The sequence below is a fragment of the Ictidomys tridecemlineatus genome, chromosome 13, assembly GCF_052094955.1.
Source record: "Ictidomys tridecemlineatus isolate mIctTri1 chromosome 13, mIctTri1.hap1, whole genome shotgun sequence".
NCBI lineage: Eukaryota > Metazoa > Chordata > Mammalia > Rodentia > Sciuridae > Ictidomys > Ictidomys tridecemlineatus.
In genome coordinates this window covers 76,665,757-76,737,845 of record NC_135489.1, presented here as the reverse complement: position 1 = coordinate 76,737,845, position 72,089 = coordinate 76,665,757, and the positions used below count along the sequence as shown (strand labels likewise).

General features: G+C 36.0%; 1 pseudogene; it reads right to left on the bottom strand.

Moving 5' to 3' along the window:
- Window positions 1-16,331: 16,331 nt before the first annotated feature.
- On the bottom strand, window positions 16,332-33,366 carry LOC144369923 (3',5'-cyclic-AMP phosphodiesterase 4D-like; annotated as a pseudogene).
- Window positions 33,367-72,089: the final 38,723 nt, after the last annotated feature.

Sequence of the window (72,089 nt, the reverse complement as noted above, 5' to 3'; positions counted from 1 at the left end):
TAAGGTAATAATGTCTGTCTAGTATCATTCCTATCCCCCTATCTCCTCCCTTCACTCCACTGTCCTCTACCTAATCTAGAGTAACTATTTTTTCCCAAGCATTCCCACCATTTTCTTGTGAATTAGCACCTAGTATTAGAGAAAACATTCAGACTTTGGTTTCGGGGGCATTGGCTTATTTCACATAGCATATTCTCCAATTTCATCCATTTACTGGCAAATGCCATAATTTCATTCTTTCTTAAAACTGAGTAATAGTCTATTGAATATATATACCAGACAAAGACATCAAGGATAGAAAACTTCAGACTAATATCCTTGATGAACACAGATGGAAAAATCTAAATAAAATTCTGGTGAATTGCATTCAAAAACATTTAAAAAAGTACTTCAACATGATGAAGTGGGGTTCATCCCAAGAATGCATGTTTCGTTCAACCTATAGAAATCAATAAACATAATTCATCAAATCAATAGGCTTAATCATATGATCATCTCAATAGGTGTAGAAAAAGCATTTGACAAAATGCAGCAAAAATGGGAGTTCATAACCCACTTGAATCTAATGTATGAAATATGATATGTCAAGAGCTTTGTAATGTTTTAAACAACCAATAAAAAAATACAGCATCCATTTATGTTCAAAACGCTAGAGAGCCTAGGAACTTACCTCAACATCTTAGAAGCTATATATGCTAAGCCCAAGGCTAGAATATTTTTAAAATGAAATTATTTATCTATTTTGATTTGTTATACATGATGGCAGAATGCAATTCATTTCATATTACACATATACAGCACAATTTTTCAAGTCATTGATTGTGCACGAAGTATTTTCACACTATTTGTGTCTTCTTACATGTACTTAGGCCAATGATGCCTAATTTATTCCACCATCATTCCTCACCCCTTGCTCCCGCCCATCCCCTCTCTCCTCCTTGCCCTACCTAAAGTTCCTTCATTTCTTCCATGTTCCCTACCCATTTCCATTATGAGTCAGCATCCTTATATCAAAGAAAACATTCAGCCTTTGGTTTTTTGGGATTGGCTTGCTTCACTTAGCATTGTATTCACCAGATCCACCCATTTACCTGAAAATGTCATGATTTTATTCTCTTTCAACGCTGAATAATGTTACATTGTGTGTGTAACACACACGTTTCCCTATCCATTCATATACCTAAGGGCATCTGCATTGGTTCCACAATTTAGCTATTGTGAATTTTGCTGCTATAAGCATTGATATGGCTGTGTCCTGTAGTATGCTCTTTTTAAGTCCTTTGTGTATAAACCAAGAAGTGGGATAGCTGGGTCCAATGCTATCATAATTCTACTCTACCAAGAAACTTTTTTAATATTTATTTTTTAATTGTATTTATACATAATACCTTTCTTTCTTTATTTATTTTTATGTGGTTTTGAGGATTAAACCCAGGACCTCACATGTGCTAGGCAAGTGCTCTAGGTGAGCGTACTAGCTGAGCCACAACCCCAGCCTTCAAGAAACTTCTTAATACCTCACAAAGCTTGAACAATCTGAAATGCCCCTATCATTAAACTTCCTAGTTATGAGGCCCAATATTATAAATTTGTAGAGCTAATTTTGGGTCAATATTCCATCAGAGGGAAGTGTCCCACCTGGCCCCAGCTTTGCTTAAAAACATCTCTGTGTCTCTTTTGTTTTTCTTAATCTCCCATTGCCCCTACTCAAGATCCTTTGTCATTGCCATGTTGCAGCAAGTGGCACCTGCCAAGGCACTCAATTTCAGGGGAACTTTAAAATAGAATAATCAGTTGATGCTCCTTGGAGATGTGTGTAGAAATTTTTGAGATCATGTCAAAAGAAGAGGTCATTATGTAGATTTTCATCCACATTGTCTCATCTAACAAGGGGGTACATGGAACAGGATAGAGGAGAGTATAGCTGCGAAGTCACAATTTAAGACCTCTAGAGACCAAGGTGGAAGCAGGTCTGATTTGATTATGTAGTTACCATTTATATATGTGGGCAGTAACTAAGCAGATTATAGATGGACACCAATACAATTATTTGCCAACTATTCTTGAGGCAACCAATCAAAGAGTGGGCCATGGAGCAAGTGCTGTGACTGCAACACATAGTCCTATACCCAAGGCTGCACTTACAGGGTGAGTGATTTGCCACTCAGGGACCCCTAACATACACCACGTATGTAGTGCATGCAACTGTCTCCACATGGAATAGCAAAGTTTTGAGGCAACCAAAGAAGATGTCTCAGGTAAAGAGTAAGATATCAGCTTACTCTTAGTGGAAATATGAGGTTCTCAAGAGGACCCTTTATGTACAAATGCCCCAACAAAGTGCTAACACCTTAGATGGGAATACCCTGAAGGTAATATCAGATTGGTTAAGCCTTATGTTCTTGATCATCTTCCTGTTAATTTCTGGGATGAATGTCCTATTATTCAGTCCCACTTCAGTGGTAATATCTCAAGTGTTAAATCAAAGTTTTGATCTTACTAAAAGATTAGGTACAATACAACAAGGCAGACTGCTTCCAATCCTCACCTCTCACCAACATGGGTGAGTAGGGCTAGGCTATAATGATTCCTCAACTTTTCATTAGGGGCCTTCATCATTTCTCCGACCCCCCCTCAAGAAAATGGCTGCTGAAATTATCTGATAGCCCTGTTTGTGTTGATCAATGTCCCTTAATGGGAGGGAAACTTCAAGCAGCTCAAATATTAGTATAAGACTAGCTTTTTAAGCTATTTTTATGATTAAGGAAAAATTTGGAAGATGGAGGCAACTACAGGACATTAGGGTAGTCAACAAAATTATGTAGCTTATAGTCCCTCTCTAGTCTACCCATCACTACTGCTATTCCTTTATCCTATTTATTCTGGATCTGAAGAGTTGGGTTTTTTCCCACAATACCTTTGCACCCTGAGGATTGTAAATATTTTGTTTTTGTGTCTGTATGATAAATTTTAAAGAGCCAGCCAAACATTATTGCTGGAAAATGTTGCCCTAGGGAACACAGAGCCCTACTTTATGCCAACACTTTGTTGAACTAGCTCTCTCCCCTATTCATATAAAATATCAATTATATGGATGGCATCTTAAGTGCTCATGCAGAATTGATAGGCACTTTGTATATATTCTAGGTGACATTAATTGGTTACATCCTTTAAAATTAACTACATCAGTGGCTGTGGTTGTGGCTCAGTGGTAAAACATTCACCTAGCGCATGTGAGGCCTTGGGTTTGACCCTCAGCACCACTTAAAAATAAATAAAGTGAAGGTATTTTATCCAAGTACAACTAAAAAATAAATATTAAAAAAAATTAACTACATCATATTTAGGACCTTTGTTCAAAATCCTCAAAAGATATCCTTCTCTCTCTCTCTTTCTTCTCCTCAACAACTTACTCCAGAAGCTGAAGCTATACTGACTTGGGTAGAGTCTGGCAGTATTCCACAAGTGAAGTAATACCATAGGCAGAACTCCTGGAGACACAGGTTTAGGAGAAGTTTATGCTTAGGTAGGCTGGAGATTTAAAGTCCACATATCTCCAGGGCCCAGAACTTGCTGGTCCACACTGGAAGACTGCACCTCAGAGATTTCCCCTGGATTCCACTTGTGTAGTGGAGCCAGTTCTTAATCTACTACATCACCTGGTACAAACTCAGTCTTTCAAATTCCTGGCCCGATGCATCTATCAAGCAACCAGTTTGGACCAGGGAGAGTGGGTTAAGTTTCTCCTGTTCACTTAGGCACACTCAATGTCATGCAGTGTGGGTTTGTCAGGCCTGGATTTCATGCCATACATGGAATTAGATCCCTTTGCTGTCTGCCCCTGAGCTGCTCCTGCAAAATGGTTCCTCCTCCTGTTCTCCATATGCCACTGGGAGAAATGCAGTTTCTTTCCTGTACAAGGATATTGTGCAGTGAGAGCACCTTTCAGTTCAGTTGGGCAGTGTCTGATTTCTAAACTCTCCATATCCATACAGGCCCCTTGTGTTACTTTAATTCCCTTATCCCTTCCCTCTACTGTGCTCATGGAGGGATTGCTCTGGCTGATGCCTCTGGCTGCAGCAGTAGCTGTGGCCCTAGGGATTTCTTACTTTTCCAAAATTATTTTCTTCATTGTAGATTTTTATGTGGTGCTGGGGATTGAACCCATTGCCTCACACATGTGAGGTGAGCACTCTACCCCTGAATCCCAGCCATCTTTCTTATTTCTTGTTTTACTATATCCAAACTCCTTTCTGAGTCTCTGATCAGTTTTGAGTGGCCATTATTAAACTGCAATAAAGTCACCCCCCACCATTTTTTTTACTCACTCACCTTGCTGCAAAGCTAATTTCTTTGTTTCACACCATGAAACAGATAGGAAACAGACCTCTTTTCCACCATCTTGAAATCATACTCAAACCAAACTCAACCTTCTGCTTCTTTCTTGCAACTTTCAGACTAAATTGACCCTGTAGTGAAGTCAATTCATGTATCTTGGGATCATGAGAAAAGATCCAAGGTTTTTGGAAAATAGATGATGCACTGATCCCCAGAGAGAAATGCTGTTAGATAACCTAATTAGAATAACATGTACTCCATGTGTGTATGTATGTCAAAATATTCTCTACTTTCATGTAAACTCTATCGTTTTTGTCTCTCATACACCCACAAATGCTGCAAAAACCATGTAGGTACAGTTTTTTTATATACAACTGAGTCCCATTGTTTTTTCATTAGAACCCATTATAAGGTTGTAAGGAATGTTCAAGTCCTTGAATGCCTTTTAGGGTCCAAACTCCATACTGTTTCTATGAGTGCCCATTCAGAAGGAAGGTCCCATTATCTGTTTACAAACCCTGCCAGTTTTAAAAAAATATACAACACTTATACATTGTTGATGAAACTGTATATTAGTACAAGCCCTATGGAAATCAGTGTGGATGTTCCTCAAAAGAGTAGAAAAGAAAGCACAATATGACCTAGCAATACCATTCCCAGGTATTTATCCTAAAGATTTTAAATCCTCAAACTATAGTGATACATGCAAACTTGGATTTAGAGCAGCATGATTTACTATATCCATATATGAAACCACCCTACAAGTCCATCAAAAGATGGATTAAGAAAATGTGATATGTATTCCTAATTAACCATAAAGTAAAATAAAATTCTGTCATTTGAAGAAAAATGGATGGAACTGGGGATCATTAAGTCAAGCAATATATTCTAAAATCAGAACATCATGGGTTGGATACATTCTCATATATAAAAGATATAGAAGAAAAAGGAAAAGAGTTGAAAACAAGGAACCATTTGGCACCTGCTCATGAAAATCAGAAGCAAATAAATCAGTTGGTGAAAGGTACTATGGGCAAGGAATGGGGAAGGGGAATTCTATTGTTTAAATTACACTCCTAATTATATATATATATATATATATATATATATATATATATATATATATATATATCACAACCATTTCCTTAAGAAGACTTCAATTAAGCTACATCAGAAAACATCCAAAACCAACTGAATTTATAACCCTAGGCCTTAGGAGCGTTAGAAAACTCTGTAGCTATATCCATATGTGATACTAGTAAATATAGTCCTAGATCCATTAGTGAAAGATTCTGCAGTACCTGGTTGACCTGGGATGAGTTCAGGCCAAACTCCAAGAGTGAGGAAATGCCTGTTGGCCATGCCCAGTAAATCCCATAGAGATCCAGAAGAAAGGAAAAGAGGAGGTCAAGTTCTACTTAAGATCTGGAAGGTGAGGGAGTTATCAAAAAAAACTACAACCTACATGGAAATTATCTGACACCCTCATTTTAGCTCCTACTATGGCTATAAAGGCTCAAGGCATTCCAAGTTAGATCAATCTCTACTGGGTAAAACCCTGCTACTTGGATCCTAAAGATATCATATACACCTTCAAAAAATTGATCATGCACCTCTAAACTTCCCAAAGATCTCTGCTTGCTGTTCTGGCATTATAATTACTCAAACTCTGATACATAATTCATAATTATTAAGTGTGATGCATAAAATCTTCTCTTAGATTTGGGGTCCCCAGAAGTCCTGGCTAGGAAGCCTCAGGTTTCCACAGGGAAGGGTTTCCTGTTCTCCACCAGCAAACACCACCCAGGCAAATGTGGTAGTGAGGCACAGGATCTGCAGGCTTTCAGAAGCCTCACTTTGTGGAGGACAGTGATTTTGTCCACTGGCTTAGCCTCAGAGGAGCCACCGGTATCTGTCACTGCCCAGATCATGCTCAGGGTGTTGGCAAAGACAAGGACTTTTCCTATCCCACCTCCTGTCCTGGAAACCCCAAGGTTTTATGACTGCTGCCCATCACAAACATGATGCCTCTTTAAAAATTTCTGTATCCCACAGCCTGGAACATACGCATGCTGAAGAGGAACCCACTTGCAAGAGGAAATCAATAGACATATGCATTCTTTGCCCCTGAAGAATGCACTAACAATGTTAGGATAAATGCTGTGGATCAGAATTACCAGGATCAACACTTTCCCAAAAGGGTCACTGATGCCCCCCTCACAATACATGTACAATCTTCAAGATATGAACATATTGTTGCCTGAATACATTTACTTCACATGGATGCCTGGTATTAAAATATGAGAAAATACATGCATAAAACAAATACACACACACACACACACACACACACACACAAGGTTTGTCAGTAAACAATAACATATAAGGGTAGGTAAGGAAGCCTTGACTTTTAGTGTATGAGGTATGTCTATCTCAAAACTAATTTCAACCTAATTACCTGATGCCACTGAACACTAAACTGAAAGGGACGGACAGCATCAGCTACTATAGCTGATTTCTGGCAGCTCCAGCACAGAAAGAATATGTGTACAAAATTCACCTGCCCCCAGGGTACTAAGTTAAATTCCAACCATAAATGTACAAACAGCACCTTCACATTAACATCTCCAAACCAAAATACACCTCATGGCTTCTGAGCAGATGAACATCTGATATGTCCACCCTAAACACACAGAAACACCATCTGTTACTACATGAATGTTTGGAGAAAAATACCCTATTCATCCTAAATGTTCAAGCACATTCCTTCAAGTATTCATACAGGTACAACATTGGTTGGATACATACATGTACGACAAATACACTGCCCATATATACCCAATGAATATCTTACAGGCACAGACTCTGGCAAACCAAAAAGTATGCAACCAGTCATCTCTTACGCTACCCAAACAGACACATGTGAAATCTCACAGTTCTAAACTACACAACACCTGAAGACAATCTATTTGTAAGCACACAATAAACCTCTCACCTCTGCCAGAGTACACACCTCAAGAGCCCCATGAATTCAAGACATGCTCAGCCATCAACAAACTAGACTTCTCAAATGTATGAGACTAAAACATAATTATATACCAGAACAATACCATCCACTAACACAACCAAAATCCTGAAAAATCTCATTCCACAATAAACACAAACGCAATTCCTGAGCATCTTATATCCACGCAGATTCTAAATACACAAATCTACAAATCCTTGTACATACACCTAATCAATTGGGTGCCTACACACAAAACACAAAAATAGTAGTCTTGTAGGCATGAGTCAGAGAGTTTAATACCAGCACACACGAAAAACCATGCCCACATTAACCTCTATCTATGGATCAATATATACATAATTTCCACACAGTCAAGACAGACACAGAAATATATCCAAAACCTGAATATAGAGATTCCCTAAAACACTGCACATAATTCTACATATTCAGAAAGTACCCTGCTAACCTCACCAGCTAAACATTTCTATTCACACCTAGAAATGTCACGCAATCTCCAAAGAAATTCACTTTGAATATCCATAGCAACCTCATTCCCAATGAAGAAACTTATAGAATACACAAACCAATCTGCATGCATAAGACACAAAAATAGCTCCACCAAATCATATAAAATACACATAAGCTCACTTACAAATCCCAAATTATCATGGGTGAGTAGAATACACTTTATCTCTACCCAAATTCTAAGAAATAACTGTATCATGTATCCCCAACACATGTAAACACAATTCTCACACTCCTTTGTGTAAATGCACAACGTCACCTCTCCATTACATACATATATCCTTACTTCCCAGTTACAAATAACTTTCTACTTAATACATATATGGCCCCAGAAAGCAGACAACAACTGTCATGTCCCTTAAATTCATCTACTAATGAATACCTAAATATTCTTCTTCCTCACAAATATTGCTACTACTGTAACACACACACACACACAAACACACACACACACACACACACACACACACACACACACACCTGAGGTGAAGTAGTTAATACAAACTCAATATACAAGTAACTCTCCATAGACATGACATCTCTACACAGCTACTCACTACATGCAAATATACCCAAGTATACACAAAATATCATACTATCTTAATATATAAGCTGACAAACTCCCAATACGTAAGCATGGTCGAATCCATTACCAACTTGAACATGACGCCAGCAGATTGAGCTAATATGTGTAAAACTGTGCTAAATGGAGGACAATACTGTTATGGAAGGTTGCCAATGAGGAATTTTGCAAGGAGACGGCTAGGCGAAATGCAGCAGCTGGTTATCCTCAGAGAAATCGAGATATGTTGTTAGGAAAGAGACTTTATGAGGATCTGCAGCAACAAATTGCATATGATCCTGGTGTATACTTACAAATTGCTGTTGATGTGGATAGGGTATGGAAGACTTTACAAGGACATGGAGGTTTACAAGGTCAATTATCTAAGGTAATACAAGAAGCTAATGAACCTTATGCTGAATTTGTAGATAGGCTTATTCCCAGAGCTTTTGGGAATACAGAAAAAGCAATGCCATTAATAAAACAACTGGCTTATGAGCAAGTGAATCGTTGGTGCAGAGAAGTCATTAGATGATGGAAACATGAAGATTTAAATACATATATTAAATTATATAGAGACATTAATGAACAAGGGTGAGTCGTGGCAGCTGCAGGTTTTAGATGCCAGGCCAAAACATGCTACAATTGTGAACAAACAGGACATTTTTAAAGGAATTGCCCCATAGGAGGAGGGTTTAACAAAACTAGGTATCAAAGGAGAAGAATACTGGTTATTTACCCATGATGCCATAGAGGGAGACATTGGGCTTATGAATGCTGTTCTCAAACCACCATAGAGGGTACTCCATTATCAAAAAATGAACAAGGACCAGGTATCTATCCACGATATCATGGAGAAAGGAATTGGGCTCCATTCCCAAAAAATGGACAGAGGGGCCCAATGCTCCGGGGCCCAATGCTCCGGGGCCCAAGACCACAAATATACGGAGCACTGGAGGAATGCAGCAACCCCATCAGGGTAGTGCCCAGGACACATTGTCCATTAAATACCTCACTAGACAAAGCAGAGGAAGTGCAGGATTGGACGTCTGTGCCTCTGCCAGAACAGTACTAACTTCAGAGATGGGTGTTCAAATCATTCCCACAGGGGTAAAAGGACCTCTTCCCAAAGGAACAGTAGGCTTATTATTGGGACGTAGTTCTTCTACTCTAAAAGGACTTATGATCAGTCCTGGAGTAATTGATCCCGATTATGAAGGTGAAATAAAAATTACAGCCAGTTCTCCAAAGGGTATATCAGTAATTTCACCAGGTGATAGAATAGCACAGTTACTAATAATACCCAGCCTACATGATACAATCTCCTGTTGTACTATAGAAAGAGGTTCCAGGGGATTAGGCTCCACAGGTATAGATTGGGCTATGCTTTCTTTAAATTTAAATTCTCGCCCCATGCTAAAACTAAATATTCAAGGACATGAATTTAATGGGCTACAGGATACAGGTGCAGACCTTAGCATCATATCTCGTCAAGAATGGCCAAAACATTGGCCATTACAACAAGGCACTCAAACGCTTCAAGGCCTAGGTGTGGCGACTAATCCCCATAGAAGTGCAATGGTATTAGATTGCCAAAAACTGGACAAGGGGAACAATTAGATTGGAAGGATCCTGAAGGATGTGAAGGAACTATATAGCCATATGTATTGGATCATCTTCCCATAAATTTATGGGGACGTGATGTCCTAGATCAATTAGGTTTGACATTAACAAATAACATCAATCCAAATGCACCCACTATTAGGTCTAGACAAGGTTTTAGGAAAGGAAAAAGATTAGGAGAACAAAAACAAGGTATAGCAGCATCAATTCAAATAGATCAAGGAATAAATAGGCATGGATTGGGTTTTCCGAAGGGGTCACTGAGACAATAAAAATTACATGGAAATCAGAAAGACCAGTATGGGTTCCTCAGTGGCCCCTGACTAAAGAAAAGATACAAGCAGCCTATGACCTGGTCAAACAATAATTAGCAGAAAGACATATACAACCTTCTGTATCTCCCCATAATACTCCCATTTTCATCGTCAAAAATAAATCTGGTAAATGCAGATTATTGCAAGATTTAAGAGCCATTAATAACGAAATGCTTATTATAGGACCTGCTCAATCGAGGATTCCTCAATTGTCTGCTTTGCCAGAAACCTAGTATATTTTAATTATAGATATTAAAGATTGTTTTTTTCAATTCCAATTCATCCTGAGGGTAGTCCACGTTTTGCATTTACTATCCCTGCACTGAATCATGAAGGTCCTGATCAGAGATATAAATGGAAAGTACTCCCTCAAAAGATGGCTAACAGCCCAACTATGTGTCAAATTTATATTAACAAAGTAATCCAGCCAGTTAGAAATCAAAATCCTGAACTACAAATATTTCAGTATATGGAAATATTAGCACAAAAAGATAAAAACACATTGCTAGAATGTTATGCCACACTTACAAAGTTATTAAAAAAATATAATCTAGAGATAGCAATAGATAAAGTACAATTAAATTTTCCAATTAATTATTTATGAGTTCTATTATCCTCAACCATGGTCCATCCACCAAAAATTCAAATATTAGTAGATCAACTCAAATCACTTAACTACTTTCAAAAGTTATTAGGAGACATAAATTGGATAAGGTCTTATCTAGGTATACCAACAGGAGAGTTGGGACCTTTATTTGATATCCTAAAAGGTCCATCAGATCCAAATTCACCCCAAATGTAAACGCCTGAAGTAAGACAGGCATTAAAAATCATTGGAACATATATGGAAAATATGCATTTGGATAGTTTGCCTTTATTATTTATTGTACTACCAACAAAAAATATTCCTACAGGAGTATTTTGGCAAGAAGGTCCATTATTATGGATACATTTATCTTATTCTCCTAACACTATTCTTACTAGGTATCCTGAGGCTGTAGGACAATTAATACTCAAAGGAATAAAAGCAGCAAAGGGAGTGTTTGGAATTTCTCCCAATAAAATTATTACTCCATATACTATGGATCAAGTTGATTAGTTGGCTAATGAATTAAATACTTGGGTAATAATCATGTTCAAATCTAATGTTTCATTTGATAACCACTTACCATCTAATCCTTTATTGTCTTTTTGGTCATTGCATCAATTCAATTAACCCAGATAGAAAAAAAAATTGCATGTGTACAGAACATCTGTACTTTTTTTTTGGTCACTATTCCCTAAATAACATAGTATAATAACTATTTACATAATTTGCATTATATTAGGTACTATACATAATCTACAGATTATTTAAAGCATACAGGATGATATGCATAGGTTAAAGGCAAATACCACACTATTTTATAAGGGACTCAAGCATCCTTAGATTTTGATATCAGCAAAGGATCATGGATAATGAACAATGATGATATATTCATTACCAATTTGGTGGCTTTAGTCAACACATATTAAAAACCTACTGTGTCCCAGACATAGTTTAAGTGCTAGGAATATACTAATAAGCAAAGAACTTGCCTTATGAGTTGAGTTTTGGCAGGAGAGACAAACAGCTATGCATATCAATTTTGGGTAAACATTATAAATAAAATAAAGCAGAGTTAAGGGGGTAAGGTGATAAAATAGGGGATGCTATTTTACATAGGATAATTAGGAATTGACCTTAGAACCTGTCAACCTCTCTGTTGCTATCCCTCAATTTCTCCTGATGTCCCAAGTTCATTTGTACCTCAGGGATTTTGCAAATAATCTTTCCACTGTCTGGATCTCTTCCTCTTCCTATTAACTCTTTTTTCCCAGTTACCTCCCACAGTCCCTCTGATGTTAGCCCCAGAACCCTTCCTCCAGAAAGCCTTCTCTGGCTGTCAAAACAAGTCAATTTCAGGTTCCCTCTGAATCGTGGCACTGACCTTCATTATGTTGAGCACAATAATAAGGACATGTGCATTTAATCATTTAATGCCTTTGTCTCCTCCAGACTATAAGCTCCATTAAAGCAAACACTGCATTTCTGTTTATTGTTGAATACTTAGAAGCATGGAGTTTGCACATAGGTATCCAACAAATAATGGTTGAATGTCCAAGAAATTTTCAACATGAAAGAATAATGTTAAGCATGGAAAGTGCCTTCTGGAGAGTGCCTTTTTAGAAAACACTGTGCTTGATCTTATAGGCCATATATATAATGTTGGGAAATATTTTGTGTAGCAAAAGTAATCAACAAAATTTAGTTTCATTTGGTTATGAATATCAATACTAACTTACGATGTCCCTATCCTTTTATTTTAACAATGTTCAATACTTTTGGACATGTGTGCAGACTGAACTACAACCTAAAACCAATAATTATTATTTGTAAAAGATCAAGTCATAAATAGGTAGAGTCAACCCATGCTTTTATTTTCATTGCATATAAAAATCTCATACAAAGATATTGATGTACAGTACTATCCCCCTGGGCTGTAAGAAAGGCTAAGAAAACCACTAAAAGAATCATCATTTGTAATGCTCACACACAATTTACCACTCTGAAAACATATCCAAAGAAATAAAATTTAAAAACAACTAAAATAAGTAAGGATGTAGTTTGTAATTATAGTGTCCCCTTTGTACTGTTTAAAACAAAAGTAATTAAATTCCTTTGGGCCAGGGCTGCTAAAATCTACAGTTTGTGTCAAAAAATAAAATAAAATAACAGGAGGCTCATTTTTCCTAGAAAAACAATCTCTTCTTTCACTGATGAGTCACATGTTCCAAGGGGTGGGTAGATGTGGGAGGTTTCCACATTATACACTGGGGAGTTTTCATAGCTTTCAGGAGATGGCCATTGCACAAAGTTAAATGTAATAATTCTAAGTGGATATAAGTTTTGCAGAAATAAATTTTAGATAACAGTGAATCTTTTATGCTATATGAATTAGCATGGTGTTTAAATTGATGTGGGTTTACATACATATAAAAAAATTTGGTTGATCTTTTTATTTTTATTTTTATTTATTTTTTATTGTTGGTTGTTCAAAACATTACATAGTTCTTGATATATCATATTTCACATTTTGATTCAAGTGGGTTATGAACTCCCATTTTACCCCGTATACAGCTTGAAGAATCACATCAGTTACACTTCCATTGATTTACATATTGATATATTCATGTCTGTTGTATTCTGCTGCCTTTCCTATCCTCTACTATCCCCCCTCCCCTCCCCTCCCCTCCCCTCTTTTCTCTCTACCCCCACTACTGTAATTCATTCCTCCCCCTTGTATTATTTTCCCCTTTCCCCTCACTTCCTCTTGTACGTAATTTTGTATAACCCTGAGGGTCTCCTTCCATTTCCATGCAACATCCCTTCTCTCTCCCTTTCCCTCCCACCTCTCATCCTTGTTTAATGTTGGTCTTCTTCTCGTGCTGTTCTTCCCTAGTCTGTTCTTAGTTACCCTCCTTATATCAAAGAAGACATTTGGCATTTGGTTTTTAGGGCTTGGCTAGCTTCGTTTAGCATAATCTGCTCTAATTCCATCCATTTCCCTCCAAATTCTATGATTTTGTCATTTTTTAATGCAGAGTAATACTCCATTGTGTATAAATGCCACATTTTTTTATCCATTCGTCTATTGAAGGGCATCTGGGTTGGTTCCAAAGTCTTGCTATTGTGAATTGTGCTGCTATGAACATCGATGTAACAGTGTCCCTGTGGCATGCTCTTTTTAGGTCTTTAGGGAATAGACCGAGAAGGGGAATAGCTGGGTCAAATGGTGGTTCCATTCCCAGCTTTCCAAGAAATCTCCATACTGCTTTCCAAATTGGCTGCACCAATTTGCAGTCCCACCAACAATGTACAAGTGTACCCTTTTCCCCACATCCTCACCAGCACTTATTGTTGTTTGACTTCATAATGGCTGCCAATCTTACTGGAGTGAGATGGTATCTTAGGGTGGTTTTGATTTGCATTTCTCTGACTGCTAGAGATGGTGAGCATTTTTCCATGTACTTGCTGATTGATTGTATGTCCTCCTCTGAGAAGTGTCTGTTCAGGTCCTTGGCCCATTTGTTGATTGGGTTATTTGTTATCTTATAGTCTAATTTTTTGAGTTCTTTGTATACTCTGGATATTAGGGCTCTATCTGAAGTGTGAGGAGTAAAAATTTGTTCCCAGGATGTAGGCTCCCTATTTACCTCTCTTATTATTTCTTTTGCTGAGAAAAAACTTTTTAGTTTGAGTAAGTCCCATTTGTTGATTCTAGATGTTAACTCTTGTGCTATGGGTGTCCTATTGAGGAATTTGGAGCCCGACCACACAGTATGTAGGTCGTAGCCAACTTTTTCTTCTATCAGATGCCGTGTCTCTGATTTGATATCAAGCTCCTTGATCCATTTTGAGTTAACTTTTGTTCATGGCGAGAGAAAGGGATTCAGTTTCATTTTGTTGCATGTGGATTTCCAGTTTTCCCAGCACCATTTGTTGAAGATGCTATCCTTCCTCCATTGCATGCTTTTAGCCCCTTTATCAAATATAAGAAAGTTGTAGTTTCGTGGGTTGGTTTCTGTGTCCTCTATTCTGTACCATTGGTCCACCCACCTGTTTTGGTACCAGTACCATGCTGTTTTTGTTACTATTGCTCTGTAGTATAGTTTGAAATCTGGTATCGCTATACCACCTGATTCACACTTCCTGCTTAGTATTGTTTTTGCTATTGTGGGTCTTTTATTCTTCCATATGAATTTCATGATTGCTTTATCTTTTTCTACAAGAAATGTCGTTGGGATTTTGATTGGCATTGCATTAAACCTATAGAGAACTTTTGGTAATATCGCCATTTTGATGATGTTAGTTATACCTATCCATGAACAGGGTATATTTTTCGTTCTTCTAAGATCTTCTTCAATTTCTCTCTTTAGGGTTCTGTAGTTTTCATTGTATAAGTCTTTCACCTCTTTTGTTATGTTGATTCCCAAGTATTTAATTATTTTTGAGAATATTGTGAACGGAGTGGTTGTCCTCATTTCCATTTCAGAGGATTTGTCGCTGAATGAATGCCTTTGATTTATGCGTGTTGATTTTATATCCTGCCACTTTGCTGAATTCATTTATTAGCTCTAATAGTTTCTTTATAGACCCTTTGGTTGATCTTAATCAAAGAAAAATTTTAAGGTTAAAAAAACGACTTTCTCTATATGATACAGTCTCTTAACATGACTGAAAGCTAATGGAACAGATAACTAACCAAGATGAGTGACACATGGCTCCAGTTTCAAATCAAGTTTATTTCTCTATGAATTTGTGGAAGCCAAAAGATTTTCAATAATCACTGGACAAGAATATATTTCCCCAGTAGTGTCTGAAAGTAAAAACCATCAAATATAACTAGCTGAAGTAGCTCCTTATCTATATCTGGAAATAATTATCATACATGCAGTGTCACTCCATGGCAAGAAATACCTACAAGCTTCCATCTTGAAAGGGTTCCAAGATGTTTCAGAGGTGTTTTGACTTTATAAAATCCAGCTACTTCCAAAAATCCAATCAATTGAAAGCTTGGATATAAATGCTCAGCCCTAGTCCCACCATTACCTTACTTAGAAATGCAGCAAAACAGAAGAAAATATTGATTAAAGTTAAGGCACAGCCCTGGGACCAAAGACCTGCAGCTATGTTATTTAAATTTATATATCTTTATGTATTTTATAGTTTTTCTCTAAGGTTACAAGACTATATTACAGGAGAAAATAAAAATGTACAAGGAGTATGTATACACACCATTCATTCTCTCACCAAGAGTTTCCAAATATATCAACATCATCCTATCACAGGATGATGTTTTAATAAGAACTGATAATTTACAATTAACATTACAGTATTTACATTGCAATAAATACATGGTTGTAAAGAGACAAACAAGACTGTATTACAGGTAAGGTCATTTGGTGAGAAAAAAATGTATGGCACAAAAAATAAATATGCATTCAAAAATTATCATAAAGCTTTCTGTAAAATCCATTTCATTCAAGTTTTTTCTTTCCTCATCTGTAATTTGTTCTATCTACATTATTTTCTTGTGAATTTTAACTGATGCAAAAGAAAACAAAATTAAAACAGCATTATTGTGTTCAGTAACTTGCAAGCTGAAATGTACTCGTTTTATGCAAACTTGGACATAATTTTTTCCCCATACAGTATCCAGATATTGCATTTTCTTATGGTGTTTTAGGAAATGTAAAGCCACTTGTAAAACCTTCTTTTTAAAGCAGTATTTCTGAAGCACACTTTGGAGAGAAGGAATGGGGGGTGGGGCATACAGGAGGGAGGGAGAGAGAGAAGGGAGAGGACAAACAGATTGTACAGTGCATTAGTCTCTAACTCTTGGATATTATGCCTTTGCTACAATTTGATTGTCCATTGGTGGGTATCTTAATAACATGGGACCATTAAAAAGCAGAAAACTGTGGGGGAAAGCCTCTATTAGTGCAGTTAAAAACCCTTTCAGGTCTGGATTTTTTTTACATATTGCTGTTTATTTTTTCCATTATTAATATTCTAGGCACTCTGAGAGGGAAATGCCAAGTGAAGGGAGAAAAAGGAAGGAATGAGAGTGATTTGGAAAGAGGAATAAACTAGACATTTTGCTTTTCCTTTTAGGCCTCTCATAGGGAAAATAAAATTAAAACAGGATTAAGTTCTCAAATATTCTTGTGAAACTAATTGGTCAAACATAGACCTCTATGTGCAAGATACCTGTCTATCTTTACAAGGGCAAAAGGGTGGAAATGCAATAATTAGTTGATTCCTCTTCTGTACTATCTAAAAGATCAGAGACATACTTTTTCTATCAAAGGCTGTAAGCATCACTTGGATCTCAGGAAATTAAAACAGGGACTATCTTCAGCCTGGATTATTTTCCTGGCTGATAACTTTGTTCTGCAGTCCCCAGATGGCTCCATGAGAAGTTCCAAATGTGAATGTTTTTAGGATTGTAATTTTTCTTAATGTTTCATGTATTTTCTGTTTAGTCAGATCTCTCTTTTAGTCTCTATCTTAATTTTTGAATATCAATGTGAAAGTGGATTATGTGAGCTCCAAACTCTTCAGAGAAAAGGTAAACCATTTTTTTAAGAACTGGGAAGAAAGGTCAGACTAAACAGATGCTTCACGAGTCTAGCTGCTATCAGCAGAAGATACTGGGAATTCATCTTTAATATTAAAATACAGTTCCAGGAGCTAAAATCAGCCAAGAGTAATCTCTATTTTTTTATTTAGGTAGAATCTTTTTACCAATCCAATACTTTAAACTATATCATACCCTCTGGTGCTAGTACCATCATCAACTGCTTCTTCTTCAGCATGTTTAAGGAAAGTAGTTCCCTCCTTCAAGACATAATTATGGATCAATGAAAACTGGTAAAGCAGTGCCTACATGTTACATGACTATCCATTAAGAATGAGTAGCTGCAACATCTTAAGACAACTGCTCAAGGATACTCCTCACATAGTTCTTAATTGCATGGCAAAATCATAAAAGCCAAAGAGAACTTAGTTGTACTGGTGTTTGATAATATATTCAGTTACTATTCTTAAAATCTGTATAGTTAGCTGTACACTTTTCTCTATAACCTCAGAGTGAAAGCTAGTCATGACATACAACTCTCATGGTAGAAAATGAGTGCTAACCCTAACTTGACTACCTGTTTCTTTTCATCCATCAGAATGGAGATAATAGATTTGATAAGACCCCATCTAGTGAACATGGACAGAAGTTCAAACGCACATCAAATAATAAAGCAGCACAAGAGGGAAAATTTTTTCTTACTATAACTGGCAATAACAATAAAAATGAGCACACAATGTGTGGGTTATTAGAAGGACATGCAGTTATGAAATGTATGTCTCTTGACAGAGCAAAAAGTCATCAGAAGACACTAAGTAGGAAAATATGTAAAGAAGACAGACCATTTTAGCTACTGGGTGTTTATATATCTCCCATTTGCTTCAGACAACACCAACTGATGATTGAGTTTCTATGAGACTTAAGACACATTTGATATAACACACATCAAAGTATTACAGAACAAATATTCACTTTGCACACTGTGAAGAAAAACATTGATGGAGAGCAACTCTGCTTATCTAGAAAGAGTGATCTAAAAAGCAAACGAAGACTTACAAAAAGGGTTTCCAGCAACATAAAGTTGTTTTTTTGTTTTAAAATATGGAAGTTGTTGGTATATAAAACAATGAATCACTACAAATCAGTTAATTTCTATGAACTATAAGGTGCAAGTAAAATTTGTAAATTAGATTTATCCAGTGTAGCACAGATTTGTACTGAAAACTTGCATGTTACTCCTTAGAAAAAAATAATAACCAGTGGCAGATGAAGTTCTGAACATAGTTTTTTAAATATAATACCTCAATACATTTAATAATAAAAGTAAGCTCTACAAAAAATCTATTTAACATATCATACAAAATGTAGAGGTGAATGCAGCTCACTGAACTACACTATTCAGTCATGTATCAGGAAGACTTGAAATTAGAAAATTATGCAATTTCTGTGGCTCATCCTACTCCTGGAAACAGACTCATGCTGTGTCCTATTTGTGACATTTTTGTTGCTCCATCCACTAAGTTCACTCCATCCATATAATCCCTTCTTTCTTCCAAAAAATATTGCAAACAAATAAAAGAAACCCCAAATCCAATCTACTACTGGGCTGCCTGATGAGCCACTCTCCCTTGAAAACATTTTGGAGTTGATTTTATCTGCTTTGTCAGCTCTCCCAAGCTGAAATTCTGTTAAAACGTTTTCGAAGATATCCCCCTTGCTCTGATGACATGGAGGTGAAGAAACTGGTTACGATATTCCTGAGTGCCAGACTGAGTATTCAAGGTCAGTTTTGTTCAACAAACTTCCTGGCAGATGAGAGTGAGGTGTGACCATGGTTGTGGCACGTGACATGCACTTTGGAAACAATTTTCTACTTAAAAAAAAAGGCGTGGCAGTCTCTGTACTATTATGTGTCAGGAGAACAATCATCTATTACAGGAGCTTCTGGCTGGCTTTTCTCTTCTCCTACTGCCTCCTCTTCCACCTGTTCATCAAGGGGAATTTCAGTAGACTCCAAGTCTTGAGTACACAGAGTCTTGGAGTCACTGCAGCTAGTGTCTTCTTTGACTTGACTTCCACTGTCCTTTTCGGTGTCTAACTCACCATCTTCCTCTAAAGTTAGTTAAAACTGGAATTTCTCCGTTTGACTCTGCCGGCCCTCTTCTTGGTCATCAGGTGCAGAAAAGGGGCTCTGAGGGATCGTGCTCTGGTACCATTCACGATTGTCCTCCAAAGTGTCCAAAATATCCTGGGCATCAGGATGTACAAGGTCTGCCCATGTCTCCCAGAGAGGATGAACAATATAGTCTATGAAGCCCACCTAGTTAAAAAAAAGAAATCCAATATGAGCAGTCCCATTGGACTAAGATACCATTAAAAAGATTAAGTAGATCATGGCCCACAAATATAATAGCAATCAGAATACTACTAACCTTAGTTTGGTGAAATAGTCATTATTTGAGATAAGAGACCATATAAAAGTGTTGTTTCTAGCTGGTGAAAGTTTCTAGCCTCTAGAATGATTAGTAGTTCAAGAATATGTTCACAATGCAAAAACATTTTCAGTTATTTACATGGCAGGCTATGGGGTCTGGAACTTATTTTAGAATAAAATGTGAATCTAGATAACTGAAATAAACAAATACTCTATGTACATGTACATGGTTATAATGAATGAACAGAATGCCACACCAGTAGAAGCATGGCTATGTAAATCTAAGTTCTACAATTGCAGGTTTTCTATATCATAAGTGGTAAGGTGAAACTGATTCTGTCAAAAACAAATAATTTTAAAAGCCCAATAAAACACTATGAGTAAACAAATGCTAGCTGCATCTTTCTTCTCTTGGAAGGCTTTCTGTGTCATGCATTACCTGTGATTTTTCCACAGATGCATTGTGCTTGTCACACATGGGACTTATCTCCATGCCACACACCCTCTCTCGGTCTCCTTGGTGGAAGAACTCCTCCATTATCCGGTCTGTCCACTGATGGTACAGTTGGAAAGGCTTTGTGAGGTTGCTCAGGTCTGCACAGTGCACCATGTTCTGAAGGACCTAAAGTAGACAGAGGAATTCTCTACTCAGCACTTGCTCCATTTTTTTTTCAAACTAGAAATTCAAGTTGGATGACTGTGACACTTAAAAATACACGTAGTGTAAGATTTATTTCAAACAGCTCAACCAAGATGTGTCTGTGTGTGGTTCACACTTGTATAAATAGTTCCAAATTATGCCACTTCTACTGCATCTAAGTATCATAGGAGAAGCTGTTTATGAGTGTGGTTAATGAAATTCAGGCCTCCTTATGTGGATGGTTTTTGGGAGGTTTTAGATGTTTTTGTTTTTTAAATATATGGGCAACTAAAAAGAACAGTAAGTTTCTACCTGGTTAATTCTTAGGATGAGAGTGTGAGTAAAAATCCTGCCTATAGTTACTGAAAGTATAAGATGGGAGAAATGAATTTTATCAAAGCAGAATACACAGACACATGTGCATGTGTACACAAACACACACAAACCCCACAACACAAAATCAAATAATGATTTACCTGAATCCTGTCAGAATAGTTATCAAGAAGAAGAACCCCAGAACTTGTCACTTTCTTAGTTTCAACCATAGTTTTCAAATCAACCAGTAGATTCATGTGTTTTGACATGTCTGTTGCAAGTACCTTAGAAGATAAAGAATATTTTATTAAGTCCAAAGGGAAAAGTCAGAATTTGCATATGAAAACTTTTTTTTTCCAGAATGTGAAAAGGAAGGAAAACTACTATGACTTCTAATGGCAGTATATGGAAATGAATCCTTCTAGGGGCACAATCTTTTCCCTTTGCTAACGACTCTTGGAAACCTAGCTAATTATGTACACTATGCAGAAACATCAGGCACTGACCACCACTTTCCTGGTGAAAACATGATGGTATCTCTGAGGATAAGATATCATCACACATTTTAAAGTTTTTTCATTCCCTGGATTAGAAAGTGGTTATTGGACTACAATGAGTGATTTAAGGTTGCTCACAGACCACTTCATAAATAATATTCTGGTTAATTTTCTGCTTATCCAAGAAAAACAATTTCTTTCTCTGTATGTACAAAGCAAGTAATTTTTTAGAAACAAGATATTTTTCTATGTCTCATAATCACTCTGAATAATACACATAGAGAAAATAGTAAAATCATGTATATCTCTAATTGGAAGGAAAAAGGCAGGGGATATTCAAGTGATAGCCCAAGCCCTCTATTTTTGCTTATTCATCTTTTTCTGTCTGCCATGTGGAGCTCAGAAAATAAAAGCTGAATAATGAGGTTCAACTATTATTATTCTTAAATCCAAACTGTTAAAAGTAGACAACCTATTACAGAATAGCACTGCCAGTAACAGATGCAGCTTCTAGAACATAAAGGGCCATAGAAGTTTGGAAATACACATGCTTTTACCTAATACTCTCATTCTCACATTTGAATTTTTTTAGACTACTTTCATCACATTTTTTTTTGCTTTTTTTTTGCTTTTGTTAACTACTTACAATGTCAATGACAATTTTCCTTAAAGATTGTCTTTGATTTTTGGTCAAATTCTGAAAAATGTCACAATTTTCTTCCTGTAGCAACTTAAAGCCCACGGCCAAATGATGGTTCTCTAAGACAGAGGAGTCATTATACATCAAGGCAAGTTCAGAGTCTGAAAGGAAAAAAGGCAGAAGATCACCAGAGCTGTTTAATTAGAGCTTATTTTTAAAGTTTTATGATACTTTGGGTTTAGGATGCAATTTCCCCTAAACTTCTCTGCCACCCTTACCATTACATGATAATAACAAGAAGAAAATACATTGAATAATGAAGGAGCAGAAATAACACTGGAACCTTTAGGAGTGGACTCCAATGTTACTGACACGTGGAGGGGCATTTCACTCTGTGGGCCTTAGCTGCCTCCAGACAGGATAAACTCAGCGGAATATGGAATTATTCTTAACATAGCAACATGTCTACAGCATAAGGTCTTATATTCCTGATAATTGTGGATTCTCTGCCCTACAACTTTTATGTGAGGATCATGCAATGCCAAGAAGTGTAGCAAGAAGTCTTGAGCCATGAACTCTAGTAGTGAATCCGGAAATGATAAACATGATCCATTCAGTACCTGGCACACACTAATAACTATATAAAGCATTCTCTATTTTATTGAGGGACCATGCATTTCTTTACAAATCCAAAGCCACAATTTTATTACAGAGAGACTAATTATGCTTATTTGTAAGAACTACCCTGGATCATCAAGAGTAAATTACAACATTCTCAATATAATGCTACTAATGAAGGCATAAAGACCATTTAATTTATTTCTCAGTCTTCACTGGCATGGGGATAGAGGGTGGGAAGGTACTACCACTTAACTGAAGTCATGTACTTCATTTGGCAGACACATACTAAGTGCATGTTCTCAATAATATAACAAAATACTGAATGATAGGAGTTGGCTCAGGCAATTATGCAAGCCAGTGAGGACATCATCTGCAAGCCGGAGAAGCAGAAAAAGCCAGTGGTATAATTCAGTTCTAGTGTGACCACTGAGAACTGGAGCATGGGGAGACTGGTGTAAATTCTCTCTTGTAACCAGAAGCACTGATGTCCAAAGGCAGGAGAATATGGATATCATTGCTCAAACAGAAAGTGATTTTGCCTTTCCTCCACCTTTTGGTTTCATTCAGGCCCTCAATGGACTGAGTAATGCCTACTGCACAGGTGAGGGGAATCTTCTTTACTCAACTTACTGATGTAAATGCTAATCCCTTCTGGACACACCCTCAAAGACACACGGGAAAGAATATTTACCAGCCATGTTGGCAACCTAGTTGAGCCACACATAAAATTACCCATCACAAGGTTCACCCCTTGCCAAACTGGTACCTATATGCATTTCCTTAAGCTGTATTTAGTCTCCAAATAAAGACAATAATAAGGTCACAATTCCACCTAACATGGTACAATTATGAACACAGTACCCCTTCTCCATAAGAGGTAAAGTTCTAGAATGATGTTTACTCTTCTTGTGATATTCCACAACTTAAATACTATGATGCAAAATTAACAATACCTTAAAACTAATGTAAAGTCAAAACATCTTATATTGCATGATGAGGGAAAAGGAGGAAAAACAAAGAAAATTTCCCAATATAAGTATATTTACATACACAAAGGTGTACTCATGATGATTAGAGTCCTCATTTCTATAACTGGTCTTGTGCTCATAGCTGGTAATTATAACCACATTCTCCTCTTACTCATTCTTTATCTCTTTTGTCTTTAGAAAGTACCTAGTCATGGCTCTTTTTCTACTGGGTTGACCCAAATTTTCACTCCTGTGAAGGGCCATTAGTATTTCCACCTGGATTGGGTTGTTGTAGTTTCCCATTGACCTAACTCACAATGGCATAGTAATGTAAGAGATACCATAAGAAATTTCCTGTATTCCGCACACACATTCTTCCCTACCTACACTGTGGAGTAATAACCCAGTTTCCCCTTGACAGTCCACATCAGTCCTCACAGTTAACACTGTAACTCCTTTCTTGGTCTCTTCTTCATTTGGAGACATAAGGAATCCAAAGGGGAATTCCTTCTAGGTCAGTGAATTATTGTCATGCTTCCTAGTCATTCCTCCCTATGGAATTAAGACCTATGGGCCACAGAGCATAATGTTGCCAGAAGAGAAAACAAATTTTGCCTGTGGGGTAACTAGAGGTAATAGTGAATAGTGCTACTTCCATGTCCATCTTTGATTTCTGGACTTGTGACTCTTGGTTATGGGAGAAGTAGCATTAGATACTGAACACTGGTTTTGATTACATATGGCCTTCTGGAACACTTTGTCCCAGGCCTGAAAGGTATTGCCACCTGGCTGGTGCTGCAACCGAGGCTTCAAAAAGGCCATTCCACCATTCTAATCAAGCCAGTTGCTTCTAGAGGGTGGGCAGCCTTTGGCAGCTCTAAGTGAATCATGGCACAACTACTGAATCTGCTGAATATATGGCTCAAGTGGCAGAGTAACCTGCACAGCAGCCTGCACTTCTGCAGAACCTTCTCTTATTCTGTGCCACCACACAAAACCAGCAGATTTTTAGATCACTCGGCCGGCCAGAATAACACACCCAAACAAGTAAGTTTCCTCCGAAATCCTAACTGGTACGAGGCATTGTGCCTTCTTCATAGTTGTAGGAGGAGCCAGATGTAACAATTTACCCTCTTCTTAGAAGAGATATCTTACCATGCCCCATACCACTGGATTCTTAGAAATTTCACTAAGGCAGAAGGCCCTTGAATTTTATTTGGATTTATTTCCTAAGCAATGTCCTCAATTTTCCAGTAGACATCCTGGGAAGCTGGGAGCTCATTTTACATTGTATTTAGTCAATAACAGGAGAATGTTCTGCCTTTTATTTCCAGCAATTTCAGCCCTGCAGCTACAGAGGAGAGGGCTGGCACACCTAGAAGCACTTAGTCCACTGATGGTGGTGCTTGATCTGGGAATTCCAATCCTCAAGCTCATCCCTTTACTCCACCACTTGATTCACTGACATCAGGAGTAACCAATCAATGTTGTTACATTCCTGGGTTTCCTAAAAATGTGTGAGAGTATCATATGCAGAATCACTTCGCTCCTTGCTTCAAATGTAAGTGGTTGATTGGGAGTACCCAAGGCAGATAATTTATATATGAACAGTTCTCCCCACAGACTATCAGTGCTTTTTCTCTTACTGGAAACAGCACTGCTGTCTTCAAACTTAATCAGATTAAAAAGCCAATTCCAGAAACCCCATAATTAATTCAGAAAAGTCATCCTTGAAACTTTCTTCCTCTACATTCTTAATTAAAAAATATCTATTATGGGTTATCCAGAGAAAAAGAACCAGTCGGATAAAGAGATATAGATATTTCAATGTGCTTATTAGGAACTGGCTCAGGTGATTATGGATGCCAATAAGTCCCAGGATCTGGAGAAGCAAGAGAGCTAGCTAGGGTTGCGATTCAGTCTGAAGATCTGAGTTAGGGAATGAATGGGGAGGGAATGGAAGGAGTGGAGAAAGTAATTGATGGAAGTCCCAGCTCACGTTTGAACGCCCCAAAAGCAGTGGCATGGATATCTGAGAGCAGGAGAGAATGATATCCCAGCTCAAACTGAAAACAGGAATTTGCCTTTTTCCATATCGTCTACTCTGTTCAGTCCCCAGTGGCTTGGATGATGTCCACTCACAATGATGACCATAACCTTTACTTAATTTGCTGATTCAAATGCTTATGTCTTCTGAAAACATTCTCACAGATTCACCCCAAATCATTTTTGGCCAGCTCCTGGGCATGCCTAAGCCTGGTTAAGTTGTAAATAAAATTTACTCTCCCATCCTCAGACCATAGGCCCCTGAAGGGCATTCTTGTGCTTTAGTACAACTGCAGATCCATTCCATATATACCTCTGCTTATATCTTCTTGATGAAAAACACTTTTAAGAGTAAAATAAGTGCATATTCATTGTATCAGGGTTTGAGGTTAAATGATCCTGAGCTTAGAAATCCAACAGACCTGGCTGTGAAATCAGCACCCCAACTCTCTTCCTTTGTTCTCATTTGTAAAGTAAGAACAACCCCTACCAAATTCCTGGGAGGATTATATGCCAGTAACTAACAGAAATGTGGGGGCTTCTAGTAATCCCCCAGGAGTTTCCTCCGCAAACTGCGGAAACCTCATTTCATCAGCTCAGTCTAAGAAGGGAAACTGGAAACAATTTTTTCAACAGTAAGAGCCTGTTTAAAAGGCACAGGAGCAAGAGAAGATTGGGCCTTAATGTGAAGGTAAGAACATCCGTGTGGTGGATCCAAGCCTACAACAGGAGGTTGGGCTGGCACGCTTAGGACTGGGGTGAAGACTGGGTATGGATACCACGAGTAAGAACTACCTCTCACTGTTACTACCGCTTCACTATGTTGAACCCAGAGCTTGAAAATGACAGCAGGCTACACTGTGACTCTAAGTTACAAAAGACAAGAGCAAAAGTCTTCAAAAGGACTTCTGAACATAATATTTGTCCTTGAAATGGGGAGAGGAAGTGGTGGTTTTAACTTAATATTGGTGCTGAAGTCCAAGGGTTAAAGCTGCTTGCTCAATCCCTCAACTCCTCTTTCTGTGCCACAAGCCTGCACTGTTTCCACTGCCCTGAACACCATCACATGCCACATGTTCACATAAGCTGTCTTTTCCTGCAGAATGCAGGTTCCTAATAGCCAATGCTCAATTTTGGCCACCCTGAATTCATAGTGCCCAGAACCAAATTTAAATATATTGTTATTGAATAAAATAATCTCAATAGTTACAACTATACCACATTTGTTAAAAATGAATTTACCTTCTTTTAAATGTTAGTTAGGTTTATGTAGAAAAACAAAACTCTCTATATAATTCACTAATATGACTATGGGAACTGTATTTTTAAATTACATCAGAGAAATTAAAAAGTATATGCACTGGTTCTTAGACATAACTTCACCTTAATATGATATGATGCTTCTCTGCTCTTAGAAGACAAAATATATATGCTTTGATTATGTACCTAATGTAAATAAGTCTTTCTCCCCACAACTTGGCCATCTTTGATAGAAACAAAAAAGGATACTTTTCCAAAGAAAATGCAATGCTATGTATATTTTGTACTTTTGATAGTGCTTTATTTTTTTTCAGAAAATAAAGCTGTGAAGTTAAATAGATTTTTAATGACATTCTAGAATGTTCTATTCAAGACTTGATGATGTAGTACACATTTTTCAGGTTTAATTACCTATATTATCCTTAAAAATAAAAGACTTAAGGAGCTTCCCATGTGGAACTTCAATTTCTCTATGTCACTTTCCTTTATATCACCAAGTTTTCATTAAAGCTCAACCAATTCCGCCAGGCAGGAAAGATCTCTCTGCTTTTAGAACCCCCAAGCTGCTTAGAGTGAGTACAAGCACAATTAGTGTCAAATCATTTGGCACCCCAAAGTAACACACATCAAATGATTCATGAGAACCAGGATCACAACTGAAAAGCAGGACCATAACTGCACTGTGAACCAGCCCAGTGAGCCCTAGTGCTCCTCTGAGATCAGCCACATAACCCAAGGTATCCCTTTACCTTGCTGCACTCAACAGTCTCCTTTATAGTATAGCAGATAACTTTCCAACTCTGGGTTTATACATCTTATAATCAGGACTTTTTAAAGTTCCTTATTATAAAGAATGGATTCAATCTTTGGTTTTGGGAAGACTGGAGTTTCAGCTCTGAGCCAAGAGCAGAGCTAGTGCTAGTCTGACTCACTGATGCTCAACTCATCCATAAATGTAGGAGAAAATACCAACTTAAGTCTGTTAAGAAAAAAAAAAGACATTTATAGCAGATAAAAAACAAATTGTCAGGAGAAGTGGCACATGCCTGGAAGACTGCAAATTTGAGGCCAGCCTCCACAACTTAGCAAGACCCTATCTCAAAATAAAAAAATAAATAAATAAAAAAGAGACTGGATATGTATGTGGCTCAGGGGTTAAGCAATCCTAATTTTAATCACTGGTACTAAAAGTAAATAAATGTATAATACTGTTAATTTCACAACGCTATTTATTACTAGTTATGAGAGATTTCTTTATTGTATGTTATGAAGATAAAACTTTTTATTTTACCAGCTACTAAGCCCTTTCTGTGTTCTTCAAAGGAAAATAAAAGAACCTACCTCACATGATCCCTTGTGAAAAGCTTACTAGGGCAGTAATTCTGATCATGCCCTGTTACTATCATAAACCATGGGATACTTTCATACACCAAATGACAATGCTGATTCATTTGCTCAGGAATAACACAGTCCCATTACACTCTAACATCAAAAATATTAGCAATCCAACCTAAGCTGCTCTGTGGATTGTGAGCTTTCCTGTGTTCCTGTGGTTCGATAGAAAGAAGATCATCACAGCATCACTGGTAGCAAGGAACTTTCAGGTTCAGGATTGTCATCTTTTCACCCCAAGTAGGTGACCAGAAAAATGAGCTTAAGTGCACATCTCTGGCTACTCTCTCAGTATTTATAATCATCCTCCAAATCTCTAAATTATCTGTTTCAGTGCCTCTTAAACTTCAATGGGTATTAAATTTATCTGTAGATGGGCTATGCTAGCTTAAATGACCTAACCTGTATAAATAAGTTCCTAAACCAAGCTTCTAACCACACATCTCTGGACACTTGTTATAATCCTTTAAATATATGGATCACTAAAGTGTACTTTACTGTAAGGTAGGACAGAGGTTGTTAAAAGAAAGATAAATAGATTTAAATAATCCTAAAGTTTGAGTTAAGTGTCTCAAAGCAAGATTGCATTTAATTTTTCTCTTTAGATCGGAGTACAGCCAAGTATAAGAAATAAACAGTAAGCATTGAGAATTGTACATGGCTAGATGGTTATCACATATAGGAAGACTATTATCTACAAATTCAAGCAGAAGGGAAAAAAAGGCAGTTTTTTTTCCAAAAAAAATTTTTTTTGTCTATTTTTTTTTATTCTAAGATTGGAAAAGAAACAAGGGGGTATCCATATTCAACTGGCCAATTAACTATGGCTTGGGCAGATATCTCTCTTGGTTATCTTTACCTCACAACTTAAATCTTCTTAGTGTGTTTTCTTACTAGGGATAGCCATTGATCCTAGATAGCCCTATATCCATATTTCTCTTATCTTAAAATAAAAATCTTGATTTCCCTTTTAAGAAGGCAGATTATTAACATGAAAAAAACATTTTCAACAACTTTGCATTTTTTTCATATATAAAATTAAATTTATAATATTAATATATTTTAGTGGCAAGGAATTAAATCGCAGTAAATGTTTAAGTAATTTACCTACTGACTTCAATGACCAAATAACTTCTGTAAACCTAAGCTCTTTCCAAAGAAAGAGGTGGAACATCACCTCAACATTTCCTACAGAGGTTTGCTGTGTAGCTCTCAGAGATGTCCACATTGAACAGTCCTACCATCCTTATATTTCCAAATTCAGCAATGACTTGTTATACAGATTTGAGAGGTTACCACTGAGGAGAAAAAGACTTAATGATTAAAATATCAAATTAAGAGAGAAGTTCCTGTCACCCTCATTACAAGATTTAAAAAGAAAAGAAGAGGGTTGGGCCTGCTGAGGGTGGGGAAAGGTGAGGTACAGCTTTTGAAGGGATGAAATGATGATCTACATAAAGTAAAGGTCTACTAGCACTCACTTTCACCTACCTTTGCTTTTTTTTTAACCTTTAAAGGCAGCATAGCTACCTAAATGTCTCTTCCCATTTTTACTTTTGATTCTCCTTATTATCCCTATTTAGTGAAATAGCAACATATTATTTTCAGAGAAGTCCTAAACACATATTTTCAAACATCATAATGCCTCTTGGGATGTAATGATAATTTTCAGAGATAAATTATATTAACATACACTATCATTAAAACACATATTTACACATCTCCAAAGAACTTTATAGACCTGAAAAAAAATTTACACAGATCCTCAGAAAAATTTGCTCTGAAAAAAATCACTGAACTTTACTTACTTGTATTGATCAGAAATTGATTTGACACACCAGGATGATCTACATCCTGTATTGCACTAGCAAAAATTGCTGCAAGAATCTCCAAATCTGTAAACACAGCCTGGAAAATCAGATAATATCAATATTACTATTCTATAAGGATATGAATAAAAAGTGTTAATAAAATGACAAATGACTTCCTAGAATTTAGATGGAAAACAAACCTTCAAATCACCATGTATTTTGAATAGACTTTTAGCTAATGAGGTACCTATAAACTTTCTAAGCATAATTCTGGAAGAAAATATTTCAACTTCATTATATCTGCGGATCATCATACCTTTTTAAAAAATAGAAAAAAAAAGTGTCTTAATAAGACATGGGAAATTATTTTCTTGGATCCAAATCAGGATTTCTCGACCTCAGCACTGTTCACATTTTGTGTCAGGTCACACTATGTGTGATGATGTCCTGTACTGGTACATTATAGATACTTAGAAGAATTCTTGGCTTGACCATGACATGCCAGTAACATATATAAACAAAAATGTGATACAACCAAAAATTTCTCCAGGCATTCCAAGTGTCACTAGAAGCTGAGGGGAGGGGGGAAAGGGGCAAGAAATCATCTACAGTTGAAAACCACTCATCTGAATGATGAGGTATTAACATAATTTCATACTGAGAACAATGCAAACTATATCCAAAAAGAGAATCTTTCCCAAAAATGATTAAGGAAATCAAATTGCTTTAGTAAACACTTAGCAGAATAACATCTTAGAATTTAAAAAAAAATTAAAGTATTTTTTCCTAATAAATTCTATGGAAAATATCAATGCATTCACTGTTTACATTTTATAAATTAATAATTCTTTGAACTCTAACTTAAAAAGTCATCAAAATGAATTTCCAGAAAACAAACAAAAGTCCAGATGTGCATTATGACATATCCACTGGATCATTTCAAAAGAAGAAATATAAGCAGATGAATCCCTAAATCTCTGATCCACTTTTACAGACAAATTCATCAAAGCTGCAACTGCTTTATTAACCACAACATTTATCCCCTATAAGTCAACATATTTCCAATAAAGCCAATTACTATATGCATCACAAATTCCTCAGTTTGAAAGTTTAAGACACTCATGAATGGCAAGTTAGTGTTCTTAACATTTTTAAAAACAGATTTACCTCCAAAGCAGGAGTAGACAGTAGCACATGAGTGGACTGGACAACATCTGCAGCATGGATGTTGTTATGATAGGCCACATCAGCATGGTAATGGTCTTCAAGGGTCATAAGGTATGTAATTAGAGTGTCTACTGGAATTTTAAATGTTTTTAACAAATCCCGTTCCTGTATGAGAAGATATCCTTGTAACATTTTTGTCTTTATATTTTTTTAAAAAATGTTTCACACAGAATGTTAGAACAAACAAACAACCCCCCTTGCGCACACACACACACACACACACACACACACACACACAGACACACACACACACACACACAAAACCACCAGGGCTTCCTACAGATGACTCAGAAACAGAAATAGCACTTTCCCATGTGCAGTGAGAGACATGGAAATATTTGGGAAGATCTAGGAACTTATGGGACAATATCAGAGTTGAGTTGTCCTTCTGGAGGACAATACTGCTTTATCCAAACCTAAGGTCTCAGAAATGTACTACCTACTATAAAAGCTTCAGTATACCATGACCATGGAGGCACCAGCGCTGGAGCACCATTGCCTCAGCCCCACCAGCTCCAACCTCGTTCTAGAACTGGAGTTTCCCATTCTAGTCCCAGTGTATCAATAACAGACTCAAATTCTCATTTAAATCTCACTCTGAGCTGAGGCAAGGGCTCCAAAAGAAAATATAGTGGACATGGAAAAGGTAGTAGCAGATTAAAGAAATTATGTTCTGAGGTTAGTCTGCAGGGAAGTTACTCATTTTTTAAAGTTAGCATTCCATTCCCTATGCAAGTCAGGGTCATGAAGATGAATCTTAAACTGTTGTTTTAATGAATTGCTTCATTCTCCCATATCACATCTTTTTCTTAGATGGAAAAAAAATAAAATTTATTTTTGTTTTATCCACACTCCACATTTCTCTACCTTTATTTGTCCCTTGGAAAAGGAACAGATAAGGGAAAAGATACTATCAAAATGAACAACAACAAAAAAAGGTGGGTGATACTGGGGTTGTAGCTCAGCGTCACAGCATTTGCCTAGCATGTGAGATTCAGTCCCTGGGTTGATCCTCAGGACCACCTAAAAATGAATAAACAAAATAAAGGTATTGTGTCCAACTACAACTAAAATATAAATACTTTTAACAAAAAGGGTGAGTGATAAGGAAGACAAAATGCATACACTTTTCATAGACTCAACAGTCAGTCCCTGCACAAAAGAGATGTGATAGAACTGCTATACCTGAAATATGGTGTGCATGATAACAGTAAGAGGCCGTTCCAGACAACTCAGCTATTCTGAAAACATGAAGACCCCATTTGTTCACATCTTCTAGTTCCTGGCATTGAAAAATTACACCAAATAATTAGAAAGTGGAAGAACATGAGGCAATGAAACGCAAATATTTAAAAATCTAAAAAATTGTTAGATATATTTAAACAATGACTCATTTTAAATATAAGCAATATACCATAAAAATAAAATCAAACTTTAGAAAAATTTACTTAAATGTACTGAAAATGGTGAAGCATTGCTTAGATTGTAATTCTGACAACACATCACGTTCACAGATTTTGAATATTTGAATATCAATCCCAAAGCATTTCTTCAATGGATAATATTTACTCACAGAAACTTAACTATTCTTGTACAACCCAGAAGAGATGACAGACTTCTAACTTCTTCAGACCAAAAATCAAATGAAGATACAAAAAAGTAAGAAATGTGTACTAAACCACCTGTCTAAATCCACATATTAATAAATTCAAATAACTGAAAGAGCTTTATAAAGTGCTTTTCCATTTTCAAAACAAACTTATAAATTAATGAACTTTTCCATCTATTTAAGAGAAGAAATCAAAATTCATGCAAAACATTACTACATACTTATGATTACGCTCTCTGAAATTATCTTACCTTGGCCAGAACATCTTCTTGTTCTGTTTTAACTCCAAACCTTGGGATACTTGAATTAGTAAGACTAGAACTATACATCAATTTCTTGACTCTACTGATCTGAGACATTGACCTTTTCTTTTTCTCTTTTTCCTTCTGAGTTGGAGAAGAAATTTCCACTTCATGTTGCTTATCTTAAGAAATTTAGAAATTGTTCTACAATTATTATGAATTCTACTTTAAAAAACACAACATGCATAATTAGGCAGGATATAATTAATCACTGGGAAATATTTACAAGTTATACTTTTCTAATAGAGTTGAATATTCATAATTTGATGAAAACTTGATATCCTCACATACAAAATTAAGCAAATAAATTCCATAATAAACTAATTAATATCAAATGTCCAGTGGTTACTTCCTGATAGATCACCCAATGTAAAAAATCATGCAAGACTTAATCATGACAGCAGACTCACAGAAAGTACAATTCTTGATTATTTGCTCTGTTCACCAACTCCATTACTGTATGACAATAACCTAGAGGCTTGAAACTGCTCTTGCCAACTAAGGATTTCAATTTTCAACACATACTTTAAAATAATAAAAACTTCAAACACAAATATAATAAAAATAGCAGTGTACAAATCTAACAGCTAATTAAAACCGATCAGACTATGGGAATTGAAGCAGCATTTTTTGAAAGAAAATATAGTTTTCCCTTTTATTTCCTGTTATTATAGAAATAAGCTTTCTAAGGAAAAAAATACAAAGGGAAGTAGTCCCTTTTGACATTTGATGAGGTAAATTAAAAAAAAAAATTGAAAATGGAAACACGCATATTCAATGACTTGAATAACTCAGGTCCTTTCTTTTTCTATACCACATTAGATAAGTTATGATGTAACCAAGTTTTATAGAAACCACAGAGAATTCCAATTATAAGTTATTAAGTGATTTTACACCAATGCTCTTTATCTTTTTCTACAGTAAAATCAAGATATCTTGGTACATTCATTCTTCCACTATTTCAAGCAGTCAGTAAACCTACCCATTCATGTCTGTTCAGTAATGTGCCAATCAGCCATCAAAACAGTTTTGTTTTGAAAGTAATTTTAAATCAAGGATTTGTTCAAATTACTGATTTTCACTTATTGCACTTCTTTCTCCTGATGAGGTAGAGGGGCTGCCCCAGAACATCATATTTTCAGCTATTATTAGCACACTGTTCTTTAGCAGTTGCACTGTACTTGCTCACCAGATTGCCAGGCATGGTACGCATTAGACAATCAAATCATCAAGGGCAGGACTATTTCTAATTTATCATTAAGTACCTAGTGCCCAGCCAGGGAAGCATTTAAGAAAAATTTGTCAAATGCATGCATAAATATCTTATAAAATACATTGTACTGTTCTGTATTATGAAAAGAAAACTGTCTAGGGATGTAGCTCAGTGGTAAAATGTTTGTATGTGTGAAGACCTGAATTTAATCCCTGGCACCACTGAGTAAATAAAAAAAATTTACTTTGTTACCTTATATTCTAAGGCTTAGAAGTTTACAGTATCAAATTATTAAGATAATAAATACAAATGGAATTTTTGACACTTATTTGATTTCCAAAATGAGTTGGTGCTTCAATCCCTCTCCAAAAACCAGCAAACAAACAATTCAAAAGAAAAATTTTAAGCTGCATGGAGTTATTCTCACCTAAGAATGTGTCTGATATGTACTCCGACACTTGGTTTCCAGACCGGCTCATTTCAGAGAGATGGGTGAGCTCCTGATTAAGCAACCTTTTAAACTGAAAAACCAAAAGGTAAAATGAAATAACAGAAGAGGAAATTTTAAGTGAAATAACTTAAGCGTATCCTGGGACACAGAAAGATACATCCCCAAAATTTTAAATTGCCTTGACAATTTAGAGGAGAACTCTTCAACACAACCTTCTGCAATCATAGGAAAGAACCATAAGCTGTGTCACTTGTGACAGTGGCTGCCAGGCACAGGTGACTGCCACACACTTGAAATGTGGTCAATGTGAACAAGACACAGAATTTTGAATTTCGTATAATTATTCTCAATTTAAATAGTGTGTGGCTGGTGGCTATGACATTAAATAGCACAGATTTTGACAATAAATGACAATTAATAGTAAAAACAATTATACACTTTAAATGTATTATTGGTATTTAGATAAAAATATAATTTATAAGCACACAAAAGTGTTTTCACGTGACTAAGCATGGTATATTTTTATCATTTGGTTTATCATTACCAGAAATGAATATATAAATAATATTGGTATTATTTTACCCCAAAGTAAACTTTAATAGATTTGAGTACTTTTGGGGAACTGTGGAAAAATAAAACTTAAATAAACACTACATAATATATTCTTTAAAATTTTTTTTCAAGTAAAAAGTAGAAGGCTTATTGGTTCTCAACATTCACAGAATTTGCCAACCCAATTTCCAAGTCATGAAACAAACAAACAAACAAAAACCCCATCAACTTTTATTATTGTATTTTATTACTTTGCAACTTATTTTACTAAAGCTACAGTGCTTGTTTTATCCAAAGATACCACGCGGCATTGCCAACATTTTCAAAGATTTGATACTTCCCTGCACATCTACTGCTTTACAAAAAAATCTTCAATAAAATGATTTTATTCTTTTACACTTAAACACATTTAAATTTTGTCTAATCATGTATGCTCAACAGTCATACGTGGCTAGTGGCTAATGTACAACTTAGAGATTTCAAAATGCATCCTTGGTTTATCACAATCTAATATATATAATGCATTTACTATTTCCAAAAAAATGATAGAACCTTAAAAATTTATACCCTTCCTGTTTTTTATGTTTTTATTGCAATTTATAAATACCATAACTATTATGCCCACTGTTTTTCAATTATATTTGGCCACATATTTGCCATTTAATTTTAGCTCATCATTTCTTCCTGCCTCAGTTTTTTTTTCTTCTGTCAAATATTTGGTGCTTAAAGAACTATTTTTATATTTCTTTAAAGCAGGTGAATTGATGGCGAATTCTCTTATGTTTTCTCCTCTTCCTTGAAAGTATCTTTATTCATATTAGAAATTTTGAAGGCTAATATTGCTAGTTAAAAAATTCTAAGTTGACATCTATTTAACTTCAGCCTTTTTGAGTTGTTATTCTGCCTTTAACTTCCACTGTAACTATTTTGATTGCTTTTCCTTTAAGGGTATTGCTTGCTGTTGAATCTGGACATTCAGTCTATGGCCATACAACCTTGAACATGTCCAATCTCACCTGTATCTGAATGTTAAGATTTTCTTTTGCCACCATATATAAAAAGGTATTCTATTAGGATCGCAGATGTATTTATTCTTCCTTGAATACATCCTCTCTGGAGTTTTAGGATATTTTGTGTATCTTTGCCTTAATGTCTTGTGTCAACAGTGAAGATATTCAGCTAGCAGTTAACACGTCAGATATTTCTTCTAATATATTTTCTCCTTTCTTCTTCCCTCCAATCTGTGCCTCAAGTTTTATTATAGACACATTCTATATTATTTTTCCTTGTTGCTATTATTTTATATTTCTTTCATTCTGTGTGAATATATTCTACTTACTTAGTTTCCTGTATACAATACTGTGTCATTTCTAATATGAACACAAACTCATTTAATCTTAATACCCATACATACAGCAACTCAACTGTTGGAGTAATACACCCTTAAGCATCTTTAGACACTACTCTTGGCATTTTCATTCCCCTTAGGTCATCTCTTATTAAAGAATTGACAGTACATAGTAGTTGCTTCTAAATATATCTTCCTTTGACTTTGAAAACAGCCCAAATAGGCTTTTAAATATGCTTTTAATATTTCTCTTAATATAGAGAATATTAATATATAGAGTATCTTAATATATAAGATACTTGACCAAAGCCAGATACATCATTCCTTATCTTTAGCAGCCTTTAAGTGGTTGAGCTTCACTAGAAATTCTCATTTAAGTCTGGAGAAGAGCAGTGAATTTATCTTTTAGAAATGTTTTAAATGCAATTATTTCTCAGTGTTAAATTAGCTTATTTAGAATGTTCAAAAAGTACTGCTTCTCTATATAATTGTTACAAATATGATCTAACTCAATGTAGTTAAATCTCTCCAAAAGTCAATCTTATTGATCATCTAAATTAGGCATAAGGATTGAACTCTCCCTACTAAGCACTGCAGAAGGTCATCACAACAACAAATCAATAAACTGCTGGACACAGTAATGCATACTAGCACTCCATGGCTGTCAAAAACGAACTGGTCAAGATAAATACAAGTTATAGTTGTCAATTCACAGGTCTAGGAACCTTATTCTCAAACCCAGGAACATAATGGTTACCTTCTTACTCTACTTTCTTTTTGTAACCTCTTGTTAATTATAAAATGCACATGTGATAGAAAACCCAGAATGCTATACAGAAGAAAGCAAGAAACCATGTAAACCCATTACTTAGAAATAATCACAATCAGTTATATTTTCTTCTATGCCCTTTTTTTAACCTCTGTGAGATTTTTCAATTAAAAATTGGCATCATATAACATATAAAACATAGTTGCTTCTTGTTTTCACTTAGCATTTTATAGTATTATCTACTAGAAAGGCCTTCTAAGAATATTCGTAAGATGTTTGCAATGCTGTTCAAATTTTTTTCTGTCCATCTTATTAAATTATGTATCCTTGAGTAAATTATGGGTTACTGATTAATTAATCTAATGGAAAGTGTCTTTTATTTAGTCTGGCACATAATAGTTGCTTAACTTATTTGAGTTCTTTTTCCTAGCCCTCTTTTTGATACTCAGTTCCTATTTTTGTGTGTTTTTTAAAAAAATGATATTAATTTTTATGATTGAAGAACATGCACTTGAAGGACTTGATTATAATTTTTATGATTGAAGAACATGCACTTGAAGGACTTGATTATAGTTATGACTAGCCCCCTCTTCATCTAATCCCATAAAAGAATTTAAGACATAGAGGAAACTATGTTCAAAAACATACTATATCATATATAATCTCACACAGGTTGAAGAGTGGACAACACATCTTGCTTTACAGATGAAATACACCTTTGAAAACATCCATTAAATAGAAATACACACACACACACACACACACACAAACACACACACACTTAAAAAGACAGTCTGCTATTAACATTTGAAGCATGTATTCAAGTAAGTATCTCTTTGACTAGACATTGTCCCTGTCATAAGCTGTAAGTTGCTATAATCACAAAGTCATTTTATGTAAAAGGTGTGAAATAGGCAGTCCTTTCAGCCTCTGCTAGCCCCTCAGCAGTCAGTATAGGGAAGGTGTCCACCTGCACCCTGTCAATGTAACTAAACACTAAATCTTCTGGGGCAAGTGGAAAAATTAGATGAGGATCCAGGTATTCACAGACCCATCTTCTAACTTGTGCACAAGCTCTAACTTAGAAGGAATATATTGTCATATGTACAAATAGAAAAATATTTGTTACCTGCAAATCTGGGACACAAATTACTGATGCATAATTTTTCTGGTGATTAAAATATATAATTCATCAAAATAGCCAGTTAGTACAGATAACTAAAGCAAAAAATGCCAGAGAATCTATTGTGTAGGCTGAATAAACAAGACTGCATATTCCATTGAATATTTCATATCATACACATTATGCCCAGACTATTCTTTTGTTTTTGTTCAAAACAGAAAAATCTTGGGTTGGAGAAATCCATTATCACACATCTATCTCTCTACCAAGGTTTGCAAGGTGCTCCAATAAAGTCAATATTTAATTTTATCATAATTAGAACTGACAGTATTTGAAGCAACCTCTCTCTTCCCAAAGGAAAGAATTATGAGGGATTTCCTATGGAGTACTGTCAAAGCATCCATTAGGTTAAAACATAAGGATATTTTCTAAAAGGAATAAAAATCATTTTACTATTTGGCTATTACACAAAACTTTAAATCCAGGGAAACTAAACTAATAACCACAAAAATCACCACAATTGCTTTCTCAACTATTAGCTGATCTTACAGATTGGTTTTGGAGTGTATAGCCTGATGTACTAAAGAACCATATAATAAAGTATTCAACAAAAATTTTAAAATCTAAGTAGAATTTTTCTTATTTTGAGATAACTCTGTAACATTTACTAAAATAATTACATAAAAATTACCATGACTGGGGAAAATGATGATTTTAAAAGTTAATAAAATATATTCTTCTTGAAATATCATTATATTTCTTGAATAATAGATTTAAAAGACACAAAACTCTGAATTGATTTTCAATTAAAAATTGGTTGTGATTTAATTGAGCATTTAGTTATTTTTAAAGTAGCCTCTAAATATTTTCTGCTTGGGAATTTCTTGTTAGTTTTGGTTTAAGTAATTAGAAAATAAAACAGAATCATGGTTGCAATGAATAAAAACATGAGGAAGATTTCTAAATCCTTTGTTTTCATTAAGCATCAGAATATCTGTGAGTAGCATTTAAAAGGCTTAAAGGAAAGTGAAAATGCATATCTGAATGGTGTGCTTTACATTTCAGAACTACAGTTCTCTGGTTTACATTCAAGATTGTATATAAGTTCTATATTTAAGATTGTTAGGGCTGGGGTTGTAGACTAGTGGCAGAGCGCTTGCCTAGCATGTGTGAGGCACTGGGTTCAATCCTCAGCACCAAATAAAAATAAACAAATAAATGCAATATGTCCATACACAACTACAAAAAAACTTTAAAAAAAGATTAAGAAAACAAAATAAAACAAATTATGTCCATCTCATTCCACCATCCTTACCCTAAGTACATGTATGAAGATATGAATGGTGTGACTCCACTTTGTGTACAACCAGAGAAATGAAAAATTGTACTCTATATGTGTGCTATGAATTGAAATTCATTGTGCTGCCATGTATAAAAATTAGAATAAATAAATAAATTAAAGAAACAAAAATATAATTAAAATATTTTAAAATATAGTTTTCTGAAATCCTGAATCATGCCACTGTGCTACTGGATATATATATATAAAACATATCCTCCTAGTATACATTCAAAAAGGTGGTACAGCTCAAACAGAAAGAAAACACTTATATTTAGCTATGATTTTCCACTAAAAAATCATTTAATTTGCTGTTCTGTGACAAGTTTGGAATATATCAGTATTAAAAGCTACTTAAATTTAAATTGGCTGCATAAAAATAAAATCTTCAAAATGCATAAGACCACATCTGTATATTTAGATTCTTGGAGGTATTGTTCATACCCCAAATATAAACATAAAGCCTTTAAAAAATGTATCAAATATGAACTGGCTAAAAGCTAAGAGATAAATTGAGGAGTCAGAGGGATTATGGTTTTTTTGGGTTACTCTCTATACTTTTCTGTATTTAAAAAAGTGGAATGAAAAGAAATGCTTGGCAGAATTCACATAATGAAAATCTATATATTTAAAAACATTTTAAAAATCTGGATCATCCATAAATTTAAACATTGAAATATTTTCTAAAAATTCAAGAAAATCTCAAAAGTAAAGGGGGAAATGTCCTTTAAAATAAACAAAGAAACAGATAAAATATTTCAAACTTCAAGTCCTTAAAGTAATGGAAAAATGAATCTTTAAAAATTTGTGCAATTGCCTCAATAATCAAGGATGAGCCTCACTTTCTGAAGTGATACTTCACCCAGAACTGAACTAAGTTTTTCTACCTTTCATTACCATCATGGAGGTAGAACACCATGCTATCATTACCACAGAACAGGCAAAAAGCTTGCTAAATATGAACACATTCTTATTAAATTCAGTGTATTAATTCACTTCTTGAGATTAACAAAAGCATCATCATCATACAAACTTTTTTTTATAATTTTACACTAAGATAATCAATTTTCATTTTGAGACAAATATCAGTTAAATATTCAATGTCAATTTTAATGTAATCTAGAGTTGTATATCCAAAATTGGAAAAAATATCTTTGTCATATTAAAGTAGTACAGGCATTTAGCAAGAGCCATAAATTAACTTTATAACCTTTAAAGTGTTACATGTTAATTGGAATCCATAAATCAGAATAGGAAAGTTGACTAAAAATTATTTGCAAATGAATTTATTTAATTACCTTGATATTTTAAAGCACAACACAAACTTACACCATATGACAAACAGAAGAATCACTGCACATCAAAAAGCTATTTTAACAAACTACACATGATAAAAAGTTATCCAATCTTATCTTGAACACCGAAAACACATATTTGTTTCATAGTTTGTGTAAAAGGGAAAAATATAGAATTGCTTAGAAGGCTTAAATACCATCATAATTTGTTAACACTATCAATTATGTAATCGGAGTAACCAGGAGTTTTCAAAGGAAAAATCAATCTTACCTTTATGTAGCTACACGACACTGATAGCAAATAGTTTGCTTCAGGCATTTTTGATTGCTTATCAAAAATGTTTATATATATGATAAATATGTTCAAAAATATGTGTATCTTCAAATCCTTTATACTTTCATAATCCCCGTAAGCCAGTGTGGGATTTTAAAGATTTTGGTAATTAAGTATACAAAAGAATGCCTCGTATTAGGTTCCATCCAGTCATCTTCCCATTAAATACATGCCATTTGTAAAACTCCAAAATGGAACAAAATTCAACAATTATTCTGAATAAAGAAAATCCATGTGATAAAAGAATAGGTAAAGATCTAAGAGTTTGCATCTTTCTATCTTCCAGCTCCAGGGCTTAATGAATAATGTATATCAAGATGTTTAGCTGCAAGAAAGACTAGTTCTGTCAAAAGGTACCAAATAAGGAACTGCAGGGAAGCTGGGAAGAGTGACAAGAAACCCCTCCCACAGAACCCCAACTATGCACCAATCATACTCCATTCTCCAGAGTGTGAGGGCAGGGGGTGTGGACCTGGCGCAGGCTGCTTTGTGATTGGTTGGCGAGGGGGAGCCTCTGGGGAAGAGGTTTTCCACCTGACCCGGTGAACGCCATTTAATAACGGTCTCCCTACAGCTTGGAGGCTGCCGTGAGAAAGATGAATGGGGCTTTCCTCTTACAGAGATGCATAACAACCATGACACTATTCAAAATCCGCAGCTCATTCTTAGACAAAGACTGACAGCCCTTCTGGAACCATTTCTATGAACTTTAATATTCTTGGACTTTACTTACATCCACATAAATGCTGCTCTGAAAACGATAAGCATGCATTTTAATTACTTTCCTTTCTCTTGGATTTCTCAAATCCAAAACAAGTGGCTTCCTTGGTGACCTAGATATAACCATGGTTCTTCCCCTGTTCATAATAAAAGCCAAGGGATTAGAAAATGTGACCTATGCTCAGAATTCACAAATTCAATGATGCAGCCTCTGACCTGTATGGTATGGCTGGTCTTAGGTCCCTTTTTTTTTGGTGGGGCTATGTGTGCCTGAGCTCTTTAATTTCCAAAATCTTAATGTAGAGATGATTTATTATAAATCTGACTTGGGAGAAAATGAATCCAAAAGCTAACAAGCTGTGTATGGATAAAGAATGCAATGTTTTGTATATAGATTTCAGGATCTATATTTCGATCAGAAGGGAACATTTTTATGGCTGTAAACTTAAAGTGGCTTTTAGGAATACAGAACTAAGTTGAAGAGTAATCACTACTATATAGAATGTGATTCTTTCAGGAAAAAAACATTTTTATGTATGGTTTAGAGTAGTATTACTCTGTAATTTTTTATATTAAAGAGGTCTTTTGTATGAGAAAAGGGGGAAATCTTGCTTTTGCCCTATTTTAACATAAAATCCTGCCCATTCTCCCTCATCTCCATCTCAAAATTTTATTCTCAACTCTTTTGTGACTTAATGATATGATTACTGCATATTCTTCCTGTCATTGAAGTACTTCTGTTGTTCAGGTTTGTCTTAGATAGTATGCCCTCATCATAAATACAGCAGTTCTTCCTTGTCTGCAGTTTCACTTTCTACAGTTTGTTAATCAAAAAACATTAAGTGGAAAATTCTAGAAATAAACAGAAGTTTTAATAACTTTAATTTTGGCATATTGTTAAAATTATTCTATTTTATCTTGTTGATCTCTTATTAGGCCTGATTTATAAATTTCATCATTATGTTTATACAAGAAAAAATACAGTATATGTAGGTTTTGGTATTCTTCACTGCTTTAGGCAGCCAGTGGGGGTCCTAGAACATATCCTCTGTAGGCAAGAGGGAGACCACTGCATTTTCTTCATCTTTGAAATTCTGTTGATTCCCTGATGCTGAAGTTCTTAGTTGCTATTTACACCCTTGTGTTTTATTCCCTAAATTTCTCTTAATCCTTTACAAAAGATAAGAAAAAAGGCAAAACTTTTTTTAAAAAAATATGGTCTTTCATCCTCCTTACCTTCTTTGAAGTGTTCAGCCTTGTTTGATCACTCTTAACACTTTCCCTGAACTCCCAGCGCCCTGAACTTCTTTTCTTTCCACTGCTCTGACCATCCCTTCTTTGCTTTCTTCTATTAATCCCCTAACTCAGGATCTCCACAGCCTCTCACCCAGGCCTACACTCTTCAATGACTACTTCTAAGTTGAACATTAGTACTGTATTTCCAAAAATATAATACTCTTCCCTTTCAAATGTCCTGCCAGTCACGTCAAACTTTTTCAAAACTATGAAACATTTTTCTATATTTAAAGTAGTTCTTATCATTGCAGTCAGGGGGCCCAGGTTGTTTCCAGTGTCTCAGATGAAATCCGTCACTCCTATCATCCAATAGGTGTCTCATGTGAGTCACACATTGTCAGGTGTTTAATATAAATCATCTAACTGAATCCTCGAGTAACCCTGACATGTTCCCCTCTACCACATTACCTTCTCTCCTTCACCCATCATCCTGACCAAATCCTGTCTTTCATAAAATGCCATTACTTTCCTTTTGTTCCTTTCTATTCCCACTTCCATCATATCAATCCAAATACTTAAAAGAGTAAAATAGAAAGTACCTTCAATTTCATTCCCACCAATCTCTCATTTCCACATAAACAAAACACTTTGAGAGAAAATATGAATTTCCCCAATTCACCCAGCACCTGGACTCTAATCTTAACTTCTAAATTGGTTAGTGCAGCAGCTAATCTGCAAAAGACTCCTAATGAGTCACATCACTCCACTATGCTGAATCTGAGCTGGCTTGTGTACCCACATGATTATGCATGACTGCTGAGGCTAAGTCACAGAGGCCTTGAGCTTTCACCTTGCTTTCTTTGAATTTGCTATTGGAATCCCTGTGCTGATATGTAGGAAAGTATGGAGTGGGAGATATGGAGAGATTGTGCCTGCCTAAAAACAAGCACACACATCTGCCCAGTCACCAACCAGACCAAGATGAAGAAGCCATCCTGGTCATGCAGCTCAGTTTAGCTTTCAGATGACTCCAGCCCCATACACTATCTGACTGCAACCACAAGGGACCCCAAATAAGAATGTGTAGCCATGCCCACAAAATCATGGAAACTAGTAAAAATAAATTGTATTTCAAGTTTGAAGTAATTTATTATACAGTAATCAATAGCCAGAACAGTTAGGAGGAGTAAATGAAAGGTGTAACTCTACATCATGTACAACTAGACAAATGAGAAGTTATACTCCATTTATGTATGATGCATCAAAATGCATTCTACCCTCACACATAACTAATTAGAATAAAATAATAAAGTAATATATGCAAAGCACTTGAAATAATGATATATAATAAAACAAATAGATATCAGATGATATTGATAACAATAATTCCATTATCATATCAACATTTTTTAAATATTGTCTTAGTTGAACACAGACACAGTATCTTTATATTATCTGTTTTTATTTGAACCCAGTGCCTCACACATGTAAGGCAAATGCTCTACCAACTGAGCTACCACCCTAACCCCATACCATCATTTTTTAACTCTCGGATTACTACTTCTTTTCTTAATACACCTTGTTTCCTTTCATCTGCATCATGTCACTCTGTGTCTCAGATCTGAAATTCTGTCATTGAATCTCCACTATTTTCTCGCTTCTGACCTTTCCCCCTCCAGGGCAATACTGATTTCCATTGCCAGACCTCATTTCCTCAAATCCAGCCTCAGCCTGTAACTTCAAAGCATCTACATTCCTCTGTGGGATCCAGATTGCTGCTCCTAATCCCTAAATGCAAAACTGTTTTCAGCTGCTCTTTGACATCTCCATTCTGTCCCTGGAAGGCTAGAATTCCAACTGTCTCTTGGACCAGCAGCCCCCATTTCCCTATCTTTACCAGCTCCCTTCTCCTTCCACTCTGCCTGCCTCAAACCAGCCCTTCAAAGTCAGATTTAAGTTATTAAAGTATGTCTCAAACATAAATATTCCTGTCCTTCTCCAAATTTTAATTATCCTTTATTCGCCCCTTCATACAAAAAATATTTTCTACTAAGCTCCTACTATATGCCAACCACTGTCCCACATGCTGGGGGACACAGTATAAACAAAACACATTTTCCTACCTGGAGCTTACATACAACAACTTAGTTAGCAAGACAAAACACACCACAGGATGATAAGGGCGATGGAGGAAGACAAAGGAGAGGAGGGCAATGAAGTGTTAGGACACAGAGGATCTGGGAAGCCTCTCTGAGATGATGGTCATCCAGAGATCTGGAGCGAGGCAATCACCCAGAGCCCTGGGAGGGGGATCCAGGCTACGGGCACACCCAGAGCAAAGGCCTCCAGGCAGCAACACACCCAGTGGTGAGCTCCCAATGCGTGTCACCCCCTATCATTTAAATCCAAGTCATACTTCAAAGTGGTTCTCAGCAAGCTCAGGCTCACTGTCCTGACTCCTTGTTATCTATCCACCAGTCAATTTTATTCTTTGGTAAGTTAACATTTTCTTTTTACAACAAATATTTCTTGTATCCTGAATTGAAATTCTTAATGACAATTCCTGTAAATATACTTTGCTAAATATAGGCACACAGACTAAATACTCTCTACATAGATAATTTTTCAAAAATAAGTAGAATGGTTTATATCAGTAACATAAGGAGAAGTAAAAAAATTTATATTGAATAATACAAAACATAAATATTGTATACAACCATATTAAAAAATCATTAGAAGCTTAGATCTTACTATTCCTGTCTAGCTATGATCTTGAGAGACTTATTTAAATGTTTCATGCTTCAATTTAGTCATCTTGGAAATGAGAATAGTGTCCACCTCATAGAGTTGCTGTAGGAATTAAATCAGTGCATATAATCGAAGCACTTGGAACAGTAAAAGCTATGTAAGTGTTCACTGTGATTTCTCCGATATGGAAGATGGCCATGAAAGTTACAGCAGCATAAAAATGAACACACAGAAATTATATTAGAAAGACTGTGTTTTTCTCCTGAAATGGTTAGGATTACTCTCGGAAGCCTTCAAATATAACCAAGTACAAACTTCACGTAACATGATGCTGTTGCTGCATTACTGAAAAGCTAGTGTGGATTAAACCATGTAAAAATATTTCGTGTGTGCATGTAAAAAGGAGCTGGGTTCTAGGCTCAGATTATTATAAGGGCATTTTTTATCTACATGAACAGCTGCTGGGACTTTCATCTACATGAACAGCTGGAAGTCCTGTGGGTGGGAGAGAGCAATTCTTCATAGCAAAGGATTTTCCTATGGAGTTCAGGGTGTCCAGTCTCCTTAGCCTCTGGCTCACCAGAGAAGCACCCAACACTGTGTTCCCCCAATTTTCTGAATATTCCAGTGTTAAGAATCTCTGTTCTAGTTGTTTCTATTGCCATGAGTTTAGCCTCTACAATCAGAAGGTAGAATCATTGAGAGAAAATATATATCTTACTCTTTTTCTATATTTCTTGAGGTAGTTAATGATCACAATCACGAAAAGGTTGTTCACTGATGCAAAAGCAAAAAATTAGCAACATTTTTAACCACCTATAGGAGATAGGAAAGGATCAGAGGTGTTACCCTCAGCAATGTCACCAAAAACATATAAAACAAATTATATATGGCAAAACCACAGAACCTGTCTTAAAAATGACCCAAAACCACATATGGTTTCCCCTGCTTCTGACTGTCCACTGCCCATTCTCTTGCTGAACACAATGGTGTCTCCATTCCACAAATTTCCATCAGCAACAACGTGCACTAATGCTCATAGAGGTGTCGAATTTGAATTGATTCAACTGTAAATCCCTAATATGCTGCCAGAAGATTACTGCAAGTGTTAAGTATAAAGTACCAAGGAAGATTTCCATATTTCAAGGGAATAAGAAGTCTTTTTTAAGCTCCAAGCTAAATTAAAACTCATTTTATTTTTTTCCCATTACACAAAACAGACTAGAAGCTTGTTCCTACTGCCATGGTAGGAAGAACTTGGGGAGGATTCTAGACAATACAGAAGAGAAATTCAGATGGATCCAGAATGGTGCAACTCTTACTGTCAGACTTGACTTCTGTGGATTTTAAACTGTCTCAAGTTATTAGGCATCTATTATGCAATGAGAGTTTTATATACCTTGTTTCTTATCTTTGCAACATCTCAGTAAGATAGATACTCTGCTCATTTTAAAGTCAAAAGATGGACGTTCTTAAACACTTGATAACTTGTCCCATGGATGACAGCTAAGGCAAACCCAGTCCTCTTTCTGCCTTTGCTCACCATGGTCTGTGATGGTTCATCATCTAAAAGGCTGATGCAAGCACTATGATCATTTATAGGAATCCAGGAGCAAATTCTTTTACCCTCAATTCTTCTGCTGAATCTACAGCATCTTGAATGAAAGAACCATAGTTACTATCTCTGTGGTCCCATCTCCAGACAGGGTGGATCCTATCAGCTAATTTAGTTAGGAAGCGGTGCCCAGATACGCAGCCCCACCCGAGTGAGACATGCCTGTGTTTGGGAATGTACTATGAACCAGACAAGGATGTGCTATCATGCAGAGTGGGGGCAACACATTCAGAAAAGGAACCGAGGTCCAGAAAGTCCTGACTATGCAGTATGAGGGGCAGCACCACAGCTAGAATTCAGATTCCTAGTTGTAATCTGCCACTCTTGAACATGCAAATGGCTTATAAACATAGATGTTGAAACAGAAAAAAAACTTTCCATTAGCATTCAGTTCCCTGTTCCTAATAATTCTCTTGAGAATCACTACATCCCACTCTTCTTCTTCATTTTCTCAGTCCTTAATAGATACTCCGAGCAATCAGCAAGCTCTCTGGAGTATTTCAGGATACTTAAAATTCTATGGATGAAGTTGAATCCTTGACACATTAACATATGGCTGGCATCATTGACTTTAGAACACTGGTCGAGACAGAAAAGCCACAGTTTTTAATAGGGAAAAAGAAAAACCAAAACATGAGGTAATTGGGGTTCAGAAAAGTCAAGTGTCTTGCTCAAGGTTACAAAGCCAGAAAGTAGTAATGCCAAAGTTTAAAATCAGGCTGTCTGGCTTCTGCCCAAAACAGTATTTCACAAGACAAACACAGAAAGTCAAGTACTGTATGTTCTCCCTTCTGTGTGGAAACTTAAAAAAGACCTGAAAGTAGAATAGTGATCACCAGGGACTAGTGAGGGGAGGATGGGGGGTGGTGAGAAATGGATGATTTGGTCAGTGCAGGATATATGTATGTATGTATGGAAATATCACACCAAACTCCATTGACATGTACAATTAATATATGTTAATAAAAAATAGCATTTCGGACTTTTTAAAATGTTTATTCCAGAGTCTACACTAAAGTTCTACTAATATAATCAATTCTAAGCTAAATATTATATTATTGTACTTGAAATATTTAAGAAATATTAAGATGAACATATATTCTCTTAGATTTCTCCAACCAAAGGGATTGTCCTGGTAATAGCATTTTTTTGTAGAACTTACACTATTGGAAAATATTTTATTCTATCTACTTCTATAATTTACCTACTTTTATTTTACAGCTTTCAATTTAGAATCAAGTTCTGGTAATTATTATTAACCAAGAACCAAATTCATATAAAGTAGGGTCTCATATATCTGGTACTGTTCAGTTTCACAAATGCAAATACAATTACTTAAATGCCCCTGGAAAAATTCTGAGGCAAAGTTTAACTTGAGATATTAAACACAATAGCTTTAGCAGTCAGTGTCTCTTAGAACTATTTTTAGAGGTCGACAAACACACAATATAGACATATATACACATACATACATAAATGCATACATACATGCTTTACCACGGTGCTGTATCCCTAGTCCTTTTTAAAGAATTAATTTTGAGACAGTCTAAGTTGTTGAGGGTCTCACCTACATTGCTGAGGCTGGCCTTGAACTTTGGACTCTCTGCTCTCAGCCTTTTGAGTTGCTAGTGTGTGACACCACATCCAGCTAACACCAATATTTTAAATCACGGGATTTTCAATCTATTTACACATTAGAAAAACGGTATATAACTTTGATTATTGCTAAAACATGAAGAAACCTCAAATAAATGCACTACATCTGTTTGTGTTTACTGCCCTCTAGGGACAAAGGACCCACATTTGACTTATAAAGCAGCTCTGTTCCTGAGTTATATTTCAAAAAATGAAAGCTCCCTCATAAGTTCTAAGGATGACTGAGATTAAGAGGAACAGCAAGTTGGATCTTAAAAATTGAATAATAATCTAGAAAACAAAGGAAGGTTCATTATCTAATTAATCCGGTCTGAAATCTTTCACCCAAAGGGCTTTATTTAAAAACAGGAAACACTTACAACATTCATTAGAAAAGAAATTCCAATTTAAAGAAAAAATGCTCCTTCTTCACTATAGGGTATGCTTTGTGAAATGATTTAAGCAGAGAAGGCCTGTCTTCTGAAGCAATAAGGACAAATGTAAACAGGTTTACTTCTAGAAAGGCATAATTTTCACATGCACCCCTCTGCTATGTGGATCTTAAAGTAATTTTAACTCACAAAATTTGAGCTATAATTTTAAAAAATGAAAGGATACTCCTTTCAACAAAAGATGCCTGAACAAAAAATCAGACACCAGCCACAAAACAATGCAACCCAACATTCACCTGGCGCTTAACATTTTCTACTTAATACTTCCCAAACTATTTCAAAAATTTGAAGAGGGGGAGATTTTTCCTAATTCATTCTGTAAGGCCAGCAAAACCTCAATATCAAAACCAGACAACGATACAACAACAAAAAAGAAATCTACACGTTGATGTTCTTGACGTACTCAGATGCAAAAATTCTCATAAAAAATGAGCAAACCAAATCCAACTGCATGGTAAAAATGATTATTCATCATAATCAAGTAGAATTTATCACAGGGAAGCAAAGTGGCTCAACATACACAAATCAATAAACTCTCCTGAGAAATATACCCCAAACAGAATGAAGGACCCAAATCATGTAGGATTCACCTCAATAGAGACAGAAGATCATCTCAGAAAATTCAACATCACACACACACACACAAAAAAAACCAACAACAACAACAAAAAAACTTCCAACAAAAGCTTGAACCTACCACAATAAAGACCATATGTGACAAACTCAAGACCATATGTGACAACCTCATACAAAATGGGGAAAGTTGAAAACTTTTTCTCTAAGATCTGGCACAGCACAAGGATGCCCACTTTCACCTCTTTTATTCAACATAGTACTGGAAGTCCTAGCCAGAGGCAATTAGGCAAGAGAACGAAAGAGAGGGCATCCAATTTTGAATGGAGGAGGTCAAACTGTCCTTCCTTGCAGACATGATCTTAAATACAGAAAAGCCTTAAAAGACCACATACAGGAAAAAAAATCTGTTAGAACTAAAAAATGAATTTGGTGAAATTGCAGAACAAAATCAACACACAAATGGTAACCCTGGGCCACTATTATTTGTTCATCATTGAAAAGGCAACAAATAATTATTGTGTACTCAGTCTAGGACAAATACTATGCCAACTATGAGGGATAGAAAAATCCATTAAAATGGGCACAACTTTTTGCACAAAACTGAAGAGCCTCAATAGGATTATTCCTTCTGAATCCTTTTGCTTTTATTTTATTTTTTTCATAGTTTTCTATTTTTTCCAGCCTGGACTCTTTACAGTCAGTATAAATTTGCTTCCTTATAGTCAGTATATGATGCTTTTTCCCCTTTTAGGATGAGCTTTTGTCTAAGGCAGCATGTCCCAGAATGTGTAATGAAGGACAGCAATCCAAAGCAGCATTTTGTAAAGACGACTTCCACTGTCAAACAAAGCTTCAACGTGGCAGTAACTTCTATGGAATCTGTACATTAGCATAGTCAAGGCTCTGCCAAGGACTTGACACACAACCTTGCCTTGTTGGTTTGACATGGCATTTCCCATATTTACTCTTCTATCGAACTGTTGATATTCTTAACAAGGAAACAAAACCATAGTACTTAGGTTTCATTAAAAGTTCTTATGAAAGCAATGGGCTTTAAAAATCAGACACTTAAGATTTTTAGGATGGTTTTATTCACCTATTCACTCACTGATATTTATTGCACAGCTACTGTGTACCAGCCTTGGGGACACAGTAATGAACAAGAAAGATTCTCTTTGACCACGTAAACTTCGGACTCCTGGAGCAGAAAGACAAAGAAGGAGAAAAAAAATTAATGAAAAAATAGAGGCAATATGATACTGTGATGGGGACTGTAAGATTAAGTAGTGAGGAAAAACTGTACCAAGAAGATGGTATCTGAGAAGAGACTCAAATAACTAGGAAGTCAATTATTGCAGCAGTACTCACAATTACTAAGATATGGAAACACGATCTAAGTGTCCATTAAGTGATGACAGAGTAAAGAAAATGCGGTACACATCCATCGTGGAATATAATTCAGCAGAAAAAGAATAAAATATTTTCACAACGACATGGAAGGAACTGGGGAGAATTAAGTGAAGTAAGCCAGGTACAAAAGATAAGTAACACATATATGATCTCACTCATATGTGAGGAAGTTTAGAGTGAAATGGTGGTTACAAGAGGCTGGAGAGTAGAAAGAATGGGGGGAGCTGATCAATGGGCACTAAATTAGAGTCAGACAGGAGTCAGAAATTAGGATGTGCTATTGCACAGTAGGGTACATAGATAATGCTACATTTTAAAAAGCTAGCAGAAAGGATTCTGAATGTTTTCACCATGAATGATAGATGATTAAAGATAGATTATGCATAATCTGATTTAAATGTTATATAGATTGTCCTAATCAATCGATCAGTCAATCTATCTATCTATCTACATATACTGGTACTAAAATATCACAAGGTATCCTATTTGTATGTACAGTTTTAATGTTTTAAAACTACAATTGAATTTAAAAATAAAGATGACTCAGAACAGACCACTCACAGTAAGGCTGAAGGAACCAGGAGACAGGGGAGAATGATATCAGAGGCAAGTGAAAGCAAGATGATATGGGACCCTGGAAGACTTCAAAGGGGTGGAAAGATACCCCTGGAAGGTTCTAGCACCAAGTAATGGAATATCATGTAGATTTTGTCTGATTTGCCACAGTGACTAAGTTGCAGGGACTGACATTTATGAGATGCACCATGGTATAGAATACAGGTTACTCTGGCTGACTTAAAGTCCCACCTCCTGTGAGCCCTGAAACAGGCAGCATGTTATCTAAGGGCTCTGTGCTGTGTGGAGGAATTGGAGTTAATGTGATCTAGGATAATCTATAAAGCATGTGCCAGGAGCTCAGTGAGTTATATTATTGCCAGAAATTCTGAAACTTGTCACAAAGAAAACATTCTGATTAAAAAGGCTGCTTTATGGGCTGGGGTTGTGGCTCAGTGGTAGAGTGCTTTCCCAGCATGTGTGAGGCACTGAGTTCGATTCTCAGCACCACAAATAAATAAATAATGAAAGTCCATTGACAACTAAAAAAATATTTAAAAAAAAAGGTTGTGAGCTGCGGTTGTAGCTCAGTGACAGAGAGATTGCTTTGTAGATGTGAGGCACTGGGTTCAATCCTCAGCACCACATAAAAATAAATAAACAAAATGAAGATATAGATATATAGATACAAAGGTTGTTTTAAGATGGCTACCATTATACCTACCCAAAGGTTTATGTACCAGTGGTTTGTCTAGAAGTTATCAAAATCACCCAAGCCAGACAAGACTGCTCCTGGAGATCTCAAACACACCAAGATATTTTTTCTGACAAATATAAAGAAGGATATTTTACTCTGGGTAAATGCAGAATAATACACTGGGTTCATACCATTCTTCAAAAGAAGCTCTTTATAGTCCCCTTAAGACTGATTTCACAATGGACCCAGCAAATGAAAATAAAATCCAGTTCAGGGATTGCATTATGGGAGTGTCAATGAAGAGAAGAGTAGCCAAGATCCATAACTGTTCATGTAAAAGCACTACAGACCTGACTAACGGTGATCAACAGCTGGACATGATCAATTACAGCCTGGGCAGTCACTTCCCCCCACAGATAGGGAGGTAAGTATGTGGATCAGAACACACACTCTCCCATCTGGGGTAGTAAGAAAAGACTCCAAGTTGCGGGCTTCAAAAGCCTCCAGAATACCAGACCTAACAATACACAAAACTGTCTTTTCATAAAACAATAAAAGAATAATAAAAGCTCAAATTTATTGAGTGTTTACTATGTGCTGAGGATGGTGCTGGCTATACTACTGGCGTTATCTCATTTATTTCTAATAAAAATTTTATGAATGAGCACTAGCATTATCCCTGTCTTACAGATGAGTCTGAAGGCTTCCAGCTATCAACTCTGTGGAGGCAAAACTCTAGTAGAATCTTGCCTTTTTCCTGGAAAACCAGGCCTGACAATTGAAGGCCCAGAGTGCATTGCAACTTAGACATGGAGTCTCACCTCTATCTCATGACTAAAAGTTTAACTAAGATATTGTCCAACAGCCCCCATCTCAATCTGGCTTCTCTTCCTGATCTACTGACTATTATCTTTCCCATTATTTGAGTTTAGAGTTTCATACTGTCCTCTGGCTGCAGTCCTGCAGTCCTGTAGGACCCATCACCCTTCCTCATGCAATCTTTGTCCTGCCCATCTTTTCTTTTCATTCCCATCCTACTTCAGGCCCTTGTCACTCCAGTAGCTAATTCTCTAACAGACTCTTCCTGTTTTTAGTATGTCCCCTCAATAGGATCCATCCTGTACACTTTTACCAGATTTACCCTCCCCAAATCACTTGGTTGTTCTATTTTCTTTCTAATATTATCTTTATAATAAAATGCAAGGCTCTGCAGGATTTGTAGGAGAGCTGCTCATGTTTTAGCTGGGCATTTAACACAATCTGCCATGTGGCCCAATCTGCATTTCTCACCCCTGTTCTGGCCTTAAAACCAGATTGTTCAGCCAGGCTCACGCTTCCATGATACCCACTCATCCTCCACCCCACTAATATACAATAACACTAAACCTACAGGGTATTCTATTCTACCCAAATTTCTTCTAGCCCCTATCATATACCTCCTTCCTCATTAGCAACTAATAGGAATCCTCAATGTTCACGATCCAGATGTTCAAGTAGCATGTTCCCTGGAATCCTTCTCATTCTAGTCCTGTGTGGGGAACTTCTCTACAGGACTGGACACCCTAAAGCATTCCATGACTCATTAAAATGCAACAGGCTGACTTAGAAGACTAGCTATATTTTCAGTGGTATGTCTGTATGTTTTGGTACTTGTGTACCTGCCTGTTTGCATAAAATACACCTATGTGAAGATCTCATTTCTCCTCTAAGAACCTTGAGCAGATAGATATCCTGCCATCTAAAACAAAAGGATAAAACAACAACTCAGTGAAAGCCTGAAACCTGAACTGTGGTTGACTTCAGTCAAAAGGTGCAAAACAAAACCAAACCCTCCTAATTGTTTATTTCCCACATGAAAGTGGTATCTCATCTAGAGAATGGTCAAGGATCAAACAAAGTAACAGAGACATACCAAATTAAAAATGTCATTTGAAAGTGATGGTGCCCATATAACCCCAGATCAGGGCTATATGACCAACAAGACCAAGTCTGTATTCTCCATAAGATCAAAGCCCTGAAACACAGAACTGTGTTGTCCTTGGTCACTTTCACTTGGCTATTCCTTGTTATTTTGCTATATCTGTATAACAGGTAGACCTTATAAATCCCTAAGGAATTATGGAACTGAAGAGGGAAAAAAGAGATTATTAAGCAAACTGAAGTTTGATTTCTCCACAACGTGGCTGACATTAAGTGGAAAATGGAAAGGAACCAATTGCCTATGCAGTGACTCATGGTCAACCCTTATAACAACTGCACCACTAGGGAAGTTTTCTCTTGATGGCTATATCTAGTGTCAGACTCATGACTAAGACCTCATCATGGGGCTGGCACTGGATTCAAGGTCATCTCATCCACACTTGTGTTTCTCAGCTGGATTGTCATTTTTAATCTGCAAGGATTAAAGGGTCTACTTCTAGTTCGTTTCTACTTTCACCAGGAAAAAGCACTTGTTATCTTCACTTTGTCTGATATTGGACACATTTTTAAATCATGACTTCGCTTTTCACAGAATCAGAAAAATCATTTGAAGGGGCTTTGGAGGTCATCCAGGGAAGAGAAAAACAAAGCACAAGCAAAGGACCAATTTTTAGACAGATAAATGAAGATCTACGTACAGCTTTTATAACATTAGTAAGTCTTTTTTTTGTGGCCACCTTCATAGTATCCTTTTAGAGCCAACCTAATTAAGAAGTCAGCAAGAGTGTAAATAAAAATATGCTATCATTGGGTGCTAGGTAACCAAGATAACACTAAAGTAAACAAATCTGTGGGCATCACATATGCAAGCTGGTAAGGTCCCATAAATCACCATGACTGGGTATCAGGATTTAAAAGGCACACTCTGTAAGCCCTCTCCCAGTCTGTTGATTCAAGCCCCAATTGCATTTGGTTACCTATATGGCAGTATATAAAATTGACCTTTTAAATTTAAAAATAGTCACAGTCATCATCCCTACTAAAGATAGGCCATAGTGCCTGCCATGTTTAAAAAATTTACATAAGTTTTTATTTAATTTTCACAACAGTCCAGTGGGGTAGCTTATGTTGTCTTGATTATAGAGAAAACAGAGGCTCAGAGGGGTTAGAGTAAATTAATGGTCCAAGGTCTTAACTCTAGTGTGGAGCAGATTCATACCCAGAAAAGAAGTTGCTAAGTTCATCAGAATTTAGGAGGTGATTTAAAGGAGAATTGAGAATTTGCTCTTCTGTTCCGTTTTACTCTCCTAGCATGTAAGTTAATAACAAGTCTATTACAGTGAATCAGCTGATATTTATATGGACATGGTCTCTTTTCACCCTATTGCAGCTTGCACCTTGCTGTCACGTACCCTTCAACTATTCCCTTTTCTCACTCCTGGGCACCAGGATCCTTAGGGGATAGACCAGCCATTGGATTTAGCAACCCATCCATGCTGCTACTGGGCTACTACTCAAGGAGGCAACAGGTGAAGGAGATGACACTAGGTCTTAGTGCTAACAGAGACCTGAGCCTCATGAAATACACTGTCTGTTAATCTCCCCAAGCAAGTCGGTCCTCCCCTCCTCCCCCAAAGCTGCTGCTGATCATCCTCCTTAGAACATTTGTACCCTCTTGTTGACCTGTCCGATTTTTTTTTTCTTCAAAGCTGTCCCCAAGGCTCATTACAACCAGATTTTACCATACAAACCCTGAGGCAGAAGGAGGTCAGGAACAGAAACCGGTTCCTTTGCCTTCAGCCAAGGAGAGCCCTGACCCCAGGCCAGCGGGATCAGATGTTCTGCCTCCTACCACTCCTCCTGCCCTCATTGCACGCTAATAGCTTCTCTGTATTTCTTGAAACCTTTCTTTCCCTCATTTTTCTTCCTTCCTACCATCCATTGGTCCACATTCCCTTTCCCATTTTGTCCCTAGAGGAAAACAGAATTTCAAAGACCCTCATAGTAACAGGCTATTTTTAAAACCCTAAACTTTCTTACACCTTCTCTGTTGTTGCCTTACTCACCACCAATATCCTTAGATTCTCTGCCAGCTTGGCATAATAGATCTGCTTTCATCATTTGGTTTTCTCATCTCACCAACCTCATTATCCTTTCATTTATATCTGTGACCAGTTAACTACCTGCCTGCCAGGATGGCTCCTGACCAGACACACTGTCTCAACATCATGTTTTTCTTAGGAGGAAGGGGCCAGGTCAGGTTTGTGCCCATTTGACATAACTGAGAGAAGGAAGGCAGAACAAGATGTACTATAGGATTCCCCTTGAGTAATTAGCTTTTGCTGAAATTGCTCTTGCTATTTTGGAATCCAGTACTCATTAAATACATATTTTAAAATGTTTTGAATATTTTGAACATGTAGTCTGAGAACAAACACTTATGTCTCTATTTCACCCAACACTTTATCTAAAAAATAATTACCTTTACACCTACTAAAATCCCTGCAGAGCACTTGCCAGCCTGCCTGCACAAGGCCCTGGGCTCCCCCAGTATTGCAAAACATGTGCTCCCTCCACGTGGATCTCAGGTAAATTTAAATGAGCCTCAGGTTTTCATCTTTAGAAATGGGAGAAATTGTTTTCATATGTAGTATACTATTTCTAGGACTAAATTAGAAACTTAAGGTTTGAGGTATGAGAAAATAAACAAAATCATGCCTTACATTAAAAGGTAAGGCACATATGAGAGTTTCCCGACCAGTGGTAGTCAAAGATTGTTTATGGACCAAATGGATAACACTATAATGTTTGGCATTGAGTCTTTTCTTTGTAATTCTGTGTAATTCAGTATATTTTATAATTCTTTTAAAAGGTACACAATCATTTTTATGTTTTTTTTCTCTAACTCCTCACTGTTCTTCCTTCTTCAGTGAGTTTGAATTAGAAGGATCAGGTAACATTTTAAAACAGAATAACAAAAGTAAACACTGATACAATGAGTAATTGATTCTTCCACTGAATATGACTTTTCAGATAATAAATTCCTTTCATATAGGAATTAACTGTGTCATAACACAACTCTGTTCCCTTTAATCATTTCACTTCTCATTAGCACTAAAGCAAAATTAAGATTTAGGCCCAAATATCTTTCAGGAAAAACTAAACTAATCTTCTCCTGATATATAGAAAAGAAATAGGCCTATTTCTAGTAAAAGATTCCTCATGAGTTACTGAAACCCAATTATCACTACTCTTATGAAGATCTAAGAGATCGTGCTGAGAATATAACATTAAGAAATCAAAGAAAGAAAATAAAAACATAGGCTAAAGAGAATATTAATGTTTCATCTTTATCACAGCCTGCTGAAAATGACTTGAAATATTCAAAAAGATGGAAGAGGATAGGTGCTTAGTTTAAAAAAGGGAAGGGACTAGTCAATGAATATTCACTAAATACCACTTCTATGAAAGGCAGGGAGAAAAGCATAGTTTTGTTCACTCTATGCAACTTTTAGCCTCTTTTTGTGAAACAGGGCTTCCCTGAAAATAATGACATTTAAATCACATATACATAATTAAAGCACCCACGACGAAAGAATTCTCTTAAACTGTGAAAGCCCTCCCCAAATTGAAATTCATTCTCTTCCTAAATTATTGCTTCAAAGCCCATCAATTGTAAAGGCAGTTTATTTTTTCCTGAATATAGAAAAATGAAACTAGCAAACATCAAATACAACCTATCTTGCTCAAGTACTCCTTTTCTAAAATGTAGAGTTGATTTATAGGCATAAAAAATACAATATCACCTTACTAAGAAAAAATATTTTCTTTGTAATTCTGTGTAATTCAGTATATTTTATAATTCTTTTAAAAGGTACATGATCATTTTTATATTTTTTTCTCTAACTTCTCACTGTTCTTCCTTCTTCATTGAGTTTGAATCAGAAGGATCAGGTAATATTTTAAAACAGAATAACAAAAGGAAACACTGACACATTTCCTCAAAATATTTTGAAGAGTATTTCTGTAAGACAATTATGAATAATTAATATGAATAATGCTCATTCATATTTGTCTAAAACAAAAACAAAGCAGCCAGAACACTGCTATTTACAGAGAACACACATTAAAATCAAGCAGTTATTTTCTGAAGTGAAGAAGGCACCCATGGGTCTGAACTTACTCCAATATGGCAGCCGCATCTTTGCCTTGTTGCTATGGTTACATCCCTATCATGCCTGTGCTTTCTACTTTCCAGACCTGTTTATGACAGGCAGAGGTGTTTCCTACTATGGTGCCTATGTCTGCACAGCTAACTGCTTGCCAGGAATAAGAACCAGAGGCTGTGAAAGTAGGGATTACAGTGCAGCAGCCCCTAGATGCAGACGGGAACTCAAGCACATGCTAGGTAAAACCTGACAGATTAGACCCTAAAAGGAGAAAAAGATTCTCTCTCTCTCTCTCTCTCTCTCTCTCTCTCTCTCTCTCTCTCTCTCCACACACACACACACAAACACACACACACACACCCCTTTTCATCAAAACTGAAAGAGCATTCAGATAGTTACAACTGAAAAGGATCTAATAAAAAAGAGGTTATTGCTAAAATAGATATGACAGAAAACAGTTTGCAGCTATGAATATGGTCCATCTGGCTTTTGCCTAAACACTATTAACTTTAAATTCAAATGAGATAAGGATAATCTAGTATATCCTGCAATAACATTTCTGAGAGATGAGTTCTCTAGAAGCAAAACTCAGATTCTTAAGGGAGAAATACTAGGAACTCTTGTCAATGAACGAAAAACATTTTCTTAAGAGGCAGGAATGATAATGCTTTGACTCTTAGTCTACCAATCCCAGCTAGAAATGGTATTTACATTAACTACTATCATGAGCCCTGTACTGACTTACCTGACTACCTAACAAAGGATGATATTGACACTCCCTGGGTTTAGACTAAAAGTAGTGTAGACAGCCTCATCAGAAAAATAAAACAGAGGCAACATATTGTACTAACAGTGAAGAGAATCCCAGATAAAATCATGTGGAAAGTAAAAGAGGATAGATGGAATATCCAATGGGGGAGGGGGCTGTGGAGAAAGACTCAGGAGGAGACAGGACAAATCAGGCTTCAGAAGGAGGTCAGCATTCCAGACAGGCCTAGAGGATGCTGCCGAGTTTTTACATCACCTTTTTTGTTTTCAAATTTTTCGATTTACAGGAAACTTGTGAAGGAAGTACAGAAAGTCCCCTATACTCTACAGTCAGGTTTTTTACATTAGTATGGCACATAGGTCACAATTACTGAGCTCATATTGATGCCTTCATTGCACACTTTTTTTTCTGACTTCCTTAGCTTTCATTTAGTGTTCTTTCTCTGTTCCAGGATCTCACCTAGGATACCTTGTTATATTTACTTAGCATGTTTCCCTAGGCTCCTCTTGGCTTTGAGTTTCTTCTTAAAATTTTCTCATTTTTAATAATTCTCACAGTTTTTAGGAGTTCCGGTCAGGTATTTTGAGGAATATCCCTTGAGTGGAATTTGCCTGATATTTTTCTCACGATTAGACTGGGGTTAATTGCAGATGCCAAGGAAAATAATAGATGCAAAATACCTTTTTCATCAGATCATATCAAGGATACAGATTCTTAACATGACTGTATCATCGTCAGTGTTGATCCTGACAACATGGGTGAGGTAGTATCTGTTGAGTTTCTCATTGTGGAGTTACTTTTTTCCCCTTTTCAAAGAGTATCTTTTGGAAGGAAGTCAATATGCACAGCCCATACTTCAGGAGAGGGGAGCTATGTTCTTCCTCTTTGTGGGTGCAGAATTTATCTATATGTTATTTGGAATTCTCCTGCACAGGAGATTTGCCCATTTCTCCCATTTAATTATTTATTCAATCAACTATTTCTATCAACATACACTCAGGGGTTTTTATGTTATATTTTGAGTCATAATATAGTACTACATTTTTTTGCATGTATTGTTCCAGCTTTGACAATTAGAGCTCTTTCAGTTTGCTCTTGTATCCCACTTATAGGACCCTACATTAGTATATGATTTTGTTTGTTTGATCTCATCCTTACTTTCTGGCAGTACAAGATGCTCCAGGCTCATATTGTATATGTCCTGCCTCAGTCCCTAGAATCCGACATTTCTCTAAGGAATCCTGCTGTCTTTTATAGGACAGTAGTGTTAGAAATTAAAATGGGGGTGCTGGGTGCACTCATACTATTCTAGGTCCTCTCACCTGACAGAATGAGAAAATATTTGTGGTGTACAAGATGGTTCAGATGTTGAGAGGTGGAAACACGGGCTAGGTTCTCAATATACTTTTATTAACATTAAATATTAATAAGAGATTGTGAGCCTCTGTTATTTCCAGTTTCATTCAGAGGAACTACAGAGATATATTCTTTTATGAAAAAGAAAACCCTCCACTGCTTTATGTAGGACTTTACGAAGAACTAATAATATTCCTTTATAGCTGGAAATAAATGGCTTAACATACTCAGTATTTACCATGTTTCTGTCTCAATAATTCTCATCTTTCAATTCATCAAATCATCACAGCCACTATTTAACAGATGAAGAAGATGGGAAAGTGGGCCCATGTACTCTGAATATAAGGCAGAGAATGAGTCCAACCCAGGCAGCCTGGCTATAGAAGGGTGGTCAAGATCCACAGACCGTTCTACTTGAGGAATGAGTATCTAATGAATGAGAGATTTCTAATGAAGAAATTTTCCATTTCTTCTAGAAGGGAAATTCCATTGAAGGCAGAGAAAGAACATGGTAGGTTGTTTAAACCAAACAAATCATTCTAACTAAAAATGACTTTAAATAATGTTTTTGTTACAAATTCAGATGACTATGTCCAAAAATATGGCCACAGTCCATAAGTAGTAAGCTAAATGTCATAAGGTGGCCTTCAAATAAATGCTTTCTTGTTATATATTAATTTTAATATATATTAGAAAAAATAAGGTGTTCAGTTTAGTATTTATGTTTTTTAAATAAATTACTTTAAATTAAACCTTTAACATACAATTGCAGATATGAATGTATACTGAAATGATGGTGTATACAGAAATGATGGCTTGAGAAACACTAATTAAGATTATAATTTAGACTATAATTCCTTACAGAATAGAAACAAGAAATATTACATTCTTACACTGCAAGGAGTATAAAACACAAGGTTTTATTGATCTTGTTTTTTTTGTGTATATTCCAGACAAGTGAGCACATATAATTTATGGAATATCCAGTGTGTGTTATCCACCAGAATGAACTTTGCACACTTATAGCTATTATTCTTACAACATTTCAACTTATTTCCCCTTCTATTATCACTACTTTTAAATGAAGAAAATAGAACTTTAGAGAGGTGAGGCATTTGCCCAAACTATTAAGTAGGAAACAGCAAAGCTGAAATTTGAGACCAAATTCACCTGACAAAAAACATCTGAGTTCTTTCCATTCTGCAAAGTTGCCCTAAGTATCATTGGTGCATACTCCAGGTCAGGAGGTAAATATCACTTGCCTTTATCACATACAAAGTAAGCAAAACAATAAAAAAAACTCAGAATATAAAAACAATAATAAATATAAATATTCTTTTAAAAATAAAGTATTCTTTAAAAGAATATAAACCTATCATTATTTTATCTATTAATGTAATTTAACTAATTTTCTAATGAACACAGAACCATTTGTGGTTTAAGCAAATATCAAGATTCATCCCCTATTCCTGTTAGAGTGAATAAAATTAAATGTCTTCTTTCAAAAATCATGTGACTAGCACAGCATGGTGTTGCTCACAGGCCTGTAATCCCAGTGGCTGAGAAGGCTGATGCAGGAGTATCACAAGTTCAGCAATTTAGTGAGGCTCTAAGTTCAGCCTCAGCAATTTAGTGAGGTTCTAAGCAACTTAGCAAGACCCTGACTCAACATAAAAAAAATAAAAAGAAAGGGCTGGGGATGTGGGTCAGTGGTTAGGCACCCCTAGGTTCTATCCCTGGGGCAAATAATAATAAACTCAACTCGTGTGACTATTAAAATGAAAGACTGTCTGTCCGTTTTCTAGAAAGATTTCAAACTATGCCAATTAAGCTATGATGACAAGTAACTAGGGTAGAACTATTGCCCTACTAGAGCCACAATAAACCCCAGCAATGAGCAGCTTTAAAAAAGCTGATCTCCCTTACTAAACAAGAGAAAATCAAGCTCTACCAATTTTATGGAGCAACTAAAAATCATGACACTAAACACATTTCACATCTACTATATATATATATATATATATATATATATATATCTTTTAAAACAGTGACAATCCATGTGACACTGCAAAAATCTTAAATTGAACAAAAGCATTATCATCCTTGCTATTCAGAGAAAAGTTTATTTAATCTATCCATAATACTAGTAACAGTACTATTTTATCTTAGTTAAACCTTATGTTTTAAATATATATATATATATATATATATATATATATATATATATATATATATATTTTTTTTTTTTTTTTAAGTGAAGAGTTCATAAAGTTCTCAGTTGGAGCTACCATTTCCCATGAATAAAATCAACATGTAATAAATTAAAGCAATTTTTCTAGCAATGATTAATTTCTTGATTCATAAAAATGAAGAATTTTTGATAATTTGAGTGTTAGGGATATTTAAGCTTACTGACACTAGAACTGAGTGGATGGCAACAGAGACAACTTTTTTTTCCCTTTTAACCTTAGTGTCTTGGTGAATTAAAGTCAACTAACTAAATATTCGATAAAACAAAAATACCCATTAAAAGTGCTTCCTTCTTTCTATTATTACTTTATAAAAAGAACATTTTTTATAAAGACAAGGATTTCTCAATCTTTTTTGTATTAACTTTAAGAAACTCTATGTAAGTTACAAAAGTCTTTCCTAAAATCTACCTTTATTAAATGGATGAAGGATCATATATCAAGTTCAAGAAAACAACAAAAAGTTGAGGTTCTATAGTTAAACATTACTTTTTTTTTAATCTAGAGTTTTTCTTTAGGTACCTCAATTAACTCTCAGCAATTCTTTTTTCAAAATTTAATATTTTAATGTAGAAAACAAGTGTTGCTATAATGTTTCATAAATTAAAAATGTCTTTTTCAATTAACTTGAGTTCCTTCTTAGCAAAAATTCAACACTGATTTCTATTCTGAGTTATTTTACTTGTGCAGTGCAGAAATACCTTAAGATGAGCCACTTCTATGAACATATATTCCTTCCAGCAGACCTCCTGCCCATCAAATATATCAGCAGTCCCAGAAAGTGCTAGTCCATGCTATGTATTGACAATCAAAAAGCAGCAGGGGGAGCAACCAAGGAAAGCTCTAAGAAAAAGCACCCCAGAAAAGCAATTTAATTTATAGGCAACAGAAACATACTAGGGATAATTACTAAAAACCAAAGAGACAAATAAATTCTATAAAGAAGTCATATCCACATTTGCAAACTGGCCTAAGCACCTCTGGAATGAATTATAGGACAACCTGAAGTTCCTTAGAAGGACACTTGAATCCTAGTATCAAGACAGACTTTCAACTTGAAGACCATTAGTTTCCAGCAATGCCAAGCCTCGGAACTGCCCCTAAAATTAGAGAGGAGAAACAAAATGCATTTTTTATCTGGGGATGTGGTGGAAAGAATCCATAATTATTTCATTTTCTCTTTTAAACATCACTGCACTTACACTGAAGGCCTGGTGAAATGCACACTATTAGGTCACAAGAGAATTAAGTTACCAGGTTCCACTGCAGTCTTTGAAAGTCCTGAGGGCCATATTCATGCCCTCCTTGCCACTCCTTCTACCCTCAATACACTTTCCATGAGAGACAACTCAAAATACCATGAAACTATTCCACATTAAAGGATATTTTTTACCAGAAAGGCACTTTACTTTGCAAAATCAATAAAAGGATGGAAAAGTGCCCACCAACCTACATGACATTTACATGTTCTAAAGATTTATATGGCTTTTGTTTTCAGTTTTACAGTAAAACAGATAAAATAATTCATTTTTCTGTCTGGAATTTCATAGCTGAATTATTTTTAAAAGACTAAACTTCTAATAAGGACTTCAAATCTTCTAATAGAATTTTACAGACAGTTACCTAAGAATTATAAAAATATCTATGAAACAAAGTGTCTAGCATAACTTATGGTTAAAATAGGCAATCCGTATGGTTAAATCAGTATGGTTAAATAGGTAATAAGTAAAGTTTGATCTGATCCCTAAATAATATCAGTAACAACAGATATAGTGCTACTCTTGACAGACACTCAATTAGCTTGCTGTTAAAATATATATATTTTCCTTTAAATTCTTACATTGACCTTTAAAAGTATCTGTTATTATGCCTATATTATGCCAAGGAAACTGAAGCTAAAATGTTTAAGTTGCTAATGTAACTCATCTAGCAAGGAACAAAACCATGAACTTCCGGGTCCATTTGCCTCCAAAAGCTCTGATAACTCACTAAAATTTCCCTCAATTGTAACAATGAGGTTCCAAAGGAAATCTGTACAACTCTCAGGCAGATTAATGTGCTTATGAAGGTAAATGCTATAGATTTAATCACTCAAATTAAATGCCATCTGGAATCTCTTACCAAATTGGTACAAGCATCCTACAAGCCAACTGGACTTGGCCAAGAATTCAATAATGTTCCTACCTCAATAGCATCAATAAGCAGTATGCACAGTATAAAACCAATACAGAAAATATAGCTAGTTACTTCTAAAGCAATATTTTAAAATTACTATCAGGTTTCTTTTATTAAAATTTTTAAATATATAAATTGTTAACCCAACTTGTTAAATGGATTTGAGCAATCAGTTTCCTTCTTCCCAGTACCCAAATCCATCTCATAATTAGTATTTACTATTATCACTTTAAAATCCTGGTTTCTTACTAGTGTTTTTATTGTGCTTTTTAATCTATTAGAGTATAATTTTAAATATCTCAAGAAAGGGGAAAACTTTTCCATGGCAAAAGATAAACCCTGACAGAATGGATAGCAATAAGACTAATAACCAAAAAGCAATGTTGAAGATTTATTCATTCATACTCAAGAGAGATGGTGTGAAACAAATTGTCTGCATTTCCAGTCCAGACTGAAGGTAGGGCATCACTCACAGGGACTTTCAGATCAGCTGCTCCAGCTCAGTTTATAGCTCTTGTGGCTTTGGTAACTTTACAAACTTTACCAAGAGCTTTAGTTTTAATTTTTTTTTCATTTATAAAAAATTATGTGAGCATAACACAAATTTAAAAATGAATAAGTTGAAAAAGAAATGAACAGCCTAGAAATTAAAAGTTGAAGCAAGAGCTTTGGTTGACCCAAGTGTCATGTGAATAATCTTTCAACCACAGGATATAAGCAGAGCTAAACGGCTCCACTTTGAAAAAGTATTTTCTTATTTATTTGATTATTTCAACCAAATAAACCTATCTTCCACACTAATCATGTAAATTAACTCAAGGTTGAGAGCCATCACAGAGAAGATTTAAAAGCAGAAAAAAAATACCTCTTATTTGGTGCTTGTAAAAGAAAGCTGTCATTTTGAGCAATTGCTGTGACCCCAAATGTTTTTACCTTAAAGTATAGATAAATTATTTCACAGTTGAAATCACAATATATTGTTAGATTTCACATCAATTTTTAAACTTAAACCTAAGTTTCACCATTAAGAATATGAGTTTTAAGGAAAGTGAACTAGCTTTTCAGGTACATTTTGCTTAAAAAGTACTGTCAAATCATCTAAAAAACATAAATAAATGCATGTATCTCGCTAGATACCCAAATTTTGTTCTGCCTTTTACTACATAGAATCAATCTAACAGATAAAGAATTAAGATCAGATCCAGTGCAGAATGCTCTCACTCAGCATTTAGGACACTGGAGATACTTGGCATACATCTCCTGTTATTATGAATCAAATTATGAAAAGAAAAACAATCTCTATTTCTAGTTTATAAAGATAAGATTTTTTTTAGCCAAATGAGAACAATGGCATCTAATGCTACTACAGGAATTAAGAGTCCCAATAAGAAAGCAATTCTAAGAGAAGCCATGCCAAATTTAGAAATGAGACCCAAATTTAAATAATAAAAACCTGATTTGATCATCAGTGTATACATGGGTAGGTCACTATGCATAAGGGTAGGTTACTAAATTCAAGCAGTAGCTGGGGACCCCTTTTATTTGCTTGAAGCCGACTTTTTACTTAAACAGCAATGCTATCTATATAAGAAATGTTAACAGATAAGACAAGTGTCTGTGATGCTACAGTTTTTGTAAAAACTGCATGAGGAAAAAACAGGTGGGATAAAAACTATAGTAAGCTAAAAAAAAAAAAGCATCACTCATTGAAATACATGTACACATGAAGAGTAAAATGGCCATCACCTTCCTGATCTTGCAAATAAATGGGTGGCTAAAACACATAAGTATCTTTAAGAAACAAGTATTATTAATTGAACACAATATTATCAGTCCTTACTAGCTGCATCCCTCAGATATCTGCATCCAACATGCACATGCCTCCTTTCCTGCCCCTTCAGTCAGTCAATCATTAAAACACACATAATCCAATTTATTTCCTTGCATAACTATAGACAAAAAGAACAGGGCTTATTTTTTTAAATGCAGCAAAACTGAAAATACTCTACCTTAACTTCCAGGCTATTTTATGGCTGTTTCATACTGAAGATTACTTATCAGACCCCCAAATTCCATTAACTGCCAAGACTAGCACTTTTGTACATATGGCACAAATGTCCAGCTGAAACCTCCTTGAAACTAAATGACCTCAGAAATCTGGTCTTCTTCAAGATCAAAAGAAAAGGCAATGATCATAATGAAGCTTCTAACTGTGTATGGCCAACAGAATATATAAAGGCAAAGGTCTAACAGGGTATCCTGATAACTAGATAAATGAGGGTTAAGGTTCTAAGTTCTGAGTTTGAGTGCAGTAGGTGGTGAGATCCAAGTGATTTCATTGACATCCACCAACTCTTATTTCCAACCAGGAATCCCAAGAATACCTTTAAATATGCAAGGCCAACAGACCCTACTGGGTTTCTCCTTGCAAGGGCAAAATGTCACTTAGGAACCTTGTGTCCTGGATATTTGATCAAATTATGTCAAAGTTGATTTTGCAAAATGTTTAATTTATCTATAGTGAGTGAAAGAGAGAAGGAAGGAATGGAAACAAGAACATCCCTTCTAAAGGGAGCATAATAGTTAACATGCAATGAGCATGACAAATATCTCCCTGTATTTCCCGGGGCCACAGGGACTGGTGCTTCACCAGCGTGGGAATCAGCAGTCTAGGGGCATCAATGATAGTAAAACAGGGACTTACCTTGTTGGAGGCCATCTCGCTGACAGAGTGCCTGGTCTGCAGGGTCTCTAGTTGGTCCAGACACCAATCCAGTTCCTCCAGGGTCTCGCTGGCCAGTTTCTGGTAGGCCTCCTCTTCGAAGAGATAGGGATGGGGGACTCAGTTCTCAAGCGCTTCACTGGGCCGCCAGCGAGTTCAAAGGGGGACATCCTGCCATACCCCGCCATGCTTGGATGCCCAGTGCCTGCACATGAGGGCTGCTCCTTCATATGGCCAAACCCGGCAGCTCGATGGGGGCTGAGTCTCCACCCGCGGGGCCGTTCGCGACTGGAAGGCTTAGTTTCTCCAGCTTGACGTCGCGGGTAGGCCCTCAGAGAGGGCGTGCGAAGTGCGACAAGCCAACTTTTATTACAGGAACGGAGGTGGAATAACCACGATGCAACTTTTGGACAGCGCGGCGGGAATTCGTCCTAGTTCTGGAGGATGACGACTAGCAGCCGTCCCACAGAACGACGTCGGGTCCACTGCTGGGTCTTCTCGGTCCCCGGCCCCGCGCCCGCCCCGCCTGCCAAGCCTTATGCTCGGCACTTGAAGCGAATGAATCAGCCGTGGCCAGGTGCGCGGCCAACACGTTTCCTATAGCAGTGTAGAGGCAGAGTGGAAGGCTGAGGTTTGGAGGTGTCCGTTTTAGAGGCTACAGTGATAGTGATAGAGCAATGGATAGAACTCAGGTTCACATGCTGACTCTGCAACTCAACAGGGATGTGGAGAACATGGGCAATTTAGCTACTTTACACCTCAGCTTTTTCATTTGCAAAATAAGATTAAACATTCATCCTCTAGAAGGTTGCCCATGTCATTTTTCACATATCATTTGAATATTAAGACTAACTTTAATCTAAAAATCATGTATCCATTCCCAATTTCTTTTTTGTTGGTTTCAATTTGCAAACATGATTTATCTTTTTTAAAAAACTGTATTTATGAGCCTATTACCTGTTTTTTATTTGGGGAGGGCTACCAGGGTTTGAATTCAGGGGCACTTGACCACTGAGCCACATCCCCAGCCCTATTTTGTATTTTATATAGTGACAGGGTCTCACTGAGTTGTTTAGCATCATCCTGTTGCTGAGGCTAGTCTTGAATTTACAATCCTCCTGCCTCAGCCTCCTGAGCCACTGGGGTTACAGGCATGTGCCACTGTACCTGGCAAACCTATTGCCTGTAACACATGGGATGCTTTTTAAAATAGCAATCCATTTTCTCCCCATCTATTCCTAAAACACAATACCATCAGAACAGTCCTGCACATATTTTTGGTACTACTGGGACTCAATTCCTATACCTCTCTGAAAATTAACACAATTAACAGTATTAATTTCATTTGCTTCTTTGAAAAATCAAAATGGAAGTTTTTTTAATTAAGCAAAATGCATGAAGCATGTCATTTATATTTTATTCAACTTTAAGATTAGTTTTTAAAAATCATACTATTCCACAATTTTTATTATTCAATGCTAGGGAGTAAATTAAGGGTCTTGGCCTGCTAGGCGAATGCTCTACCATTGATCATTTATTTTTGATAATTTTTGATATGATTTGATCTTGTAAACTTAAAGTTTAAATACTGCTCCATTTCTATGCTTAAATGAGAGCTCTGTGGTAAGAGAAAAACAATTGTATAGCATTTTTTCTTCCCACTGTCTGAAAGAATATGGATGTAAATATACAATGTACATGTTGTATATGATGCATGTATAGCATTCATACATATAGCATATATAACATATGTGTGTACATATATATATATATATATATATATATCTTTAGAGAATATTTGCTAGCTTAAGTAATTTTATGTAATGTATGCACATTTTGCATTGTGATAATTGAGACATTAGTATGAGTAAAAGGTTTTCAATTTAAAACAAGTATAGGGTTTATTAAACTTAATTATTATGTATGACCTTCTTTTGACTTCATATTCTTCTTCAATAGCCTTTTATATCTTAATTCTTGAAGTAAACTTTGAAATTGTTGAATTTTTATGAATTCTTCAATTTTCTAACACTACTATATTCAATGCATCTACTATTTTACTTAAAATTATTTACTTCATTTATATAAATTTTTGTTATAAACCTAACCCATGAAGAATATTCTGAACATTTAATTCTACCTTGTAATTTAAACCTGTACATCTAATTAATTTTCAGATTTGTCTTTGCTGCCTCAATAATTATACTTGTTCATCTTGAAAGTGTCTTGTCTTCATCTCCTTCAACGCCCAACCATTGCTTTTTGGTATTTTGAAAGATCTTCCAACGATGACCATGACAGGAACTTCAGCTCCTCTGAAGCCCTCCTTGTCTTGTGAGGTCCCAGGCTACTCATACATGTTTTTGGAGGTGAGGATTTAAATGACATTCAATAACTTACATTTTGTCAGTGAACCACAGTAAAAACTCTGTTTTGTACTATGACACAGTAGACTTGTTTCAAGTGGGAAGTGCCATGAATATTGTTGTTGATTGTGCCCATTCTTGAAGATATGTGGGCATTGATTCCTAGTAGTATAAAAAATGTGTATAGGAATGGAGAAGGTTTTATTACCTGTATTTGTTTAAAAAGGGATGGTGGCACACTCCTACCATAAACAATATTTGTGTGTTGTAATGCTCGTGGCAAATTTTGTTTAGAGTCCTTGTTTAACATACTGCACTTTTCAGTTCAAGTGAAACTAACAGAAGAAACTCCATCTATACAATGTAAAGGAAATCTAAATACAACTGAAGCAGTATATGCAACACACACACACACACACATACACACATATATATTTGGTACTGTATGTAGAAACTCGGAACATAACATGAAGTAGTATTTACCCTTGCTATGTACCGTTTACTTTAATATTGTGTATTTGTATGGGTCTTAGTGACCAGTTTGCATCTCTGACAGCAATAGTGCTTAGTACTAGTGACGGAAACCTTCCTGAGAGTATTTTACAAAGAGCTCATATGGACAAGATAATTTCAAAGTAGAGAAATTGAAGTACTTTTACTGGGCAGAGTGGTGATGCGGAGACTCAGCCCTTAGGAGACTGTGGTGGGAGGATCACCTGAGCCCAGGAATTCCACAGCAGCCTGAGCTGCACAGCAAGACGCTGAGACCACAACTCAAAAAAATTTTTTTTTTTCCTGGAATCTGTAGTCATTTGAACGACTATTTGGTTTGGAATCAAAACACAGAAATTCCTTTCCTGACTCCAATAGTGACCCAGGAATGATCTTGACCAAATGATCTCAGCTGTCCCTGGACCAACTGGACCCCGAAGAGATGCAATCTGAGGAATGCACTCTGACCAAAAATACTTGAACCTGTTGACCTAACAATGACCTATGAC